Genomic DNA, 72,089 nt, shown 5'->3' with positions numbered 1-72,089 from the left:
GGGATATAACTTCCCACAAAAACTACACAGAAGCATTCTGTGAAATTTCTTTCTGATTTGTGTATTCATCTCACGGAGTTAAAGCTTTCTTTAAGCTCAGCAGGTTTGAAAGAGTCTTTTTCTAGAAACTGCAAGTGGATATTTGAGATTATTTCATCCAATGCGGGTTATGAAATATCTTCACATAAAAGCTAGACAGAAGCATTCTTCACAGCTTCTTTCTGATGTATGCATTCAATACACAGAGCTGCATCTTTCTATTGATTGAGCTATTTGCAAACACTCTGTTTGAAGAATCTGCAAGTGGACATTTGGAGTGCTTTGAGGCCTTTCTTGAAAAAGGATATATCTTCCCACAAAAACTACACAGAAATATTCTTCGAAATTTCTTTGTGATGTGTGTATTCATCTCACAGTGTTAAAGCTTTCTCTAGGTTCATCAGGTTTGAAACAGTCTATTTCTGCAATCTGCAAGTGGGTATTTGAGATTATTTCATCCAATGTGGGTTACAAAATATCTTCACATAAAAACAAGACAGAAGCATTCTGAACAACTTCTTTCTGATGTATGCATTCAATACACAGAAATGAACCTGTCCTTTGATTGAGCAATTTGGAAACACTCTGAAAAATCTGCAAGTGGACATTTGAGTGCTTTGATGCCTAGGGTGAAGAAGGATACATCTTACCACAAATACTACACAGAAGCATTCTACGAAATTTCTCTTGATGTGTGTGTTCACCTCACAGAGTTCAAGGTTTCTCTAGGCTCAGTAGGTTTGAAGCAGTCTTTTTCTAGAATCTGCAAGTGGATATTTGAGATTACTTCATCCAATGCGAGTTATGAAATATCCTCACATAAAAACTACACAGAAGCATTCTGAACAACTACTTTGGGATCGGTGCATTCAACACACAGAGTTGAACCCTTCTTTTGATTGAGCAGTTTTGTAACACTGTCTTTGAAGATTCTGCAAGTGGACATTTGGAGTGCTTTGAGGCCCATGGTGAAAAAGTATATATCTTCCCGCAAAAACTACACAGAAGCATTCTGCGAAATTTCTTTGTTGTGTGTGTATTCATCTCACAGACTTATTGCTTTCTCTAGGTTCAGCAGGTTTCAAAGTGTCTTTTTCTAGAATCTGCAAGTGGATATTTGAGATTATTTCGTCCAATGCATATTATGAATTATCTTCACATAAAAACTAGACAGAAGCATTCTGAACAACTTCTTTTTATATATGCATTCAGTACACAGAGCTGAACTTTTCTTTTCATTGAGCAGTTTGGAAACACACTGTTTGCAGAATCCGCAAGTGGACATTGGGAGTAATTTGAGGCCTATGGTGAAAAAAGACATATCTACTCACAAAAACTACACAGAAGCATTCAGCGAAATTTCTTTGTGATGTGTGTATTTATCTGACAGAGTTAAAGCTTTCTCTACATTCAGCAGGTTTGAAACAGTCTTTTTCTAAAATCTGCAAGTGTATATTTGAGATTGTTTCCTCCCATGCGGGTTATTAAATATATTCACATAAAAACTAGACAGAAGCATTCTGAACAACTTCTTTCTGATGTATGCATTCAATACACAGAGCTCAACCTTCCTTTGGATTGAGCAGTTTGTAAACACTCTGTTTGTAGAATCTGCAAGTGGACATTTGGAGGGCTTTGGAGCCTACGGTGAAAAAGGATATATCTTCCCACAAAAACTTCACAGAATTATTCTGCAAAATTTCTTTGTGATGTGTGTATTCATCTCGCAGAGTTAAAGCTTTCTCTTGGTTCCGCAGGCATGAAACCATCTTGTTCTAGAATCTGCAAGTGGATATGTCAGATTATTTCGTCCAATGCGGGTTATGAAATATCTTCGCCTAAAAACTACACAGAAGCATTCTGAAACACTTCTTTCTGATGTATGCATTCAGTACACAGAGCTGAACCTTTGTTTTGATTGAGCAGATTGGAAACACTCTGTTCGAGGAATCTGCAAGTGGACATTTGGAGGGCTTTGAGGCCTATGGTGAAAAAGGATATATCTTCCAACCAAAACTACACGGAAGGATTCTGCAAAAATTCCTTTGTGATGTCTGTTTTCATCTGACAGAGTTAAATCTTTCTCTAGCTTCTGCAGGTTTGAAACAGTCTGTTTCTAGAATCTGCAAGTGGATTTTGAGATTATTTCGTGCATGCGAGTTATGAAATATCTTCACATAAAAACGAAACAAAAGCATTGGGAACAACTTCCTTCTAATCGGTGCATTCAATACACTGATCTGAACCTTTCTTTTGATTGAGCAGTTTGGAAACACACTGTTTGAAGTATTTGCAAGTGGACATTAGGAGTGCTTTGAGGCCTATGGTTAAACAGAATATATCTACGCAAAAAAACTACACAGAAGCATTCTGTGAAATTTCTTTGTGATGTGTGTATTCATCTCACAGAGTTAAAGCTTTCTCTAGGCTCAGCCGGTTTGAAACAGTCTTTTTCTAAAATCTGCAAGTGGATATTTGAGATAATTTCGTCCAATGTGGGTTATGAAATATCTTCACATAAAAACTAGACAGAAGGATTCTGAACAACTTCTTTCTGATGTATGCATTCAATACCCAGAGCTGAACCTTTCTTTTGATTGAGCAGTTTGGAAACACTCTGTTTGAAGGATCTGCAAGTGGACATATGCAGTGCTTTCTGGCTTATGGTGAAAAAGGATATATTTTCCGACAAAAAGTACACAAAATCATTCTGCAAAATTTCTTTGTGATGTGTGTATTCATCTCACAGAGCTAAAGCTTTCTCTAGGTTCAGCAGGTTTGAAAAAGTCTTTTTCTAGAATCTGCAGGTGGATATTTGAGATTATTTCGTCCAATGCTGGTTATGAAATATCTTCACATAAAAACTAGACAGAAGCATTCTGAACAACTTCTTTCTGATGTATGCATTCAATACACAGAGCTGAACCTTTCTATTAAATGAACAGATTGGAAACATTCTCTTTGAACAATCTGCAACTGGACATTTTGATTGCTTTGAGGCCTGTGGTGAAAAACGTTATATCTTCCCACAAATACCACTCAGAAGCATTCTGCGAAATTTCTTTCTGATGTGTGCATTCATCTCACAGAGTTAAAGCTTTCTCTAGGCTCAATAGGTTGGAAACAGTCTTTTTCCAGAATCTGCAAGCGGATATTTGAGATTATTTCGTACAATGCGGGTTATGAAATATCTTCACATAAACACTAGACAGAAGCATACTGAGCAACTTCTTTCTGATGTATGCATTCAATACACAGAGCTGAACCTATTTATTGAGTAGTTTGGAAACACTCTGTTTGAAGAATGTCCAACTGGACATTTGGAGAGCTTTGAGGCCTATGGTGAAAAAGGATATATCTTCCCACAAAAACTACACAGAAACATTCTGCGAAATTTCTTTCTGATGCGTGTATTCATCTCACAGTGTTAAAGCTTCTTCTAGGTAAAGCAGGTTTGAAACTGTATTTTTCTAGAATCTTCAAGTGCATATTTGAGATTATTTCATCCAATGCGGGTGATGAAATATCTTCACATTAAAACTAGACAGAAGCATACTGAACAACTTCTTTCTGATGTATGCGTTCAATACACAGAGCTGCAACTTTCTTTTGATTGAGCAGTTTGGAAGCACTCTGCTCGAAGAATCTGCAAGTGGACATTTGGAGTGCATTCAGGCCTATGGTGAAAAGGGATATAACTTCCCACAAAAACTACACAGAAGCATTCTGTGAAATTTCTTTCTGATGTGCGTATTCATCTCACGGAGTTAAAGCTTTCTCTAAGTTCAGCAGGCTTGAAAGAGTCTTTTTCTAGAAACTGCAAGTGGATATTTGAGATTATTTCATCCAATGCGGGTTATGAAATATCTTCACATAAAAGCTAGACAGAAGCATTCTTCACAGCTTCTTTCTGATGTATGCATTCAATACACAGAGCTGCATCTTTCTATTGATTGAGCTATTTGCAAACACTCTGTTTGAAGAATCTGGAAGTGGACATTTGGAGTGCTTTGAGGCCTTTCTTGAAAAAGGATATATCTTTCCACAAAAACTACACAGAAATATTCTTCGAAATTTCTTTGTGATGTGTGTATTCATCTCACAGTGTTAAAGCTTTCTCTAGGTTCATCAGGTTTGAAACAGTCTATTTCTGCAATCTGCAAGTGGGTATTTGAGATTATTTCATCCAATGTGGGTTACAAAATATCTTCACATAAAAACTAGAAAGAAGCATTCTGAACAACTTCTTTCTGATGTATGCATTCAATACACAGAAATGAACCTGTCCTTTGATTGAGCAATTTGGAAACACTCTGAATAATCTGCAATGGACATTTGAGTGCTTTGATGCCTAGGGTGAAGAAGGATACATCTTACCACAAATACTACACAGAAGCATTCTACGAAATTTCTCTTGATGTGTGTGTTCACCTCACAGAGTTAAAGGTTTCTCTAGGCTCAGTAGGTTTGAAGCAGTCTTTTTCTAGAATCTGCAAGTGGATATTTGAGATTACTTCATCCAATGCGAGTTATGAAATATCCTCACATTGAAACTACACAGAAGCATTCTGAACAACTACTTTGGGATCGGTGCATTCAACACACAGAGTTGAACCCTTCTTTTGATTGAGCAGTTTTGTAACACTGTCTTTGAAGTTTCTGCAAGTGGACATTTGGAGTGTTTTGAGGCCCATGGTGAAAAAGTATATATCTTCCCGCAAAAACTACACAGAAGCATTCTGCGAAATTTCTTTGTTGTGTGTGTATTCATCTCACAGACTTATTGCTTTCTCTAGGTTCAGCAGGTTTCAAAGTGTCTTTTTCTAGAATCTGCAAGTGGATATTTGAGATTATTTCGTCCAATGCATATTATGAATTATCTTCACATAAAAACTAGACAGAAGCATTCTGAACAACTTCCTTTTATGTATGCATTCAGTACACAGAGCTGAACTTTTCTTTTCATTGAGCAGTTTGGAAACACACTGTTTGCAGAATCCGCCAGTGGACATTGGGAGTAATTTGAGGCCTATGGTGAAAAAAGACATATCTACTCACAAAAACTACACAGAAGCATTCAGCGAAGTTTCTTTGTGATGTGTGTATTTATCTGAGAGAGTTAAAGCTTTCTCTACATTCAGCAGGTTTGAAACAGTCTTTTTCGGAATTCTGCAAGTGGATATTTGAGATTGTTTCGTCCCATGCGGGTTATGAAATATATTCACATAAAAACTAGACAGAAGCATTCTGAACAACTTCTTTCTGATGTATGCATTCAATACACAGAGCTCAACCTTCCTTTGGATTGAGCAGTTTGTAAACACTCTGTTTGTAGAATCTGCAAGTGGACATTTGGAGGGCTTTGGAGCCTATGGTGAAAAAGGATATATCTTCCCACAAAAACTTCACAGAATTATTCTGCAAAATTTCTTTGTGATGTGTGTATTCATCTCGCAGAGTTAAAGCTTTCTCTTGGTTCCGCAGGCATGAAACCATCTTTTTCTAGAATCTGCAAGTGGATATGTCAGATTATTTCGTCCAATGCGGGTAATGAAATATCTTCGCCTAAAAACTACACAGAAGCATTCTGAAACACTTCTTTCTGATGTATGCATTCAGTACACAGAGCTGAACCTTTGTTTTGATTGAGCAGATTGGAAACACTCTGTTCGAGGAATCTGCAAGTGGACATTTGGAGGGCTTTGAGGCCTATGGTGAAAAAGGATATATCTTCCAACCAAAACTACACGGAAGGATTCTGCAAAAATTCCTTTGTGATGTCTGTTTTCATCTGACAGAGTTAAATCTTTCTCTAGCTTCTGCAGGTTTGAAACAGCCTGTTTCTAGAATCTGCAAGTGGATTTTGAGATTATTTCGTGCATGCGAGTTATGAAATATCTTCACATAAAAACGAAACAAAAGCATTGGGAACAACTTCCTTCTAATCGGTGCATTCAATACACTGATCTGAACCTTTCTTTTGATTGAGCAGTTTGGAAACACACTGTTTGAAGTATTTGCAAGTGGACATTAGGAGTGCTTTGAGGCCTATGGTTAAACAGAATATATCTACGCAAAAAAACTACACAGAAGCATTCTGTGAAATTTCTTTGTGATGTGTGTATTCATCTCACAGAGTTAAAGCTTTCTCTAGGCTGAGCCGGTTTGAAACAGTCTTTTTCTAAAATCTGCAAGTGGATATTTGAGATAATTTCGTCCAATGCGGGTTATGAAATATCTTCACATAAAAACTAGACAGAAGGATTCTGAACAACTTCTTTCTGATGTATGCATTCAATACCCAGAGCTGAACCTTTCTTTTGATTGAGCAGTTTGGAAACACTCTGTTTGAAGGATCTGCAAGTGGACATATGCAGTGCTTTCTGGCTTATGGTGAAAAAGGATATATTTTCTGACAAAAACTACACAAAATCATTCTGCAAAATTTCTTTGTGATGTGTGTATTCATCTCACAGAGCTAAAGCTTTCTCTAGGTTCAGCAGGTTTGAAAAAGTCTTTTTCTAGAATCTGCAGGTGGATATTTGAGATTATTTCGTCCAATGCTGGTTATGAAATATCTTCACATAAAAACTAGACAGAAGCATTCTGAACAACTTCTTTCTGATGTATGCATTCAATACACAGAGCTGAACCTTTCTATTAAATGAACAGATTGGAAACATTCTCTTTGAACAATCTGCAACTGGACATTTTGATTGCTTTGAGGCCTGTGGTGAAAAACGTTATATCTTCCCACAAATACCACTCAGAAGCATTCTGCGAAATTTCTTTCTGATGTGTGCATTCATCTCACAGAGTTAAAGCTTTCTCTAGGCTCAATAGGTTTGAAACAGTCTTTTTCCAGAATCTGCAAGTGGATATTTGAGATTATTTCCTATAATGCGGGTTATGAAATATCTTCACATAAACACTAGACAGAAGCATACTGAGCAACTTCTTTCTGATGTATGCATTCAATACACAGAGCTGAACCTATTTATTGAGTAGTTTGGAAACACTCTGTTTGAAGAATGTCCAACTGGACATTTGGAGAGCTTTGAGGCCTATGGTGAAAAAGGATATATCTTCCCACAAAAACTACACAGAAACATTCTGCGAAATTTCTTTCTGATGCGTGTATTCATCTCACAGTGTTAAAGCTTCTTCTAGGTAAAGCAGGTTTGAAACTGTATTTTTCTAGAATCTTCAAGTGCATATTTGAGATTATTTCATCCAATGCGGGTGATGAAATATCTTCACATTAAAACTAGACAGAAGCATACTGAACAACTTCTTTCTGATGTATGCGTTCAATACACAGAGCTGCAACTTTCTTTTGACTGAGCAGTTTGGAAGCACTCTGCTCGAAGAATCTGCAAGCGGACATTTGGAGTTCATTCAGGTCTATGGTGAAAAGGGATATAACTTCCCACAAAAACTACACAGAAGCATTCTGTGAAATTTCTTTCTGATTTGTGTATTCATCTCACGGAGTTAAAGCTTTCTTTAAGCTCAGCAGGTTTGAAAGAGTCTTTTTCTAGAAACTGCAAGTGGATATTTGAGATTATTTCATCCAATGCGGGTTATGAAATATCTTCACATAAAAGCTAGACAGAAGCATTCTTCACAGCTTCTTTCTGATGTATGCATTCAATACACAGAGCTGCATCTTTCTATTGATTGAGCTATTTGCAAACACTCTGTTTGAAGAATCTGCAAGTGGACATTTGGAGTGCTTTGAGGCCTTTCTTGAAAAAGGATATATCTTCCCACAAAAACTACACAGAAATATTCTTCGAAATTTCTTTGTGATGTGTGTATTCATCTCACAGTGTTAAAGCTTTCTCTAGGTTCATCAGGTTTGAAACAGTCTATTTCTGCAATCTGCAAGTGGGTATTTGAGATTATTTCATCCAATGTGGGTTACAAAATATCTTCACATAAAAACTAGACAGAAGCATTCTGAACAACTTCTTTCTGATGTATGCATTCAATACACAGAAATGAACCTGTCCTTTGATTGAGCAATTTGGAAACACTCTGAAAAATCTGCAAGTGGACATTTGAGTGCTTTGATGCCTAGGGTGAAGAAGGATACATCTTACCACAAATACTACACAGAAGCATTCTACGAAATTTCTCTTGATGTGTGTGTTCACCTCACAGAGTTCAAGGTTTCTCTAGGCTCAGTAGGTTTGAAGCAGTCTTTTTCTAGAATCTGCAAGTGGATATTTGAGATTACTTCATCCAATGCGAGTTATGAAATATCCTCACATAAAAACTACACAGAAGCATTCTGAACAACTACTTTGGGATCGGTGCATTCAACACACAGAGTTGAACCCTTCTTTTGATTGAGCAGTTTTGTAACACTGTCTTTGAAGATTCTGCAAGTGGACATTTGGAGTGCTTTGAGGCCCATGGTGAAAAAGTATATATCTTCCCGCAAAAACTACACAGAAGCATTCTGCGAAATTTCTTTGTTGTGTGTGTATTCATCTCACAGACTTATTGCTTTCTCTAGGTTCAGCAGGTTTCAAAGTGTCTTTTTCTAGAATCTGCAAGTGGATATTTGAGATTATTTCGTCCAATGCATATTATGAATTATCTTCACATAAAAACTAGACAGAAGCATTCTGAACAACTTCTTTTTATATATGCATTCAGTACACAGAGCTGAACTTTTCTTTTCATTGAGCAGTTTGGAAACACACTGTTTGCAGAATCCGCAAGTGGACATTGGGAGTAATTTGAGGCCTATGGTGAAAAAAGACATATCTACTCACAAAAACTACACAGAAGCATTCAGCGAAATTTCTTTGTGATGTGTGTATTTATCTGACAGAGTTAAAGCTTTCTCTACATTCAGCAGGTTTGAAACAGTCTTTTTCTAAAATCTGCAAGTGTATATTTGAGATTGTTTCATCCCATGCGGGTTATTAAATATATTCACATAAAAACTAGACAGAAGCATTCTGAACAACTTCTTTCTGATGTATGCATTCAATACACAGAGCTCAACCTTCCTTTGGATTGAGCAGTTTGTAAACACTCTGTTTGTAGAATCTGCAAGTGGACATTTGGAGGGCTTTGGAGCCTACGGTGAAAAAGGATATATCTTCCCACAAAAACTTCACAGAATTATTCTGCAAAATTTCTTTGTGATGTGTGTATTCATCTCGCAGAGTTAAAGCTTTCTCTTGGTTCCGCAGGCATGAAACCATCTTGTTCTAGAATCTGCAAGTGGATATGTCAGATTATTTCGTCCAATGCGGGTTATGAAATATCTTCGCCTAAAAACTACACAGAAGCATTCTGAAACACTTCTTTCTGATGTATGCATTCAGTACACAGAGCTGAACCTTTGTTTTGATTGAGCAGATTGGAAACACTCTGTTCGAGGAATCTGCAAGTGGACATTTGGAGGGCTTTGAGGCCTATGGTGAAAAAGGATATATCTTCCAACCAAAACTACACGGAAGGATTCTGCAAAAATTCCTTTGTGATGTCTGTTTTCATCTGACAGAGTTAAATCTTTCTCTAGCTTCTGCAGGTTTGAAACAGTCTGTTTCTAGAATCTGCAAGTGGATTTTGAGATTATTTCGTGCATGCGAGTTATGAAATATCTTCACATAAAAACGAAACAAAAGCATTGGGAACAACTTCCTTCTAATCGGTGCATTCAATACACTGATCTGAACCTTTCTTTTGATTGAGCAGTTTGGAAACACACTGTTGGAAGTATTTGCAAGTGGACATTAGGAGTGCTTTGAGGCCTATGGTTAAACAGAATATATCTACGCAAAAAAACTACACAGAAGCATTCTGTGAAATTTCTTTGTGATGTGTGTATTCATCTCACAGAGTTAAAGCTTTCTCTAGGCTCAGCCGGTTTGAAACAGTCTTTTTCTAAAATCTGCAAGTGGATATTTGAGATAATTTCGTCCAATGTGGGTTATGAAATATCTTCACATAAAAACTAGACAGAAGGATTCTGAACAACTTCTTTCTGATGTATGCATTCAATACCCAGAGCTGAACCTTTCTTTTGATTGAGCAGTTTGGAAACACTCTGTTTGAAGGATCTGCAAGTGGACATATGCAGTGCTTTCTGGCTTATGGTGAAAAAGGATATATTTTCCGACAAAAAGTACACAAAATCATTCTGCAAAATTTCTTTGTGATGTGTGTATTCATCTCACAGAGCTAAAGCTTTCTCTAGGTTCAGCAGGTTTGAAAAAGTCTTTTTCTAGAATCTGCAGGTGGATATTTGAGATTATTTCGTCCAATGCTGGTTATGAAATATCTTCACATAAAAACTAGACAGAAGCATTCTGAACAACTTCTTTCTGATGTATGCATTCAATACACAGAGCTGAACCTTTCTATTAAATGAACAGATTGGAAACATTCTCTTTGAACAATCTGCAACTGGACATTTTGATTGCTTTGAGGCCTGTGGTGAAAAACGTTATATCTTCCCACAAATACCACTCAGAAGCATTCTGCGAAATTTCTTTCTGATGTGTGCATTCATCTCACAGAGTTAAAGCTTTCTCTAGGCTCAATAGGTTTGAAACAGTCTTTTTCCAGAATCTGCAAGTGGATATTTGAGATTATTTCGTACAATGCGGGTTATGAAATATCTTCACATAAACACTAGACAGAAGCATACTGAGCAAATTCTTTCTGATGTATGCATTCAATACACAGAGCTGAACCTATTTATTGAGTAGTTTGGAAACACTCTGTTTGAAGAATGTCCAACTGGACATTTGGAGAGCTTTGAGGCCTATGGTGAAAAAGGATATATCTTCCCACAAAAACTACACAGAAACATTCTGCGAAATTTCTTTCTGATGCGTGTATTCATCTCACAGTGTTAAAGCTTCTTCTAGGTAAAGCAGGTTTGAAACTGTATTTTTCTAGAATCTTCAAGTGCATATTTGAGATTATTTAATCCAATGCCGGTGATGAAATATCTTCACATTAAAACTAGACAGAAGCATACTGAACTACTTCTTTCTGATGTATGCGTTCAATACACGGAGCTGCAACTTTCTTTTGATTGAGCAGTTTGGAAGCACTCTGCTCGAAGAATCTGCAAGTGGACATTTGGAGTGCATTCAGGCCTATGGTGAAAAGGGATATAACTTCCCACAAAAACTACACAGAAGCATTCTGTGAAATTTCTTTCTGATGTGCGTATTCATCTCACGGAGTTAAAGCTTTCTCTAAGTTCAGCAGGCTTGAAAGAGTCTTTTTCTAGAAACTGCAAGTGGATATTTGAGATTATTTCATCCAATGCGGGTTATGAAATATCTTCACATAAAAGCTAGACAGAAGCATTCTTCACAGCTTCTTTCTGATGTATGCATTCAATACACAGAGCTGCATCTTTCTATTGATTGATCTATTTGCAAACACTCTGTTTGAAGAATCTGCAAGTGGACATTTGGAGTGCTTTGAGGCCTTTCTTGAAAAAGGATATATCTTCCCACAAAAACTACACAGAAATATTCTTCGAAATTTCCTTGTGATGTGTGTATTCATCTCACAGTGTTAAAGCTTTCTCTAGGTTCATCAGGTTTGAAACAGTCTATTTCTGCAATCTGCAAGTGGGTATTTGAGATTATTTCATCCAATGTGGGTTACAAAATATCTTCACATAAAAACTAGACAGAAGCATTCTGAACAACTTCTTTCTGATGTATGCATTCAATACACAGAAATGAACCTGTCCTTTGATTGAGCAATTTGGAAACACTCTGAAAAATCTGCAAGTGGACATTTGAGTGCTTTGATGCCTAGGGTGAAGAAGGATACATCTTACCACAAATACTACACAGAAGCATTCTACGAAATTTCTCTTGATGTGTGTGTTCACCTCACAGAGTTAAAGGTTTCTCTAGGCTCAGTAGGTTTGAAGCAGTCTTTTTCTAGAATCTGCAAGTGGATATTTGAGATTACTTCATCCAATGCGAGTTATGAAATATCCTCACATAAAAACTACACAGAAGCATTCTGAACAACTACTTTGGGATCGGTGCATTCAACACAGAGGGTTGAACCCTTCTTTTGATTGAGCAGTTTTGTAACACTGTCTTTGAAGATTCTGCAAGTGGACATTTGGAGTGCTTTGAGGCCCATGGTGAAAAAGTATATATCTTCCCGCAAAAACTACACAGAAGCATTCTGCGAAATTTCTTTGTTGTGTGTGTATTCATCTCACAGACTTATTGCTTTCTCTAGGTTCAGCAGGTTTCAAAGTGTCTTTTTCTAGAATCTGCAAGTGGATATTTGAGATTATTTCGTCCAATGAATATTATGAATTATCTTCACATAAAAACTAGACAGAAGCATTCTGAACAACTTCTTTTTATGTATGCATTCAGTACACAGAGCTGAACTTTTCTTTTCATTGAGCAGTTTGGAAACACACTGTTTGCAGAATCCGCAAGTGGACATTGGGAGTAATTTGAGGCCTATGGTGAAAAAAGACATATCTACTCACAAAAACTACACAGAAGCATTCAGCGAAATTTCTTTGTGATGTGTGTATTTATCTGACAGAGTTAAAGCTTTCTCTACATTCAGCAGGTTTGAAACAGTCTTTTTCGGAATTCTGCAAGTGGATATTTGAGATTGTTTCGTCCCATGCGGGTTATGAAATATATTCACATAAAAACTAGACAGAAGCATTCTGAACAACTTCTTTCTGATGTATGCATTCATTACACAGAGCTCAACCTTCCTTTGGATTGAGCAGTTTGTAAACACTCTGTTTGTAGAATCTGCAAGTGGACATTTGGAGGGCTTTGGAGCCTATGGTGAAAAAGGATATATCTTCCCACAAAAACTTCACAGAATTATTCTGCAAAATTTCTTTGTGATGTGTGTATTCATCTCGCAGAGTTAAAGCTTTCTCTTGGTTCCGCAGGCATGAAACCATCTTTTTCTAGAATCTGCAAGTCGATATGTCAGATTATTTCGTCCAATGCGGGTTATGAAATATCTTCGCCTAAAAACTACACAGAAGTATTCTGAAACACTTCTTTCTGACGTATGCATTCAGTACACAGAGCTGAACCTTTGTTTTGATTGAGCAGATTGGAAACACTCTGTTCGAGGAATCTGCAAGTGGACATTTGGAGGGCTTTGAGGCCTATGGTGAAAAAGGATATATCTTCCAACCAAAACTACACGGAAGGATTCTGCAAAAATTCCTTTGTGATGTCTGTTTTCATCTGACAGAGTTAAATCTTTCTCTAGCTTCTGCAGGTTTGAAACAGTCTGTTTCTAGAATCTGCAAGTGGATTTTGAGATTATTTCGTGCATGCGAGTTATGAAATATCTTCACATAAAAACGAAACAAAAGCATTGGGAACAACTTCCTTCTAATCGGTGCATTCAATACACTGATCTGAACCTTTCTTTTGATTGAGCAGTTTGGAAACACACTGTTTGAAGTATTTGCAAGTGGACATTAGGAGTGCTTTGAGGCCTATGGTTAAACAGAATATATCTACGCAAAAAAACTACACAGAAGCATTCTGTGAAATTTCTTTGTGATGTGTGTATTCATCTCACAGAGTTAAAGCTTTCTCTAGGCTGAGCCGGTTTGAAACAGTCTTTTTCTAAAATCTGCAAGTGGATATTTGAGATAATTTCGTCCAATGCGGGTTATGAAATATCTTCACATTAAAACTAGACAGAAGGATTCTGAACAACTTCTTTCTGATGTATGCATTCAATACCCAGAGCTGAACCTTTCTTTTGATTGAGCAGTTTGGAAACACTCTGTTTGAAGGATCTGCAAGTGGACATATGCAGTGCTTTCTGGCTTATGGTGAAAAAGGATATAATTTCCGACAAAAACTACACAAAATCATTCTGCAAAATTTCTTTGTGATGTGTGTATTCATCTCACAGAGCTAAAGCTTTCTCTAGGTTCAGCAGGTTTGAAAAAGTCTTTTTCTAGAATCTGCAGGTGGATATTTGAGATTATTTCGTCCAATGCTGGTTATGAAATATCTTCACATAAAAACTAGACAGAAGCATTCTGAACAACTTCTTTCTGATGTATGCATTCAATACACAGAGCTGAACCTTTCTATTAAATGAACAGATTGGAAACATTCTCTTTGAACAATCTGCAACTGGACATTTTGATTGCTTTGAGGCCTGTGGTGAAAAACGTTATATCTTCCCACAAATACCACTCAGAAGCATTCTGCGAAATTTCTTTCTGATGTGTGCATTCATCTCACAGAGTTAAAGCTTTCTCTAGGCTCAATAGGTTTGAAACAGTCTTTTTCCAGAATCTGCAAGTGGATATTTGAGATTATTTCGTACAATGCGGGTTATGAAATATCTTCACATAAACACTAGACAGAAGCATACTGAGCAACTTCTTTCTGACGTATGCATTCAATACACAGAGCTGAACCTATTTATTGAGTAGTTTGGAAACACTCTGTTTGAAGAATGTCCAACTGGACATTTGGAGAGCTTTGAGGCCTATGGTGAAAAAGGATATATCTTCCCACAAAAACTACACAGAAACATTCTGCGAAATTTCTTTCTGATGCGTGTATTCATCTCACAGTGTTAAAGCTTCTTCTAGGTAAAGCAGGTTTGAAACTGTATTTTTCTAGAATCTTCAAGTGCATATTTGAGATTATTTCATCCAATGCGGGTGATGAAATATCTTCACATTAAAACTAGACAGAAGCATACTGAACAACTTCTTTCTGATGTATGCGTTCAATACACAGAGCTGCAACTTTCTTTTGATTGAGCAGTCTGGAAGCACTCTGCTCGAAGAATCTGCAAGTGGACATTTGGAGTGCATTCAGGCCTATGGTGAAAAGGGATATAACTTCCCACAAAAACTACACAGAAGCATTCTGTGAAATTTCTTTCTGATGTGTGTATTCATCTCACGGAGTTAAAGCTTTCTCTAAGTTCAGCAGGCTTGAAAGGGTCTTTTTCTAGAAACTGCAAGTGGATATTTGAGATTATTTCATCCAATGGGGGTTATGAAATATCTTCACATAAAAGCTAGACAGAAGCATTCTTCACAGCTTCTTTCTGATGTATGCATTCAATACACAGAGCTGCATCTTTCTATTGATTGATCTATTTGCAAACACTCTGTTTGAAGAATCTGCAAGTGGACATTTGGAGTGCTTTGAGGCCTTTCTTGAAAAAGGATATATCTTCCCACAAAAACTACACAGAAATATTCTTCGAAATTTCTTTGTGATGTGTGTATTCATCTCACAGTGTTAAAGCTTTCTCTAGGTTCATCAGGTTTGAAACAGTCTATTTCTGCAATCTGCAAGTGGGTATTTGAGATTATTTCATCCAATGTGGGTTACAAAATATCTTCACATAAAAACTAGACAGAAGCATTCTGAACAACTTCTTTCTGATGTATGCATTCAATACACAGAAATGAACCTGTCCTTTGATTGAGCAATTTGGAAACACTCTGAAAAATCTGCAAGTGGACATTTGAGTGCTTTGATGCCTAGGGTGAAGAAGGATACATCTTACCACAAATACTACACAGAAGCATTCTACGAAATTTCTCTTGATGTGTGTGTTCACCTCACAGAGTTAAAGGTTTCTCTAGGCTCAGTAGGTTTGAAGCAGTCTTTTTCTAGAATCTGCAAGTGGATATTTGAGATTACTTCATCCAATGCGAGTTATGAAATATCCTCACATAAAAACTACACAGAAGCATTCTGAACAACTACTTTGGGATCGGTGCATTCAACACACAGAGTTGAACCCTTCTTTTGATTGAGCAGTTTTGTAACACTGTCTTTGAAGATTCTGCAAGTGGACATTTGGAGTGCTTTGAGGCCCATGGTGAAAAAGTATATATCTTCCCGCAAAAACTACACAGAAGCATTCTGCGAAATTTCTTTGTTGTGTGTGTATTCATCTCACAGACTTATTGCTTTCTCTAGGTTCAGCAGGTTTCAAAGTGTCTTTTTCTAGAATCTGCAAGTGGATATTTGAGATTATTTCGTCCAATGCATATTATGAATTATCTTCACATAAAAACTAGACAGAAGCATTCTGAACAACTTCTTTTTATGTATGCATTCAGTACACAGAGCTGAACTTTTCTTTTCATTGAGCAGTTTGGAAACACACTGTTTGCAGAATCCGCAAGTGGACATTGGGAGTAATTTGAGGCCTATGGTGAAAAAAGACATATCTACTCACAAAAACTACACAGAAGCATTCAGCGAAATTTCTTTGTGATGTGTGTATTTATCTGACAGAGTTAAAGCTTTCTCTACATTCAGCAGGTTTGAAACAGTCTTTTTCGGAATTCTGCAAGTGGATATTTGAGATTGTTTCGTCCCATGCGGGTTATGAAATATATTCACATTAAAACTAGACAGAAGCATTCTGAACAACTTCTTTCTGATGTATGCATTCAATACACAGAGCTCAACCTTCCTTTGGATTGAGCAGTTTGTAAACACTCTGTTTGTAGAATCTGCAAGTGGACATTTGGAGGGCTTTGGAGCCTATGGTGAAAAAGGATATATCTTCCCACAAAAACTTCACAGAATTATTCTGCAAAATTTCTTTGTGATGTGTGTATTCATCTCGCAGAGTTAAAGCTTTCTCTTGGTTCCGCAGGCATGAAACCATCTTTTTCTAGAATCTGCAAGTCGATATGTCAGATTATTTCGTCCAATGCGGGTTATGAAATATCTTCGCCTAAAAACTACACAGAAGTATTCTGAAACACTTCTTTCTGACGTATGCATTCAGTACACAGAGCTGAACCTTTGTTTTGATTGAGCAGATTGGAAACACTCTGTTCGAGGAATCTGCAAGTGGACATTTGGAGGGCTTTGAGGCCTATGGTGAAAAAGGATATATCTTCCAACCAAAACTACACGGAAGGATTCTGCAAAAATTCCTTTGTGATGTCTGTTTTCATCTGACAGAGTTAAATCTTTCTCTAGCTTCTGCAGGTTTGAAACAGTCTGTTTCTAGAATCTGCAAGTGGATTTTGAGATTATTTCGTGCATGCGAGTTATGAAATATCTTCACATAAAAACGAAACAAAAGCATTGGGAACAACTTCCTTCTAATCGGTGCATTCAATACACTGATCTGAACCTTTCTTTTGATTGAGCAGTTTGGAAACACACTGTTTGAAGTATTTGCAAGTGGACATTAGGAGTGCTTTGAGGCCTATGGTTAAACAGAATATATCTACGCAAAAAAACTACACAGAAGCATTCTGTGAAATTTCTTTGTGATGTGTGTATTCATCTCACAGAGTTAAAGCTTTCTCTAGGCTCAGCCGGTTTGAAACAGTCTTTTTCTAAAATCTGCAAGTGGATATTTGAGATAATTTCGTCCAATGCGGGTTATGAAATATCTTCACATTAAAACTAGACAGAAGGATTCTGAACAACTTCTTTCTGATGTATGCATTCAATACCCAGAGCTGAACCTTTCTTTTGATTGAGCAGTTTGGAAACACTCTGTTTGAAGGATCTGCAAGTGGACATATGCAGTGCTTTCTGGCTTATGGTGAAAAAGGATATAATTTCCGACAAAAACTACACAAAATCATTCTGCAAAATTTCTTTGTGATGTGTGTATTCATCTCACAGAGCTAAAGCTTTCTCTAGGTTCAGCAGGTTTGAAAAAGTCTTTTTCTAGAATCTGCAGGTGGATATTTGAGATTATTTCGTCCAATGCTGGTTATGAAATATCTTCACATAAAAACTAGACAGAAGCATTCTGAACAACTTCTTTCTGATGTATGCATTCAATACACAGAGCTGAACCTTTCTATTAAATGAACAGATTGGAAACATTCTCTTTGAACAATCTGCAACTGGACATTTTGATTGCTTTGAGGCCTGTGGTGAAAAACGTTATATCTTCCCACAAATACCACTCAGAAGCATTCTGCGAAATTTCTTTCTGATGTGTGCATTCATCTCACAGAGTTAAAGCTTTCTCTAGGCTCAATAGGTTTGAAACAGTCTTTTTCCAGAATCTGCAAGTGGATATTTGAGATTATTTCGTACAATGCGGGTTATGAAATATCTTCACATAAACACTAGACAGAAGCATACTGAGCAACTTCTTTCTGACGTATGCATTCAATACACAGAGCTGAACCTATTTATTGAGTAGTTTGGAAACACTCTGTTTGAAGAATGTCCAACTGGACATTTGGAGAGCTTTGAGGCCTATGGTGAAAAAGGATATATCTTCCCACAAAAACTACACAGAAACATTCTGCGAAATTTATTTCTGATGCGTGTATTCATCTCACAGTGTTAAAGCTTCTTCTAGGTAAAGCAGGTTTGAAACTGTATTTTTCTAGAATCTTCAAGTGCATATTTGAGATTATTTCATCCAATGCGGGTGATGAAATATCTTCACATTAAAACTAGACAGAAGCATACTGAACAACTTCTTTCTGATGTATGCGTTCAATACACAGAGCTGCAACTTTCTTTTGATTGAGCAGTCTGGAAGCACTCTGCTCGAAGAATCTGCAAGTGGACATTTGGAGTGCATTCAGGCCTATGGTGAAAAGGGATATAACTTCCCACAAAAACTACACAGAAGCATTCTGTGAAATTTCTTTCTGATGTGCGTATTCATCTCACGGAGTTAAAGCTTTCTCTAAGTTCAGCAGTCTTGAAAGGGTCTTTTTCTAGAAACTGCAAGTGGATATTTGAGATTATTTCATCCAATGGGGGTTATGAAATATCTTCACATAAAAGCTAGACAGAAGCATTCTTCACAGCTTCTTTCTGATGTATGCATTCAATACACAGAGCTGCATCTTTCTATTGATTGATCTATTTGTAAACACTCTGTTTGAAGAATCTGCAAGTGGACATTTGGAGTGCTTTGAGGCCTTTCTTGAAAAAGGATATATCTTCCCACAAAAACTACACAGAAATATTCTTCGAAATTTCTTTGTGATGTGTGTATTCATCTCACAGTGTTAAAGCTTTCTCTAGGTTCATCAGGTTTGAAACAGTCTATTTCTGCAATCTGCAAGTGGGTATTTGAGATTATTTCATCCAATGTGGGTTACAAAATATCTTCACATAAAAACTAGACAGAAGCATTCTGAACAACTTCTTTCTGATGTATGCATTCAATACACAGAAATGAACCTGTCCTTTGATTGAGCAATTTGGAAACACTCTGAAAAATCTGCAAGTGGACATTTGAGTGCTTTGATGCCTAGGTTGAAGAAGGATACATCTTACCACAAATACTACACAGAAGCATTCTACGAAATTTCTCTTGATGTGTGTGTTCACCTCACAGAGTTAAAGGTTTCTCTAGGCTCAGTAGGTTTGAAGCAGTCTTTTTCTAGAGTCTGCAAGTGGATATTTGAAATTACTTCATCCAATGCGAGTTATGAAATATCCTCACATAAAAACTACACAGAAGCATTCTGAACAACTACTTTGGGATCGGTGCATTCAACACACAGAGTTGAACCATTCTTTTGATTGAGCAGTTTTGTAACACTGTCTTTGAAGATTCTGCAAGTGGACATTTGGAGTGCTTTGAGGCCCATGGTGAAAAAGTGTATATCTTCCTGCAAAAACTACACAGAAGCATTCTGCGAAATTTCTTTGTTGTGTGTGTATTCATCTCACAGACTTATTGCTTTCTCTAGGTTCAGCAGGTTTCAAAGTGTCTTTTTCTAGAATCTGCAAGTGGATATTTGAGATTATTTCGTCCAATGCATATTATGAATTATCTTCACATAAAAACTAGACAGAAGCATTCTGAACAACTTCTTTTTATGTATGCATTCAGTACACAGAGCTGAACTTTTCTTTTATTGAGCAGTTTGGAAACACACTGTTTGCAGAATCCGCAAGTGGACATTGGGAGTAATTTGAGGCCTATGGTGAAAAAAGACATATCTACTCACAAAAACTACACAGAAGCATTCAGCGAAATTTCTTTGTGATGTGTGTATTTATCTGACAGAGTTAAAGCTTTCTCTACATTCAGCAGGTTTGAAACAGTCTTTTTCGAAATTCTGCAAGTGGATATTTGAGATTGTTATGTCCCATGCGGGTTATGAAATATATTCACATAAAAACTAGACAGAAGCATTCTGAACAACTTCTTTCTGATGTATGCATTCAATACACAGAGCTCAACCTTCCTTTGGATTGAGCAGTTTGTAAACACTCTGTTTGTAGAATCTGCAAGTGGACATTTGGAGGGATTTGGAGCCTATGGTGAAAAAGGATATATCTTCCCACAAAAACTTCACAGAATTATTCTGCAAAATTTCTTTGTGATGTGTGTATTCATCTCGCAGAGTTAAAGCTTTCTCTTGGTTCCGCAGGCATGAAACCATCTTTTTCTAGAATCTGCAAGTGGATATGTCAGATTATTTCGTCCAATGCGGGTTATGAAATATCTTCGCCTAAAAACTACACAGAAGCATTCTGAAACGCTTCTTTCTGATGTATGCATTCAGTACACAGAGCTGAACCTTTGTTTTGATTGAGCAGATTGGAAACACTCTGTTCGAGGAATCTGCAAGTGGACATTTGGAGGGCTTTGAGGCCTATAGTGAAAAAGGATATATCTTCCAACCAAAACTACACGGAAGGATTCTGCAAAAATTCCTTTGTGATGTCTGTTTTCATCTGACAGAGTTAAATCTTTCTCTAGCTTCTGCAGGTTTGAAACAGTCTGTTTCTAGAATCTGCAAGTGGATTTTGAGATTATTTCGTGCATGCGAGTTATGAAATATCTTCACATAAAAACGAAACAAAAGCATTGGGAACAACTTCCTTCTAATCGGTGCATTCAATATACTGGTCTGAACCTTTCTTTTGATTGAGCAGTTTGGAAACACACTGTTTGAAGTATTTGCAAGTGGACATTAGGAGTGCTTTGAGGCCTATGGTTAAACAGAATATATCTACGCAAAAAAACTACACAGAAGCATTCTGTGAAATTTCTTTGTGATGTGTGTATTCATCTCACAGAGTTAAAGCTTTCTCTAGGCTCAGCCGGTTTGAAACAGTCTTTTTCTAAAATCTGCAAGTGGATATTTGAGATAATTTCGTCCAATGCGGGTTATGAAATATCTTCACATTAAAACTAGACAGAAGGATTCTGAACAACTACTTTCTGATGTATGCATTCAATACCCAGATCTGAACCTTTCTTTTGATTGAGCAGTTTGGAAACACTCTGTTTGAAGGATCTGCAAGTGGACCTATGCAGTGCTTTCTGGCTTATGGTGAAAAAGGATATATTTTCCGACAAGAACTACACAAAATCATTCTGCAAAATTTCTTTGTGATGTGTGTATTCATCTCACAGAGCTAAAGCTTTCTCTAGGTTCAGCAGGTTTGAAAAAGTCTTTTTCTAGAATCTGCATGTGGATATTGGAGATTATTTCGTCCAATGCTGGTTATGAAATATCTTCACATAAAAACTAGACAGAAGCATTCTGAACAACTTCTTTCTGATGTATGCATTCAATACACAGAGCTGAACCTTTCTATTAAATGAACAGATTGGAAACATTCTCTTTGAACAATCTGCAACTGGACATTTTGATTGTTTTGAGGCCTGTGGTGAAAAACGTTATATCCTCCCACAAATACCACTCAGAAGCATTCTGCGAAATTTCCTTCTGATGTGTGCATTCATCTCACAGAGTTAAAGCTTTCTCTAGGCTCAATAGGTTTGAAACAGTCTTTTTCCAGAATCTGCAAGTGGATATTTGAGATTATTTCGTATAATGTGGGTTATGAAATATCTTCACATAAACACTAGACAGAAGCATACTGAGCAACTTCTTTCTGATGTATGCATTCAATACACAGAGCTGAACCTATTTATTGAGTAGTTTGGAAACACTCTGTTTGAAGAATATCCAACTGGACATTTGGAGAGCTTTGAGGCCTATGGTGAAAAAGGATATATCTTCCCACAAAAACTACACAGAAACATTCTGCGAAATTTATTTCTGATGCGTGTATTCATCTCACAGTGTTAAAGCTTCTTCTAGGTAAAGCAGGTTTGAAACTGTATTTTTCTAGAATCTTCAAGTGCATATTTGAGATTATTTCATCCAATGCAGGTGATGAAATATCTTCACATTTAAACTAGACAGAAGCATACTGAACAACTACTTTCTGATGTATGCGTTCAATACACAGAGCTGCAACTTTCTTTTGACTGAGCAGTTTGGAAGCACTCTGCTTGAAGAATCTGCAAGTGGACATTTGGAGTGCATTCAGGTCTATGGTGAAAAGGGATATAACTTCCCACAAAAACTACACAGAAGCATTCTGTGAAATTTCTTTCTGATGTGCGTATTCATCTCACGGAGTTAAAGCTTTCTTTAAGCTCAGCAGGTTTGAAAGTGTCTTTTTCTAGAAACTGCAAGTGGATATTTGAGATTATTTCATCCAATGCGTGTTATGAAATATCTTCACATAAAAGCTAGATAGAAGCATTCTTCACAGCTTCTTTCTGATGTATGCATTCAATACACAGAGCTGCATCTTTCTATTGATTGAGCTAGTTGCAAACACTCTGTTTGAAGAATCTGCAAGTGGACATTTGGAGTGCTTTGAGGCCTTTCTTGAAAAAGGATATATCTTCTCACAAAAACTACACAGAAATATTCTTCGAAATTTCTTTTTGGTGTGTGTATTCATCTCACAGTGTAAAGCTTTCTCTAGGTTCATCAGGTTTGAAACAGTCTATTTCTGCAATCTGCAAGTGGGTATTTGAGATTATTTCATCCAATGTGGGTTACAAAATATCTTCACATAAAAACTAGACAGAAGCATTCTGAACAACTTCTTTCTGATGTATGCATTCAATACACAGAAATGAACCTGTCCTTTGATTGAGCAATTTGGAAACACTCTGAAAAATCTGCAAGTGGACATTTGAGTGCTTTGATGCCTAGGGTGAAAAAGGATATATCTTACCATAAATACTACACAGAAGCATTCTACGAAATTTCTCTTGATGTGTGTGTTCACCTCACAGAGTTAAAGGTTTCTCTAGGCTCAGTAGGTTTGAAGCAGTCTTTTTCTAGAATCTGCAAGTGGATATTTGAGATTACTTCATCCAATGCGAGTTATGAAATATCCTCACATAAAAACTACACAGAAGCATTCTGAACAACTACTTTGGGATCGGTGCATTCAACACACAGAGTTGAACCCTTCTTTTGATTGAGCAGTTTTGTAACACTGTCTTTGAAGATTCTGCAAGTGGACATTTGGAGTGCTTTGAGGCCCATGGTGAAAAAGTATATATCTTCCCGCAAAAACTACACAGAAGCATTCTGCGAAATTTCTTTGTTGTGTGTGTATTCATCTCACAGACTTATTGCTTTCTCTAGGTTCAGCAGGTTTCAAAGTGTCTTTTTCTAGAATCTGCAAGTGGATATTTGAGATTATTTCGTCCAATGCATATTATGAATTATCTTCACATAAAAACTAGACAGAAGCATTCTGAACAACTTCTTTTTATGTATGCATTCAGTACACGGAGCTGAACTTTTCTTTTCATAGAGCAGTTTGGAAACACACTGTTTGCAGAATCCGCAAGTGGACATTGGGAGTAATTTGAGGCCTATGGTGAAAAAAGACATATCTACTCACAAAAACTACACAGAAGCATTCAGCGAAATTTCTTTGTGATGTGTGTATTTATCTGACCGAGTTAAAGCTTTCTCTACATTCAGCAGGTTTGAAACAGTCTTTTTCGAAATTCTGCAAGTGGATATTTGAGATTGTTATGTCCCATGCGGGTTATGAAATATATTCACATAAAAACTAGACAGAAGCATTCTGAACAACTTCTTTCTGATGTATGCATTCAATACACAGAGCTCAACCTTCCTTTGGATTGAGCAGTTTGTAAACACTCTGTTTGTAGAATCTGCAAGTGGACATTTGGAGGGATTTGGAGCCTATGGTGAAAAAGGATATATCTTCCCACAAAAACTTCACAGAATTATTCTGCAAAATTTCTTTGTGATGTGTGTATTCATCTCGCAGAGTTAAAGCTTTCTCTTGGTTCCGCAGGCATGAAACCATCTTTTTCTAGAATCTGCAAGTGGATATGTCAGATTATTTCGTCCAATGCGGGTTATGAAATATCTTCGCCTAAAAACTACACAGAAGCATTCTGAAACACTTCTTTCTGACGTATGCATTCAGTACACAGAGCTGAACCTTTGTTTTGATTGAGCAGATTGGAAACACTCTGTTCGAGGAATCTGCAAGTGGACATTTGGAGGGCTTTGAGGCCTATGGTGAAAAAGGATATATCTTCCAACCAAAACTACACGGAAGGATTCTGCAAAAATTCCTTTGTGATGTCTGTTTTCATCTGACAGAGTTAAATCTTTCTCTAGCTTCTGCAGGTTTGAAACAGTCTGTTTCTAGAATCTGCAAGTGGATTTTGAGATTATTTCGTGCATGCGAGTTACGAAATATCTTCACATAAAAACGAAACAAAAGCATTGGGAACAACTTCCTTCTAATCGGTGCATTCAATACACTGATCTGAACCTTTCTTTTGATTGAGCAGTTTGGAAACACACTGTTTGAAGTATTTGCAAGTGGACATTAGGAGTGCTTTGAGGCCTATGGTTAAACAGAATATATCTACGCAAAAAAACTACACAGAAGCATTCTGTGAAATTTCTTTGTGATGTGTGTATTCATCTCACAGAGTTAAAGCTTTCTCTAGGCTCAGCCGGTTTGAAACAGTCTTTTTCTAAAATCTGCAAGTGGATATTTGAGATAATTTCGTCCAATGCGGGTTATGAAATATCTTCACATTAAAACTAGACAGAAGGATTCTGAACAACTTCTTTCTGATGTATGCATTCAATACCCAGAGCTGAACCTTTCTTTTGATTGAGCAGTTTGGAAACACTCTGTTTGAAGGATCTGCAAGTGGACCTATGCAGTGCTTTCTGGCTTATGGTGAAAAAGGATATATTTTCCGACAAAAACTACACAAAATCATTCTGCAAAATTTCTTTGTGATGTGTGTATTCATCTCACAGAGCTAAAGCTTTCTCTAGGTTCAGCAGGTTTGAAAAAGTCTTTTTCTAGAATCTGCAGGTGGATATTTGAGATTATTTCGTCCAATGCTGGTTATGAAATATCTTCACATAAAAACTAGACAGAAGCATTCTGAACAACTTCTTTCTGATGTATGCATTCAATACACAGAGCTGAACCTTTCTATTAAATGAACAGATTGGAAACATTCTCTTTGAACAATCTGCAACTGGACATTTTGATTGCTTTGAGGCCTGTGGTGAAAAACGTTATATCTTCCCACAAATACCACTCAGAAGCATTCTGCGAAATTTCTTTCTGATGTGTGCATTCATCTCACAGAGTTAAAGCTTTCTCTAGGCTCAATAGGTTTGAAACACTCTTTTTCCAGAATCTGCAAGTGGATATTTGAGATTATTTCGTACAATGCGGGTTATGAAATATCTTCACATAAACACTAGACAGAAGCATACTGAGCAACTTCTTTCTGACGTATGCATTCAATACACAGAGCTGAACCTATTTATTGAGTAGTTTGGAAACACTCTGTTTGAAGAATGTCCAACTGGACATTTGGAGAGCTTTGAGGCCTATGGTGAAAAAGGATATATCTTCCCACAAAAACTACACAGAAACATTCTGCGAAATTTCTTTCTGATGCGTGTATTCATCTCACAGTGTTAAAGCTTCTTCTAGGTAAAGCAGGTTTGAAACTGTATTTTTCTAGAATCTTCAAGTGCATATTTGAGATTATTTCATCCAATGCGGGTGATGAAATATCTTCACATTAAAACTAGACAGAAGCATACTGAACAACTTCTTTCTGATGTATGCGTTCAATACACAGAGCTGCAACTTTCTTTTGATTGAGCAGTCTGGAAGCACTCCGCTCGAAGAATCTGCAAGTGGACATTTGGAGTGCATTCAGGCCTATGGTGAAAAGGGATATAACTTCCCACAAAAACTACACAGAAGCATTCTGTGAAATTTCTTTCTGATGTGCGTATTCATCTCACGGAGTTAAAGCTTTCTCTAAGTTCAGCAGGCTTGAAAGAGTCTTTTTCTAGAAACTGCAAGTGGATATTTGAGATTATTTCATCCAATGCGGGTTATGAAATATCTTCACATAAAAGCTAGACAGAAGCATTCTTCACAGCTTCTTTCTGATGTATGCATTCAATACACAGAGCTGCATCTTTCTATTGATTGATCTATTTGCAAACACTCTGTTTGAAGAATCTGCAAGTGGACATTTGGAGTGCTTTGAGGCCTTTCTTGAAAAAGGATATATCTTCCCACAAAAACTACACAGAAATATTCTTCGAAATTTCTTTGTGATGTGTGTATTCATCTCACAGTGTTAAAGCTTTCTCTAGGTTCATCAGGTTTGAAACAGTCTATTTCTGCAATCTGCAAGTGGGTATTTGAGATTATTTCATCCAATGTGGGTTACAAAATATCTTCACATAAAAACTAGACAGAAGCATTCTGAACAACTTCTTTCTGATGTATGCATTCAATACACAGAAATGAACCTGTCCTTTGATTGAGCAATTTGGAAACACTCTGAAAAATCTGCAAGTGGACATTTGAGTGCTTTGATGCCTAGGGTGAAGAAGGATACATCTTACCACAAATACTACACAGAAGCATTCTACGAAATTTCTCTTGATGTGTGTGTTCACCTCACAGAGTTAAAGGTTTCTCTAGGCTCAGTAGGTTTGAAGCAGTCTTTTTCTAGAATCTGCAAGTGGATATTTGAGATTACTTCATCCAATGCGAGTTATGAAATATCCTCACATAAAAACTACACAGAAGCATTCTGAACAACTACTTTGGGATCGGTGCATTCAACACACAGAGTTGAACCCTTCTTTTGATTGAGCAGTTTTGTAACACTGTCTTTGAAGATTCTGCAAGTGGACATTTGGAGTGCTTTGAGGCCCATGGTGAAAAAGTATATATCTTCCCGCAAAAACTACACAGAAGCATTCTGCGAAATTTCTTTGTTGTGTGTGTATTCATCTCACAGACTTATTGCTTTCTCTAGGTTCAGCAGGTTTCAAAGTGTCTTTTTCTAGAATCTGCAAGTGGATATTTGAGATTATTTCGTCCAATGCATATTATGAATTATCTTCACATAAAAACTAGACAGAAGCATTCTGAACAACTTCTTTTTATGTATGCATTCAGTACACAGAGCTGAACTTTTCTTTTCATTGAGCAGTTTGGAAACACACTGTTTGCAGAATCCGCAAGTGGACATTGGGAGTAATTTGAGGCCTATGGTGAAAAAAGACATATCTACTCACAAAAACTACACAGAAGCATTCAGCGAAATTTCTTTGTGATGTGTGTATTTATCTGACAGAGTTAAAGCTTTCTCTACATTCAGCAGGTTTGAAACAGTCTTTTTCGGAATTCTCCAAGTGGATATTTGAGATTGTTTCGTCCCATGCGGGTTATGAAATATATTCACATAAAAACTAGACAGAAGCATTCTGAACAACTTCTTTCTGATGTATGCATTCAATACACAGAGCTCAACCTTCCTTTGGATTGAGCAGTTTGTAAACACTCGGTTTGTAGAATCTGCAAGTGGACATTTGGAGGGCTTTGGAGCCTATGGTGAAAAAGGATATATCTTCCCACAAAAACTTCACAGAATTATTCTGCAAAATTTCTTTGTGATGTGTGTATTCATCTCGCAGAGTTAAAGCTTTCTCTTGGTTCCGCAGGCATGAAACCATCTTTTTCTAGAATCTGCAAGTCGATATGTCAGATTATTTCGTCCAATGCGGGTTATGAAATATCTTCGCCTAAAAACTACACAGAAGCATTCTGAAACACTTCTTTCTGACGTATGCATTCAGTACACAGAGCTGAACCTTTGTTTTGATTGAGCAGATTGGAAACACTCTGTTCGAGGAATCTGCAAGTGGACATTTGGAGGGCTTTGAGGCCTATGGTGAAAAAGGATATATCTTCCAACCAAAACTACACGGAAGGATTCTGCAAAAATTCCTTTGTGATGTCTGTTTTCATCTGACAGAGTTAAATCTTTCTCTAGCTTCTGCAGGTTTGAAACAGTCTGTTTCTAGAATCTGCAAGTGGATTTTGAGATTATTTCGTGCATGCGAGTTACGAAATATCTTCACATAAAAACGAAACAAAAGCATTGGGAACAACTTCCTTCTAATCGGTGCATTCAATACACTGATCTGAACCTTTCTTTTGATTGAGCAGTTTGGAAACACACTGTTTGAAGTATTTGCAAGTGGACATTAGGAGTGCTTTGAGGCCTATGGTTAAACAGAATATATCTACGCAAAAAAACTACACAGAAGCATTCTGTGAAATTTCTTTGTGATGTGTGTATTCATCTCACAGAGTTAAAGCTTTCTCTAGGCTCAGCCGGTTTGAAACAGTCTTTTTCTAAAATCTGCAAGTGGATATTTGAGATAATTTCGTCCAATGCGGGTTATGAAATATCTTCACATTAAAACTAGACAGAAGGATTCTGAACAACTTCTTTCTGATGTATGCATTCAATACCCAGAGCTGAACCTTTCTTTTGATTGAGCAGTTTGGAAACACTCTGTTTGAAGGATCTGCAAGTGGACCTATGCAGTGCTTTCTGGCTTATGGTGAAAAAGGATATATTTTCCGACAAAAACTACACAAAATCATTCTGCAAAATTTCTTTGTGATGTGTGTATTCATCTCACAGAGCTAAAGCTTTCTCTAGGTTCAGCAGGTTTGAAAAAGTCTTTTTCTAGAATCTGCAGGTGGATATTTGAGATTATTTCGTCCAATGCTGGTTATGAAATATCTTCACATAAAAACTAGACAGAAGCATTCTGAACAACTTCTTTCTGATGTATGCATTCAATACACAGAGCTGAACCTTTCTATTAAATGAACAGATTGGAAACATTCTCTTTGAACAATCTGCAACTGGACATTTTGATTGCTTTGAGGCCTGTGGTGAAAAACGTTATATCTTCCCACAAATACCACTCAGAAGCATTCTGCGAAATTTCTTTCTGATGTGTGCATTCATCTCACAGAGTTAAAGCTTTCTCTAGGCTCAATAGGTTTGAAACACTCTTTTTCCAGAATCTGCAAGTGGATATTTGAGATTATTTCGTACAATGCGGGTTATGAAATATCTTCACATAAACACTAGACAGAAGCATACTGAGCAACTTCTTTCTGATGTATGCATTCAATACACAGAGCTGAACCTATTTATTGAGTAGTTTGGAAACACTCTGTTTGAAGAATGTCCAACTGGACATTTGGAGAGCTTTGAGGCCTATGGTGAAAAAGGATATATCTTCCCACAAAAACTACACAGAAACATTCTGCGAAATTTCTTTCTGATGCGTGTATTCATCTCACAGTGTTAAAGCTTCTTCTAGGTAAAGCAGGTTTGAAACTGTATTTTTCTAGAATCTTCAAGTGCATATTTGAGATTATTTCATCCAATGCGGGTGATGAAATATCTTCACATTAAAACTAGACAGAAGCATACTGAACAACTTCTTTCTGATGTATGCGTTCAATACACAGAGCTGCAACTTTCTTTTGATTGAGCAGTCTGGAAGCACTCCGCTCGAAGAATCTGCAAGTGGACATTTGGAGTGCATTCAGGCCTATGGTGAAAAGGGATATAACTTCCCACAAAAACTACACAGAAGCATTCTGTGAAATTTCTTTCTGATGTGCGTATTCATCTCACGGAGTTAAAGCTTTCTCTAAGTTCAGCAGGCTTGAAAGAGTCTTTTTCTAGAAACTGCAAGTGGATATTTGAGATTATTTCATCCAATGCGGGTTATGAAATATCTTCACATAAAAGCTAGACAGAAGCATTCTTCACAGCTTCTTTCTGATGTATGCATTCAATACACAGAGCTGCATCTTTCTATTGATTGATCTATTTGCAAACACTCTGTTTGAAGAATCTGCAAGTGGACATTTGGAGTGCTTTGAGGCCTTTCTTGAAAAAGGATATATCTTCCCACAAAAACTACACAGAAATATTCTTCGAAATTTCTTTGTGATGTGTGTATTCATCTCACAGTGTTAAAGCTTTCTCTAGGTTCATCAGGTTTGAAACAGTCTATTTCTGCAATCTGCAAGTGGGTATTTGAGATTATTTCATCCAATGTGGGTTACATAATATCGTCACATAAAAACTAGACAGAAGCATTCTGAACAACTTCTTTCTGATGTATGCATTCAATACACAGAAATGAACCTGTCCTTTGATTGAGCAATTTGGAAACACTCTGAAAAATCTGCAAGTGGACATTTGAGTGCTTTGATGCCTAGGGTGAAGAAGGATACATCTTACCACAAATACTACACAGAAGCATTCTACGAAATTTCTCTTGATGTGTGTGTTCACCTCACAGAGTTAAAGGTTTCTCTAGGCTCAGTAGGTTTGAAGCAGTCTTTTTCTAGAATCCGCAAGTGGATATTTGAGATTACTTCATCCAATGCGAGTTATGAAATATCCTCACATAAAAACTACACAGAAGCATTCTGAACAACTACTTTGGGATCGGTGCATTCAACACACAGAGTTGAACCCTTCTTTTGATTGAGCAGTTTTGTAACACTGTCTTTGAAGATTCTGCAAGTGGACATTTGGAGTGCTTTGAGGCCCATGGTGAAAAAGTATATATCTTCCCGCAAAAACTACACAGAAGCATTCTGCGAAATTTCTTTGTTGTGTGTGTATTCATCTCACAGACTTATTGCTTTCTCTAGGTTCAGCAGGTTTCAAAGTGTCTTTTTCTAGAATCTGCAAGTGGATATTTGAGATTATTTCGTCCAATGCATATTATGAATTATCTTCACATAAAAACTAGACAGAAGCATTCTGAACAACTTCTTTTTATGTATGCATTCAGTACACAGAGCTGAACTTTTCTTTTCATTGAGCAGTTTGGAAACACACTGTTTGCAGAATCCGCAAGTGGACATTGGGAGTAATTTGAGGCCTATGGTGAAAAAAGACATATCTACTCACAAAAACTACACAGAAGCATTCAGCGAAATTTCTTTGTGATGTGTGTATTTATCTGACAGAGTTAAAGCTTTCTCTACATTCAGCAGGTTTGAAACAGTCTTTTTCGGAATTCTCCAAGTGGATATTTGAGATTGTTTCGTCCCATGCGGGTTATGAAATATATTCACATAAAAACTAGACAGAAGCATTCTGAACAACTTCTTTCTGATGTATGCATTCAATACACAGAGCTCAACCTTCCTTTGGATTGAGCAGTTTGTAAACACTCGGTTTGTAGAATCTGCAAGTGGACATTTGGAGGGCTTTGGAGCCTATGGTGAAAAAGGATATATCTTCCCACAAAAACTTCACAGAATTATTCTGCAAAATTTCTTTGTGATGTGTGTATTCATCTCGCAGAGTTAAAGCTTTCTCTTGGTTCCGCAGGCATGAAACCATCTTTTTCTAGAATCTGCAAGTGGATATGTCAGATTATTTCGTCCAATGCGGGTTATGAAATATCTTCGCCTAAAAACTACACAGAAGCATTCTGAAACACTTCTTTCTGACGTATGCATTCAGTACACAGAGCTGAACCTTTGTTTTGATTGAGCAGATTGGAAACACTCTGTTCGAGGAATCTGCAAGTGGACATTTGGAGGGCTTTGAGGCCTATGGTGAAAAAGGATATATCTTCCAACCAAAACTACACGGAAGGATTCTGCAAAAATTCCTTTGTGATGTCTGTTTTCATCTGACAGAGTTAAATCTTTCTCTAGCTTCTGCAGGTTTGAAACAGTCTGTTTCTAGAATCTGCAAGTGGATTTTGAGATTATTTCGTGCATGCGAGTTACGAAATATCTTCACATAAAAACGAAACAAAAGCATTGGGAACAACTTCCTTCTAATCGGTGCATTCAATACACTGATCTGAACCTTTCTTTTGATTGAGCAGTTTGGAAACACACTGTTTGAAGTATTTGCAAGTGGACATTAGGAGTGCTTTGAGGCCTATGGTTAAACAGAATATATCTACGCAAAAAAACTACACAGAAGCATTCTGTGAAATTTCTTTGTGATGTGTGTATTCATCTCACAGAGTTAAAGCTTTCTCTAGGCTCAGCCGGTTTGAAACAGTCTTTTTCTAAAATCTGCAAGTGGATATTTGAGATAATTTCGTCCAATGCGGGTTATGAAATATCTTCACATTAAAACTAGACAGAAGGATTCTGAACAACTTCTTTCTGATGTATGCATTCAATACCCAGAGCTGAACCTTTCTTTTGATTGAGCAGTTTGGAAACACTCTGTTTGAAGGATCTGCAAGTGGACCTATGCAGTGCTTTCTGGCTTATGGTGAAAAAGGATATATTTTCCGACAAAAACTACACAAAATCATTCTGCAAAATTTCTTTGTGATGTGTGTATTCATCTCACAGAGCTAAAGCTTTCTCTAGGTTCAGCAGGTTTGAAAAAGTCTTTTTCTAGAATCTGCAGGTGGATATTTGAGATTATTTCGTCCAATGCTGGTTATGAAATATCTTCACATAAAAACTAGACAGAAGCATTCTGAACAACTTCTTTCTGATGTATGCATTCAATACACAGAGCTGAACCTTTCTATTAAATGAACAGATTGGAAACATTCTCTTTGAACAATCTGCAACTGGACATTTTGATTGCTTTGAGGCCTGTGGTGAAAAACGTTATATCTTCCCACAAATACCACTCAGAAGCATTCTGCGAAATTTCTTTCTGATGTGTGCATTCATCTCACAGAGTTAAAGCTTTCTCTAGGCTCAATAGGTTTGAAACACTCTTTTTCCAGAATCTGCAAGTGGATATTTGAGATTATTTCGTACAATGCGGGTTATGAAATATCTTCACATAAACACTAGACAGAAGCATACTGAGCAACTTCTTTCTGATGTATGCATTCAATACACAGAGCTGAACCTATTTATTGAGTAGTTTGGAAACACTCTGTTTGAAGAATGTCCAACTGGACATTTGGAGAGCTTTGAGGCCTATGGTGAAAAAGGATATATCTTCCCACAAAAACTACACAGAAACATTCTGCGAAATTTCTTTCTGATGCGTGTATTCATCTCACAGTGTTAAAGCTTCTTCTAGGTAAAGCAGGTTTGAAACTGTATTTTTCTAGAATCTTCAAGTGCATATTTGAGATTATTTCATCCAATGCGGGTGATGAAATATCTTCACATTAAAACTAGACAGAAGCATACTGAACAACTTCTTTCTGATGTATGCGTTCAATACACAGAGCTGCAACTTTCTTTTGATTGAGCAGTCTGGAAGCACTCCGCTCGAAGAATCTGCAAGTGGACATTTGGAGTGCATTCAGGCCTATGGTGAAAAGGGATATAACTTCCCACAAAAACTACACAGAAGCATTCTGTGAAATTTCTTTCTGATGTGCGTATTCATCTCACGGAGTTAAAGCTTTCTCTAAGTTCAGCAGGCTTGAAAGAGTCTTTTTCTAGAAACTGCAAGTGGATATTTGAGATTATTTCATCCAATGCGGGTTATGAAATATCTTCACATAAAAGCTAGACAGAAGCATTCTTCACAGCTTCTTTCTGATGTATGCATTCAATACACAGAGCTGCATCTTTCTATTGATTGATCTATTTGCAAACACTCTGTTTGAAGAATCTGCAAGTGGACATTTGGAGTGCTTTGAGGCCTTTCTTGAAAAAGGATATATCTTCCCACAAAAACTACACAGAAATATTCTTCGAAATTTCTTTGTGATGTGTGTATTCATCTCACAGTGTTAAAGCTTTCTCTAGGTTCATCAGGTTTGAAACAGTCTATTTCTGCAATCTGCAAGTGGGTATTTGAGATTATTTCATCCAATGTGGGTTACAAAATATCTTCACATAAAAACTAGACAGAAGCATTCTGAACAACTTCTTTCTGATGTATGCATTCAATACACAGAAATGAACCTGTCCTTTGATTGAGCAATTTGGAAACACTCTGAAAAATCTGCAAGTGGACATTTGAGTGCTTTGATGCCTAGGGTGAAGAAGGATACATCTTACCACAAATACTACACAGAAGCATTCTACGAAATTTCTCTTGATGTGTGTGTTCACCTCACAGAGTTAAAGGTTTCTCTAGGCTCAGTAGGTTTGAAGCAGTCTTTTTCTAGAATCCGCAAGTGGATATTTGAGATTACTTCATCCAATGCGAGTTATGAAATATCCTCACATAAAAACTACACAGAAGCATTCTGAACAACTACTTTGGGATCGGTGCATTCAACACACAGAGTTGAACCCTTCTTTTGATTGAGCAGTTTTGTAACACTGTCTTTGAAGATTCTGCAAGTGGACATTTGGAGTGCTTTGAGGCCCATGGTGAAAAAGTATATATCTTCCCGCAAAAACTACACAGAAGCATTCTGCGAAATTTCTTTGTTGTGTGTGTATTCATCTCACAGACTTATTGCTTTCTCTAGGTTCAGCAGGTTTCAAAGTGTCTTTTTCTAGAATCTGCAAGTGGATATTTGAGATTATTTCGTCCAATGCATATTATGAATTATCTTCACATAAAAACTAGACAGAAGCATTCTGAACAACTTCTTTTTATGTATGCATTCAGTACACAGAGCTGAACTTTTCTTTTCATTGAGCAGTTTGGAAACACACTGTTTGCAGAATCCGCAAGTGGACATTGGGAGTAATTTGAGGCCTATGGTGAAAAAAGACATATCTACTCACAAAAACTACACAGAAGCATTCAGCGAAATTTCTTTGTGATGTGTGTATTTATCTGACAGAGTTAAAGCTTTCTCTACATTCAGCAGGTTTGAAACAGTCTTTTTCGGAATTCTCCAAGTGGATATTTGAGATTGTTTCGTCCCATGCGGGTTATGAAATATATTCACATAAAAACTAGACAGAAGCATTCTGAACAACTTCTTTCTGATGTATGCATTCAATACACAGAGCTCAACCTTCCTTTGGATTGAGCAGTTTGTAAACACTCGGTTTGTAGAATCTGCAAGTGGACATTTGGAGGGCTTTGGAGCCTATGGTGAAAAAGGATATATCTTCCCACAAAAACTTCACAGAATTATTCTGCAAAATTTCTTTGTGATGTGTGTATTCATCTCGCAGAGTTAAAGCTTTCTCTTGGTTCCGCAGGCATGAAACCATCTTTTTCTAGAATCTGCAAGTCGATATGTCAGATTATTTCGTCCAATGCGGGTTATGAAATATCTTCGCCTAAAAACTACACAGAAGCATTCTGAAACACTTCTTTCTGACGTATGCATTCAGTACACAGAGCTGAACCTTTGTTTTGATTGAGCAGATTGGAAACACTCTGTTCGAGGAATCTGCAAGTGGACATTTGGAGGGCTTTGAGGCCTATGGTGAAAAAGGATATATCTTCCAACCAAAACTACACGGAAGGATTCTGCAAAAATTCCTTTGTGATGTCTGTTTTCATCTGACAGAGTTAAATCTTTCTCTAGCTTCTGCAGGTTTGAAACAGTCTGTTTCTAGAATCTGCAAGTGGATTTTGAGATTATTTCGTGCATGCGAGTTACGAAATATCTTCACATAAAAACGAAACAAAAGCATTGGGAACAACTTCCTTCTAATCGGTGCATTCAATACACTGATCTGAACCTTTCTTTTGATTGAGCAGTTTGGAAACACACTGTTTGAAGTATTTGCAAGTGGACATTAGGAGTGCTTTGAGGCCTATGGTTAAACAGAATATATCTACGCAAAAAAACTACACAGAAGCATTCTGTGAAATTTCTTTGTGATGTGTGTATTCATCTCACAGAGTTAAAGCTTTCTCTAGGCTGAGCCGGTTTGAAACAGTCTTTTTCTAAAATCTGCAAGTGGATATTTGAGATAATTTCGTCCAATGCGGGTTATGAAATATCTTCACATTAAAACTAGACAGAAGGATTCTGAACAACTTCTTTCTGATGTATGCATTCAATACCCAGAGCTGAACCTTTCTTTTGATTGAGCAGTTTGGAAACACTCTGTTTGAAGGATCTGCAAGTGGACCTATGCAGTGCTTTCTGGCTTATGGTGAAAAAGGATATATTTTCCGACAAAAACTACACAAAATCATTCTGCAAAATTTCTTTGTGATGTGTGTATTCATCTCACAGAGCTAAAGCTTTCTCTAGGTTCAGCAGGTTTGAAAAAGTCTTTTTCTAGAATCTGCAGGTGGATATTTGAGATTATTTCGTCCAATGCTGGTTATGAAATATCTTCACATAAAAACTAGACAGAAGCATTCTGAACAACTTCTTTCTGATGTATGCATTCAATACACAGAGCTGAACCTTTCTATTAAATGAACAGATTGGAAACATTCTCTTTGAACAATCTGCAACTGGACATTTTGATTGCTTTGAGGCCTGTGGTGAAAAACGTTATATCTTCCCACAAATACCACTCAGAAGCATTCTGCGAAATTTCTTTCTGATGTGTGCATTCATCTCACAGAGTTAAAGCTTTCTCTAGGCTCAATAGGTTTGAAACACTCTTTTTCCAGAATCTGCAAGTGGATATTTGAGATTATTTCGTACAATGCGGGTTATGAAATATCTTCACATAAACACTAGACAGAAGCATACTGAGCAACTTCTTTCTGATGTATGCATTCAATACACAGAGCTGAACCTATTTATTGAGTAGTTTGGAAACACTCTGTTTGAAGAATGTCCAACTGGACATTTGGAGAGCTTTGAGGCCTATGGTGAAAAAGGATATATCTTCCCACAAAAACTACACAGAAACATTCTGCGAAATTTCTTTCTGATGCGTGTATTCATCTCACAGTGTTAAAGCTTCTTCTAGGTAAAGCAGGTTTGAAACTGTATTTTTCTAGAATCTTCAAGTGCATATTTGAGATTATTTCATCCAATGCGGGTGATGAAATATCTTCACATTAAAACTAGACAGAAGCATACTGAACAACTTCTTTCTGATGTATGCGTTCAATACACAGAGCTGCAACTTTCTTTTGATTGAGCAGTCTGGAAGCACTCCGCTCGAAGAATCTGCAAGTGGACATTTGGAGTGCATTCAGGCCTATGGTGAAAAGGGATATAACTTCCCACAAAAACTACACAGAAGCATTCTGTGAAATTTCTTTCTGATGTGCGTATTCATCTCACGGAGTTAAAGCTTTCTCTAAGTTCAGCAGGCTTGAAAGAGTCTTTTTCTAGAAACTGCAAGTGGATATTTGAGATTATTTCATCCAATGCGGGTTATGAAATATCTTCACATAAAAGCTAGACAGAAGCATTCTTCACAGCTTCTTTCTGATGTATGCATTCAATACACAGAGCTGCATCTTTCTATTGATTGATCTATTTGCAAACACTCTGTTTGAAGAATCTGCAAGTGGACATTTGGAGTGCTTTGAGGCCTTTCTTGAAAAAGGATATATCTTCCCACAAAAACTACACAGAAATATTCTTCGAAATTTCTTTGTGATGTGTGTATTCATCTCACAGTGTTAAAGCTTTCTCTAGGTTCATCAGGTTTGAAACAGTCTATTTCTGCAATCTGCAAGTGGGTATTTGAGATTATTTCATCCAATGTGGGTTACATAATATCTTCACATAAAAACTAGACAGAAGCATTCTGAACAACTTCTTTCTGATGTATGCATTCAATACACAGAAATGAACCTGTCCTTTGATTGAGCAATTTGGAAACACTCTGAAAAATCTGCAAGTGGACATTTGAGTGCTTTGATGCCTAGGGTGAAGAAGGATACATCTTACCACAAATACTACACAGAAGCATTCTACGAAATTTCTCTTGATGTGTGTGTTCACCTCACAGAGTTAAAGGTTTCTCTAGGCTCAGTAGGTTTGAAGCAGTCTTTTTCTAGAATCCGCAAGTGGATATTTGAGATTACTTCATCCAATGCGAGTTATGAAATATCCTCACATAAAAACTACACAGAAGCATTCTGAACAACTACTTTGGGATCGGTGCATTCAACACACAGAGTTGAACCCTTCTTTTGATTGAGCAGTTTTGTAACACTGTCTTTGAAGATTCTGCAAGTGGACATTTGGAGTGCTTTGAGGCCCATGGTGAAAAAGTATATATCTTCCCGCAAAAACTACACAGAAGCATTCTGCGAAATTTCTTTGTTGTGTGTGTATTCATCTCACAGACTTATTGCTTTCTCTAGGTTCAGCAGGTTTCAAAGTGTCTTTTTCTAGAATCTGCAAGTGGATATTTGAGATTATTTCGTCCAATGCATATTATGAATTATCTTCACATAAAAACTAGACAGAAGCATTCTGAACAACTTCTTTTTATGTATGCATTCAGTACACAGAGCTGAACTTTTCTTTTCATTGAGCAGTTTGGAAACACACTGTTTGCAGAATCCGCAAGTGGACATTGGGAGTAATTTGAGGCCTATGGTGAAAAAAGACATATCTACTCACAAAAACTACACAGAAGCATTCAGCGAAATTTCTTTGTGATGTGTGTATTTATCTGACAGAGTTAAAGCTTTCTCTACATTCAGCAGGTTTGAAACAGTCTTTTTCGGAATTCTCCAAGTGGATATTTGAGATTGTTTCGTCCCATGCGGGTTATGAAATATATTCACATAAAAACTAGACAGAAGCATTCTGAACAACTTCTTTCTGATGTATGCATTCAATACACAGAGCTCAACCTTCCTTTGGATTGAGCAGTTTGTAAACACTCGGTTTGTAGAATCTGCAAGTGGACATTTGGAGGGCTTTGGAGCCTATGGTGAAAAAGGATATATCTTCCCACAAAAACTTCACAGAATTATTCTGCAAAATTTCTTTGTGATGTGTGTATTCATCTCGCAGAGTTAAAGCTTTCTCTTGGTTCCGCAGGCATGAAACCATCTTTTTCTAGAATCTGCAAGTGGATATGTCAGATTATTTCGTCCAATGCGGGTTATGAAATATCTTCGCCTAAAAACTACACAGAAGCATTCTGAAACACTTCTTTCTGACGTATGCATTCAGTACACAGAGCTGAACCTTTGTTTTGATTGAGCAGATTGGAAACACTCTGTTCGAGGAATCTGCAAGTGGACATTTGGAGGGCTTTGAGGCCTATGGTGAAAAAGGATATATCTTCCAACCAAAACTACACGGAAGGATTCTGCAAAAATTCCTTTGTGATGTCTGTTTTCATCTGACAGAGTTAAATCTTTCTCTAGCTTCTGCAGGTTTGAAACAGTCTGTTTCTAGAATCTGCAAGTGGATTTTGAGATTATTTCGTGCATGCGAGTTACGAAATATCTTCACATAAAAACGAAACAAAAGCATTGGGAACAACTTCCTTCTAATCGGTGCATTCAATACACTGATCTGAACCTTTCTTTTGATTGAGCAGTTTGGAAACACACTGTTTGAAGTATTTGCAAGTGGACATTAGGAGTGCTTTGAGGCCTATGGTTAAACAGAATATATCTACGCAAAAAAACTACACAGAAGCATTCTGTGAAATTTCTTTGTGATGTGTGTATTCATCTCACAGAGTTAAAGCTTTCTCTAGGCTCAGCCGGTTTGAAACAGTCTTTTTCTAAAATCTGCAAGTGGATATTTGAGATAATTTCGTCCAATGCGGGTTATGAAATATCTTCACATTAAAACTAGACAGAAGGATTCTGAACAACTTCTTTCTGATGTATGCATTCAATACCCAGAGCTGAACCTTTCTTTTGATTGAGCAGTTTGGAAACACTCTGTTTGAAGGATCTGCAAGTGGACCTATGCAGTGCTTTCTGGCTTATGGTGAAAAAGGATATATTTTCCGACAAAAACTACACAAAATCATTCTGCAAAATTTCTTTGTGATGTGTGTATTCATCTCACAGAGCTAAAGCTTTCTCTAGGTTCAGCAGGTTTGAAAAAGTCTTTTTCTAGAATCTGCAGGTGGATATTTGAGATTATTTCGTCCAATGCTGGTTATGAAATATCTTCACATAAAAACTAGACAGAAGCATTCTGAACAACTTCTTTCTGATGTATGCATTCAATACACAGAGCTGAACCTTTCTATTAAATGAACAGATTGGAAACATTCTCTTTGAACAATCTGCAACTGGACATTTTGATTGCTTTGAGGCCTGTGGTGAAAAACGTTATATCTTCCCACAAATACCACTCAGAAGCATTCTGCGAAATTTCTTTCTGATGTGTGCATTCATCTCACAGAGTTAAAGCTTTCTCTAGGCTCAATAGGTTTGAAACACTCTTTTTCCAGAATCTGCAAGTGGATATTTGAGATTATTTCGTACAATGCGGGTTATGAAATATCTTCACATAAACACTAGACAGAAGCATACTGAGCAACTTCTTTCTGATGTATGCATTCAATACACAGAGCTGAACCTATTTATTGAGTAGTTTGGAAACACTCTGTTTGAAGAATGTCCAACTGGACATTTGGAGAGCTTTGAGGCCTATGGTGAAAAAGGATATATCTTCCCACAAAAACTACACAGAAACATTCTGCGAAATTTCTTTCTGATGCGTGTATTCATCTCACAGTGTTAAAGCTTCTTCTAGGTAAAGCAGGTTTGAAACTGTATTTTTCTAGAATCTTCAAGTGCATATTTGAGATTATTTCATCCAATGCGGGTGATGAAATATCTTCACATTAAAACTAGACAGAAGCATACTGAACAACTTCTTTCTGATGTATGCGTTCAATACACAGAGCTGCAACTTTCTTTTGATTGAGCAGTCTGGAAGCACTCCGCTCGAAGAATCTGCAAGTGGACATTTGGAGTGCATTCAGGCCTATGGTGAAAAGGGATATAACTTCCCACAAAAACTACACAGAAGCATTCTGTGAAATTTCTTTCTGATGTGCGTATTCATCTCACGGAGTTAAAGCTTTCTCTAAGTTCAGCAGGCTTGAAAGAGTCTTTTTCTAGAAACTGCAAGTGGATATTTGAGATTATTTCATCCAATGCGGGTTATGAAATATCTTCACATAAAAGCTAGACAGAAGCATTCTTCACAGCTTCTTTCTGATGTATGCATTCAATACACAGAGCTGCATCTTTCTATTGATTGATCTATTTGCAAACACTCTGTTTGAAGAATCTGCAAGTGGACATTTGGAGTGCTTTGAGGCCTTTCTTGAAAAAGGATATATCTTCCCACAAAAACTACACAGAAATATTCTTCGAAATTTCTTTGTGATGTGTGTATTCATCTCACAGTGTTAAAGCTTTCTCTAGGTTCATCAGGTTTGAAACAGTCTATTTCTGCAATCTGCAAGTGGGTATTTGAGATTATTTCATCCAATGTGGGTTACAAAATATCTTCACATAAAAACTAGACAGAAGCATTCTGAACAACTTCTTTCTGATGTATGCATTCAATACACAGAAATGAACCTGTCCTTTGATTGAGCAATTTGGAAACACTCTGAAAAATCTGCAAGTGGACATTTGAGTGCTTTGATGCCTAGGGTGAAGAAGGATACATCTTACCACAAATACTACACAGAAGCATTCTACGAAATTTCTCTTGATGTGTGTGTTCACCTCACAGAGTTAAAGGTTTCTCTAGGCTCAGTAGGTTTGAAGCAGTCTTTTTCTAGAATCCGCAAGTGGATATTTGAGATTACTTCATCCAATGCGAGTTATGAAATATCCTCACATAAAAACTACACAGAAGCATTCTGAACAACTACTTTGGGATCGGTGCATTCAACACACAGAGTTGAACCCTTCTTTTGATTGAGCAGTTTTGTAACACTGTCTTTGAAGATTCTGCAAGTGGACATTTGGAGTGCTTTGAGGCCCATGGTGAAAAAGTATATATCTTCCCGCAAAAACTACACAGAAGCATTCTGCGAAATTTCTTTGTTGTGTGTGTATTCATCTCACAGACTTATTGCTTTCTCTAGGTTCAGCAGGTTTCAAAGTGTCTTTTTCTAGAATCTGCAAGTGGATATTTGAGATTATTTCGTCCAATGCATATTATGAATTATCTTCACATAAAAACTAGACAGAAGCATTCTGAACAACTTCTTTTTATGTATGCATTCAGTACACAGAGCTGAACTTTTCTTTTCATTGAGCAGTTTGGAAACACACTGTTTGCAGAATCCGCAAGTGGACATTGGGAGTAATTTGAGGCCTATGGTGAAAAAAGACATATCTACTCACAAAAACTACACAGAAGCATTCAGCGAAATTTCTTTGTGATGTGTGTATTTATCTGACAGAGTTAAAGCTTTCTCTACATTCAGCAGGTTTGAAACAGTCTTTTTCGGAATTCTCCAAGTGGATATTTGAGATTGTTTCGTCCCATGCGGGTTATGAAATATATTCACATAAAAACTAGACAGAAGCATTCTGAACAACTTCTTTCTGATGTATGCATTCAATACACAGAGCTCAACCTTCCTTTGGATTGAGCAGTTTGTAAACACTCGGTTTGTAGAATCTGCAAGTGGACATTTGGAGGGCTTTGGAGCCTATGGTGAAAAAGGATATATCTTCCCACAAAAACTTCACAGAATTATTCTGCAAAATTTCTTTGTGATGTGTGTATTCATCTCGCAGAGTTAAAGCTTTCTCTTGGTTCCGCAGGCATGAAACCATCTTTTTCTAGAATCTGCAAGTGGATATGTCAGATTATTTCGTCCAATGCGGGTTATGAAATATCTTCGCCTAAAAACTACACAGAAGCATTCTGAAACACTTCTTTCTGACGTATGCATTCAGTACACAGAGCTGAACCTTTGTTTTGATTGAGCAGATTGGAAACACTCTGTTCGAGGAATCTGCAAGTGGACATTTGGAGGGCTTTGAGGCCTATGGTGAAAAAGGATATATCTTCCAACCAAAACTACACGGAAGGATTCTGCAAAAATTCCTTTGTGATGTCTGTTTTCATCTGACAGAGTTAAATCTTTCTCTAGCTTCTGCAGGTTTGAAACAGTCTGTTTCTAGAATCTGCAAGTGGATTTTGAGATTATTTCGTGCATGCGAGTTACGAAATATCTTCACATAAAAACGAAACAAAAGCATTGGGAACAACTTCCTTCTAATCGGTGCATTCAATACACTGATCTGAACCTTTCTTTTGATTGAGCAGTTTGGAAACACACTGTTTGAAGTATTTGCAAGTGGACATTAGGAGTGCTTTGAGGCCTGTGGTTAAACAGAATATATCTACGCAAAAAAACTACACAGAAGCATTCTGTGAAATTTCTTTGTGATGTGTGTATTCATCTCACAGAGTTAAAGCTTTCTCTAGGCTCAGCCGGTTTGAAACAGTCTTTTTCTAAAATCTGCAAGTGGATATTTGAGATAATTTCGTCCAATGCGGGTTATGAAATATCTTCACATTAAAACTAGACAGAAGGATTCTGAACAACTTCTTTCTGATGTATGCATTCAATACCCAGAGCTGAACCTTTCTTTTGATTGAGCAGTTTGGAAACACTCTGTTTGAAGGATCTGCAAGTGGACCTATGCAGTGCTTTCTGGCTTATGGTGAAAAAGGATATATTTTCCGACAAAAACTACACAAAATCATTCTGCAAAATTTCTTTGTGATGTGTGTATTCATCTCACAGAGCTAAAGCTTTCTCTAGGTTCAGCAGGTTTGAAAAAGTCTTTTTCTAGAATCTGCAGGTGGATATTTGAGATTATTTCGTCCAATGCTGGTTATGAAATATCTTCACATAAAAACTAGACAGAAGCATTCTGAACAACTTCTTTCTGATGTATGCATTCAATACACAGAGCTGAACCTTTCTATTAAATGAACAGATTGGAAACATTCTCTTTGAACAATCTGCAACTGGACATTTTGATTGCTTTGAGGCCTGTGGTGAAAAACGTTATATCTTCCCACAAATACCACTCAGAAGCATTCTGCGAAATTTCTTTCTGATGTGTGCATTCATCTCACAGAGTTAAAGCTTTCTCTAGGCTCAATAGGTTTGAAACACTCTTTTTCCAGAATCTGCAAGTGGATATTTGAGATTATTTCGTACAATGCGGGTTATGAAATATCTTCACATAAACACTAGACAGAAGCATACTGAGCAACTTCTTTCTGATGTATGCATTCAATACACAGAGCTGAACCTATTTATTGAGTAGTTTGGAAACACTCTGTTTGAAGAATGTCCAACTGGACATTTGGAGAGCTTTGAGGCCTATGGTGAAAAAGGATATATCTTCCCACAAAAACTACACAGAAACATTCTGCGAAATTTCTTTCTGATGCGTGTATTCATCTCACAGTGTTAAAGCTTCTTCTAGGTAAAGCAGGTTTGAAACTGTATTTTTCTAGAATCTTCAAGTGCATATTTGAGATTATTTCATCCAATGCGGGTGATGAAATATCTTCACATTAAAACTAGACAGAAGCATACTGAACAACTTCTTTCTGATGTATGCGTTCAATACACAGAGCTGCAACTTTCTTTTGATTGAGCAGTCTGGAAGCACTCCGCTCGAAGAATCTGCAAGTGGACATTTGGAGTGCATTCAGGCCTATGGTGAAAAGGGATATAACTTCCCACAAAAACTACACAGAAGCATTCTGTGAAATTTCTTTCTGATGTGCGTATTCATCTCACGGAGTTAAAGCTTTCTCTAAGTTCAGCAGGCTTGAAAGAGTCTTTTTCTAGAAACTGCAAGTGGATATTTGAGATTATTTCATCCAATGCGGGTTATGAAATATCTTCACATAAAAGCTAGACAGAAGCATTCTTCACAGCTTCTTTCTGATGTATGCATTCAATACACAGAGCTGCATCTTTCTATTGATTGATCTATTTGCAAACACTCTGTTTGAAGAATCTGCAAGTGGACATTTGGAGTGCTTTGAGGCCTTTCTTGAAAAAGGATATATCTTCCCACAAAAACTACACAGAAATATTCTTCGAAATTTCTTTGTGATGTGTGTATTCATCTCACAGTGTTAAAGCTTTCTCTAGGTTCATCAGGTTTGAAACAGTCTATTTCTGCAATCTGCAAGTGGGTATTTGAGATTATTTCATCCAATGTGGGTTACAAAATATCTTCACATAAAAACTAGACAGAAGCATTCTGAACAACTTCTTTCTGATGTATGCATTCAATACACAGAAATGAACCTGTCCTTTGATTGAGCAATTTGGAAACACTCTGAAAAATCTGCAAGTGGACATTTGAGTGCTTTGATGCCTAGGGTGAAGAAGGATACATCTTACCACAAATACTACACAGAAGCATTCTACGAAATTTCTCTTGATGTGTGTGTTCACCTCACAGAGTTAAAGGTTTCTCTAGGCTCAGTAGGTTTGAAGCAGTCTTTTTCTAGAATCCGCAAGTGGATATTTGAGATTACTTCATCCAATGCGAGTTATGAAATATCCTCACATAAAAACTACACAGAAGCATTCTGAACAACTACTTTGGGATCGGTGCATTCAACACACAGAGTTGAACCCTTCTTTTGATTGAGCAGTTTTGTAACACTGTCTTTGAAGATTCTGCAAGTGGACATTTGGAGTGCTTTGAGGCCCATGGTGAAAAAGTATATATCTTCCCGCAAAAACTACACAGAAGCATTCTGCGAAATTTCTTTGTTGTGTGTGTATTCATCTCACAGACTTATTGCTTTCTCTAGGTTCAGCAGGTTTCAAAGTGTCTTTTTCTAGAATCTGCAAGTGGATATTTGAGATTATTTCGTCCAATGCATATTATGAATTATCTTCACATAAAAACTAGACAGAAGCATTCTGAACAACTTCTTTTTATGTATGCATTCAGTACACAGAGCTGAACTTTTCTTTTCATTGAGCAGTTTGGAAACACACTGTTTGCAGAATCCGCAAGTGGACATTGGGAGTAATTTGAGGCCTATGGTGAAAAAAGACATATCTACTCACAAAAACTACACAGAAGCATTCAGCGAAATTTCTTTGTGATGTGTGTATTTATCTGACAGAGTTAAAGCTTTCTCTACATTCAGCAGGTTTGAAACAGTCTTTTTCGGAATTCTCCAAGTGGATATTTGAGATTGTTTCGTCCCATGCGGGTTATGAAATATATTCACATAAAAACTAGACAGAAGCATTCTGAACAACTTCTTTCTGATGTATGCATTCAATACACAGAGCTCAACCTTCCTTTGGATTGAGCAGTTTGTAAACACTCGGTTTGTAGAATCTGCAAGTGGACATTTGGAGGGCTTTGGAGCCTATGGTGAAAAAGGATATATCTTCCCACAAAAACTTCACAGAATTATTCTGCAAAATTTCTTTGTGATGTGTGTATTCATCTCGCAGAGTTAAAGCTTTCTCTTGGTTCCGCAGGCATGAAACCATCTTTTTCTAGAATCTGCAAGTCGATATGTCAGATTATTTCGTCCAATGCGGGTTATGAAATATCTTCGCCTAAAAACTACACAGAAGCATTCTGAAACACTTCTTTCTGACGTATGCATTCAGTACACAGAGCTGAACCTTTGTTTTGATTGAGCAGATTGGAAACACTCTGTTCGAGGAATCTGCAAGTGGACATTTGGAGGGCTTTGAGGCCTATGGTGAAAAAGGATATATCTTCCAACCAAAACTACACGGAAGGATTCTGCAAAAATTCCTTTGTGATGTCTGTTTTCATCTGACAGAGTTAAATCTTTCTCTAGCTTCTGCAGGTTTGAAACAGTCTGTTTCTAGAATCTGCAAGTGGATTTTGAGATTATTTCGTGCATGCGAGTTACGAAATATCTTCACATAAAAACGAAACAAAAGCATTGGGAACAACTTCCTTCTAATCGGTGCATTCAATACACTGATCTGAACCTTTCTTTTGATTGAGCAGTTTGGAAACACACTGTTTGAAGTATTTGCAAGTGGACATTAGGAGTGCTTTGAGGCCTATGGTTAAACAGAATATATCTACGCAAAAAAACTACACAGAAGCATTCTGTGAAATTTCTTTGTGATGTGTGTATTCATCTCACAGAGTTAAAGCTTTCTCTAGGCTCAGCCGGTTTGAAACAGTCTTTTTCTAAAATCTGCACGTGGATATTTGAGATAATTTCGTCCAATGCGGGTTATGAAATATCTTCACATTAAAACTAGACAGAAGGATTCTGAACAACTTCTTTCTGATGTATGCATTCAATACCCAGAGCTGAACCTTTCTTTTGATTGAGCAGTTTGGAAACACTCTGTTTGAAGGATCTGCAAGTGGACCTATGCAGTGCTTTCTGGCTTATGGTGAAAAAGGATATATTTTCCGACAAAAACTACACAAAATCATTCTGCAAAATTTCTTTGTGATGTGTGTATTCATCTCACAGAGCTAAAGCTTTCTCTAGGTTCAGCAGGTTTGAAAAAGTCTTTTTCTAGAATCTGCAGGTGGATATTTGAGATTATTTCGTCCAATGCTGGTTATGAAATATCTTCACATAAAAACTAGACAGAAGCATTCTGAACAACTTCTTTCTGATGTATGCATTCAATACACAGAGCTGAACCTTTCTATTAAATGAACAGATTGGAAACATTCTCTTTGAACAATCTGCAACTGGACATTTTGATTGCTTTGAGGCCTGTGGTGAAAAACGTTATATCTTCCCACAAATACCACTCAGAAGCATTCTGCGAAATTTCTTTCTGATGTGTGCATTCATCTCACAGAGTTAAAGCTTTCTCTAGGCTCAATAGGTTTGAAACACTCTTTTTCCAGAATCTGCAAGTGGATATTTGAGATTATTTCGTACAATGCGGGTTATGAAATATCTTCACATAAACACTAGACAGAAGCATACTGAGCAACTTCTTTCTGATGTATGCATTCAATACACAGAGCTGAACCTATTTATTGAGTAGTTTGGAAACACTCTGTTTGAAGAATGTCCAACTGGACATTTGGAGAGCTTTGAGGCCTATGGTGAAAAAGGATATATCTTCCCACAAAAACTACACAGAAACATTCTGCGAAATTTCTTTCTGATGCGTGTATTCATCTCACAGTGTTAAAGCTTCTTCTAGGTAAAGCAGGTTTGAAACTGTATTTTTCTAGAATCTTCAAGTGCATATTTGAGATTATTTCATCCAATGCGGGTGATGAAATATCTTCACATTAAAACTAGACAGAAGCATACTGAACAACTTCTTTCTGATGTATGCGTTCAATACACAGAGCTGCAACTTTCTTTTGATTGAGCAGTCTGGAAGCACTCCGCTCGAAGAATCTGCAAGTGGACATTTGGAGTGCATTCAGGCCTATGGTGAAAAGGGATATAACTTCCCACAAAAACTACACAGAAGCATTCTGTGAAATTTCTTTCTGATGTGCGTATTCATCTCACAGAGTTAAAGCTTTCTCTAAGTTCAGCAGGCTTGAAAGAGTCTTTTTCTAGAAACTGCAAGTGGATATTTGAGATTATTTCATCCAATGCGGGTTATGAAATATCTTCACATAAAAGCTAGACAGAAGCATTCTTCACAGCTTCTTTCTGATGTATGCATTCAATACACAGAGCTGCATCTTTCTATTGATTGATCTATTTGCAAACACTCTGTTTGAAGAATCTGCAAGTGGACATTTGGAGTGCTTTGAGGCCTTTCTTGAAAAAGGATATATCTTCCCACAAAAACTACACAGAAATATTCTTCGAAATTTCTTTGTGATGTGTGTATTCATCTCACAGTGTTAAAGCTTTCTCTAGGTTCATCAGGTTTGAAACAGTCTATTTCTGCAATCTGCAAGTGGGTATTTGAGATTACTTCATCCAATGTGGGTTACAAAATATCTTCACATAAAAACTAGACAGAAGCATTCTGAACAACTTCTTTCTGATGTATGCATTCAATACACAGAAATGAACCTGTCCTTTGATTGAGCAATTTGGAAACACTCTGAAAAATCTGCAAGTGGACATTTGAGTGCTTTGATGCCTAGGGTGAAGAAGGATACATCTTACCACAAATACTACACAGAAGCATTCTACAAAATTTCTCTTGATGTGTGTGTTCACCTCACAGAGTTAAAGGTTTCTCTAGGCTCAGTAGGTTTGAAGCAGTCTTTTTCTAGAATCCGCAAGTGGATATTTGAGATTACTTCATCCAATGCGAGTTATGAAATATCCTCACATAAAAACTACACAGAAGCATTCTGAACAACTACTTTGGGATCGGTGCATTCAACACACAGAGTTGAACCCTTCTTTTGATTGAGCAGTTTTGTAACACTGTCTTTGAAGATTCTGCAAGTGGACATTTGGAGTGCTTTGAGGCCCATGGTGAAAAAGTATATATCTTCCCGCAAAAACTACACAGAAGCATTCTGCGAAATTTCTTTGTTGTGTGTGTATTCATCTCACAGACTTATTGCTTTCTCTAGGTTCAGCAGGTTTCAAAGTGTCTTTTTCTAGAATCTGCAAGTGGATATTTGAGATTATTTCGTCCAATGCATATTATGAATTATCTTCACATAAAAACTAGACAGAAGCATTCTGAACAACTTCTTTTTATGTATGCATTCAGTACACAGAGCTGAACTTTTCTTTTCATTGAGCAGTTTGGAAACACACTGTTTGCAGAATCCGCAAGTGGACATTGGGAGTAATTTGAGGCCTATGGTGAAAAAAGACATATCTACTCACAAAAACTACACAGAAGCATTCAGCGAAATTTCTTTGTGATGTGTGTATTTATCTGACAGAGTTAAAGCTTTCTCTACATTCAGCAGGTTTGAAACAGTCTTTTTCGGAATTCTCCAAGTGGATATTTGAGATTGTTTCGTCCCATGCGGGTTATGAAATATATTCACATAAAAACTAGACAGAAGCATTCTGAACAACTTCTTTCTGATGTATGCATTCAATACACAGAGCTCAACCTTCCTTTGGATTGAGCAGTTTGTAAACACTCGGTTTGTAGAATCTGCAAGTGGACATTTGGAGGGCTTTGGAGCCTATGGTGAAAAAGGATATATCTTCCCACAAAAACTTCACAGAATTATTCTGCAAAATTTCTTTGTGATGTGTGTATTCATCTCGCAGAGTTAAAGCTTTCTCTTGGTTCCGCAGGCATGAAACCATCTTTTTCTAGAATCTGCAAGTCGATATGTCAGATTATTTCGTCCAATGCGGGTTATGAAATATCTTCGCCTAAAAACTACACAGAAGCATTCTGAAACACTTCTTTCTGACGTATGCATTCAGTACACAGAGCTGAACCTTTGTTTTGATTGAGCAGATTGGAAACACTCTGTTCGAGGAATCTGCAAGTGGACATTTGGAGGGCTTTGAGGCCTATGGTGAAAAAGGATATATCTTCCAACCAAAACTACACGGAAGGATTCTGCAAAAATTCCTTTGTGATGTCTGTTTTCATCTGACAGAGTTAAATCTTTCTCTAGCTTCTGCAGGTTTGAAACAGTCTGTTTCTAGAATCTGCAAGTGGATTTTGAGATTATTTCGTGCATGCGAGTTACGAAATATCTTCACATAAAAACGAAACAAAAGCATTGGGAACAACTTCCTTCTAATCGGTGCATTCAATACACTGATCTGAACCTTTCTTTTGATTGAGCAGTTTGGAAACACACTGTTTGAAGTATTTGCAAGTGGACATTAGGAGTGCTTTGAGGCCTATGGTTAAACAGAATATATCTACGCAAAAAAACTACACAGAAGCATTCTGTGAAATTTCTTTGTGATGTGTGTATTCATCTCAGAGAGTTAAAGCTTTCTCTAGGCTCAGCCGGTTTGAAACAGTCTTTTTCTAAAATCTGCAAGTGGATATTTGAGATAATTTCGTCCAATGCGGGTTATGAAATATCTTCACATTAAAACTAGACAGAAGGATTCTGAACAACTTCTTTCTGATGTATGCATTCAATACCCAGAGCTGAACCTTTCTTTTGATTGAGCAGTTTGGAAACACTCTGTTTGAAGGATCTGCAAGTGGACCTATGCAGTGCTTTCTGGCTTATGGTGAAAAAGGATATATTTTCCGACAAAAACTACACAAAATCATTCTGCAAAATTTCTTTGTGATGTGTGTATTCATCTCACAGAGCTAAAGCTTTCTCTAGGTTCAGCAGGTTTGAAAAAGTCTTTTTCTAGAATCTGCAGGTGGATATTTGAGATTATTTCGTCCAATGCTGGTTATGAAATATCTTCACATAAAAACTAGACAGAAGCATTCTGAACAACTTCTTTCTGATGTATGCATTCAATACACAGAGCTGAACCTTTCTATTAAATGAACAGATTGGAAACATTCTCTTTGAACAATCTGCAACTGGACATTTTGATTGCTTTGAGGCCTGTGGTGAAAAACGTTATATCTTCCCACAAATACCACTCAGAAGCATTCTGCGAAATTTCTTTCTGATGTGTGCATTCATCTCACAGAGTTAAAGCTTTCTCTAGGCTCAATAGGTTTGAAACACTCTTTTTCCAGAATCTGCAAGTGGATATTTGAGATTATTTCGTACAATGCGGGTTATGAAATATCTTCACATAAACACTAGACAGAAGCATACTGAGCAACTTCTTTCTGATGTATGCATTCAATACACAGAGCTGAACCTATTTATTGAGTAGTTTGGAAACACTCTGTTTGAAGAATGTCCAACTGGACATTTGGAGAGCTTTGAGGCCTATGGTGAAAAAGGATATATCTTCCCACAAAAACTACACAGAAACATTCTGCGAAATTTCTTTCTGATGCGTGTATTCATCTCACAGTGTTAAAGCTTCTTCTAGGTAAAGCAGGTTTGAAACTGTATTTTTCTAGAATCTTCAAGTGCATATTTGAGATTATTTCATCCAATGCGGGTGATGAAATATCTTCACATTAAAACTAGACAGAAGCATACTGAACAACTTCTTTCTGATGTATGCGTTCAATACACAGAGCTGCAACTTTCTTTTGATTGAGCAGTCTGGAAGCACTCCGCTCGAAGAATCTGCAAGTGGACATTTGGAGTGCATTCAGGCCTATGGTGAAAAGGGATATAACTTCCCACAAAAACTACACAGAAGCATTCTGTGAAATTTCTTTCTGATGTGCGTATTCATCTCACGGAGTTAAAGCTTTCTCTAAGTTCAGCAGGCTTGAAAGAGTCTTTTTCTAGAAACTGCAAGTGGATATTTGAGATTATTTCATCCAATGCGGGTTATGAAATATCTTCACATAAAAGCTAGACAGAAGCATTCTTCACAGCTTCTTTCTGATGTATGCATTCAATACACAGAGCTGCATCTTTCTATTGATTGATCTATTTGCAAACACTCTGTTTGAAGAATCTGCAAGTGGACATTTGGAGTGCTTTGAGGCCTTTCTTGAAAAAGGATATATCTTCCCACAAAAACTACACAGAAATATTCTTCGAAATTTCTTTGTGATGTGTGTATTCATCTCACAGTGTTAAAGCTTTCTCTAGGTTCATCAGGTTTGAAACAGTCTATTTCTGCAATCTGCAAGTGGGTATTTGAGATTATTTCATCCAATGTGGGTTACAAAATATCTTCACATAAAAACTAGACAGAAGCATTCTGAACAACTTCTTTCTGATGTATGCATTCAATACACAGAAATGAACCTGTCCTTTGATTGAGCAATTTGGAAACACTCTGAAAAATCTGCAAGTGGACATTTGAGTGCTTTGATGCCTAGGGTGAAGAAGGATACATCTTACCACAAATACTACACAGAAGCATTCTACGAAATTTCTCTTGATGTGTGTGTTCACCTCACAGAGTTAAAGGTTTCTCTAGGCTCAGTAGGTTTGAAGCAGTCTTTTTCTAGAATCCGCAAGTGGATATTTGAGATTACTTCATCCAATGCGAGTTATGAAATATCCTCACATAAAAACTACACAGAAGCATTCTGAACAACTACTTTGGGATCGGTGCATTCAACACACAGAGTTGAACCCTTCTTTTGATTGAGCAGTTTTGTAACACTGTCTTTGAAGATTCTGCAAGTGGACATTTGGAGTGCTTTGAGGCCCATGGTGAAAAAGTATATATCTTCCCGCAAAAACTACACAGAAGCATTCTGCGAAATTTCTTTGTTGTGTGTGTATTCATCTCACAGACTTATTGCTTTCTCTAGGTTCAGCAGGTTTCAAAGTGTCTTTTTCTAGAATCTGCAAGTGGATATTTGAGATTATTTCGTCCAATGCATATTATGAATTATCTTCACATAAAAACTAGACAGAAGCATTCTGAACAACTTCTTTTTATGTATGCATTCAGTACACAGAGCTGAACTTTTCTTTTCATTGAGCAGTTTGGAAACACACTGTTTGCAGAATCCGCAAGTGGACATTGGGAGTAATTTGAGGCCTATGGTGAAAAAAGACATATCTACTCACAAAAACTACACAGAAGCATTCAGCGAAATTTCTTTGTGATGTGTGTATTTATCTGACAGAGTTAAAGCTTTCTCTACATTCAGCAGGTTTGAAACAGTCTTTTTCGGAATTCTGCAAGTGGATATTTGAGATTGTTTCGTCCCATGCGGGTTATGAAATATATTCACATAAAAACTAGACAGAAGCATTCTGAACAACTTCTTTCTGATGTATGCATTCAATACACAGAGCTCAACCTTCCTTTGGATTGAGCAGTTTGTAAACACTCGGTTTGTAGAATCTGCAAGTGGACATTTGGAGGGCTTTGGAGCCTATGGTGAAAAAGGATATATCTTCCCACAAAAACTTCACAGAATTATTCTGCAAAATTTCTTTGTGATGTGTGTATTCATCTCGCAGAGTTAAAGCTTTCTCTTGGTTCCGCAGGCATGAAACCATCTTTTTCTAGAATCTGCAAGTCGATATGTCAGATTATTTCGTCCAATGCGGGTTATGAAATATCTTCGCCTAAAAACTACACAGAAGCATTCTGAAACACTTCTTTCTGACGTATGCATTCAGTACACAGAGCTGAACCTTTGTTTTGATTGAGCAGATTGGAAACACTCTGTTCGAGGAATCTGCAAGTGGACATTTGGAGGGCTTTGAGGCCTATGGTGAAAAAGGATATATCTTCCAACCAAAACTACACGGAAGGATTCTGCAAAAATTCCTTTCTGATGTCTGTTTTCATCTGACAGAGTTAAATCTTTCTCTAGCTTCTGCAGGTTTGAAACAGTCTGTTTCTAGAATCTGCAAGTGGATTTTGAGATTATTTCGTGCATGCGAGTTACGAAATATCTTCACATAAAAACGAAACAAAAGCATTGGGAACAACTTCCTTCTAATCGGTGCATTCAATACACTGATCTGAACCTTTCTTTTGATTGAGCAGTTTGGAAACACACTGTTTGAAGTATTTGCAAGTGGACATTAGGAGTGCTTTGAGGCCTATGGTTAAACAGAATATATCTACGCAAAAAAACTACACAGAAGCATTCTGTGAAATTTCTTTGTGATGTGTGTATTCATCTCACAGAGTTAAAGCTTTCTCTAGGCTCAGCCGGTTTGAAACAGTCTTTTTCTAAAATCTGCAAGTGGATATTTGAGATAATTTCGTCCAATGCGGGTTATGAAATATCTTCACATTAAAACTAGACAGAAGGATTCTGAACAACTTCTTTCTGATGTATGCATTCAATACCCAGAGCTGAACCTTTCTTTTGATTGAGCAGTTTGGAAACACTCTGTTTGAAGGATCTGCAAGTGGACCTATGCAGTGCTTTCTGGCTTATGGTGAAAAAGGATATATTTTCCGACAAAAACTACACAAAATCATTCTGCAAAATTTCTTTGTGATGTGTGTATTCATCTCACAGAGCTAAAGCTTTCTCTAGGTTCAGCAGGTTTGAAAAAGTCTTTTTCTAGAATCTGCAGGTGGATATTTGAGATTATTTCGTCCAATGCTGGTTATGAAATATCTTCACATAAAAACTAGACAGAAGCATTCTGAACAACTTCTTTCTGATGTATGCATTCAATACACAGAGCTGAACCTTTCTATTAAATGAACAGATTGGAAACATTCTCTTTGAACAATCTGCAACTGGACATTTTGATTGCTTTGAGGCCTGTGGTGAAAAACGTTATATCTTCCCACAAATACCACTCAGAAGCATTCTGCGAAATTTCTTTCTGATGTGTGCATTCATCTCACAGAGTTAAAGCTTTCTCTAGGCTCAATAGGTTTGAAACACTCTTTTTCCAGAATCTGCAAGTGGATATTTGAGATTATTTCGTACAATGCGGGTTATGAAATATCTTCACATAAACACTAGACAGAAGCATACTGAGCAACTTCTTTCTGATGTATGCATTCAATACACAGAGCTGAACCTATTTATTGAGTAGTTTGGAAACACTCTGTTTGAAGAATGTCCAACTGGACATTTGGAGAGCTTTGAGGCCTATGGTGAAAAAGGATATATCTTCCCACAAAAACTACACAGAAACATTCTGCGAAATTTCTTTCTGATGCGTGTATTCATCTCACAGTGTTAAAGCTTCTTCTAGGTAAAGCAGGTTTGAAACTGTATTTTTCTAGAATCTTCAAGTGCATATTTGAGATTATTTCATCCAATGCGGGTGATGAAATATCTTCACATTAAAACTAGACAGAAGCATACTGAACAACTTCTTTCTGATGTATGCGTTCAATACACAGAGCTGCAACTTTCTTTTGATTGAGCAGTCTGGAAGCACTCCGCTCGAAGAATCTGCAAGTGGACATTTGGAGTGCATTCAGGCCTATGGTGAAAAGGGATATAACTTCCCACAAAAACTACACAGAAGCATTCTGTGAAATTTCTTTCTGATGTGCGTATTCATCTCACGGAGTTAAAGCTTTCTCTAAGTTCAGCAGGCTTGAAAGAGTCTTTTTCTAGAAACTGCAAGTGGATATTTGAGATTATTTCATCCAATGCGGGTTATGAAATATCTTCACATAAAAGCTAGACAGAAGCATTCTTCACAGCTTCTTTCTGATGTATGCATTCAATACACAGAGCTGCATCTTTCTATTGATTGATCTATTTGCAAACACTCTGTTTGAAGAATCTGCAAGTGGACATTTGGAGTGCTTTGAGGCCTTTCTTGAAAAAGGATATATCTTTCCACAAAAACTACACAGAAATATTCTTCGAAATTTCTTTGTGATGTGTGTATTCATCTCACAGTGTTAAAGCTTTCTCTAGGTTCATCAGGTTTGAAACAGTCTATTTCTGCAATCTGCAAGTGGGTATTTGAGATTATTTCATCCAATGTGGGTTACAAAATATCTTCACATAAAAACTAGACAGAAGCATTCTGAACAACTTCTTTCTGATGTATGCATTCAATACACAGAAATGAACCTGTCCTTTGATTGAGCAATTTGGAAACACTCTGAAAAATCTGCAAGTGGACATTTGAGTGCTTTGATGCCTAGGGTGAAGAAGGATACATCTTACCACAAATACTACACAGAAGCATTCTACGAAATTTCTCTTGATGTGTGTGTTCACCTCACAGAGTTAAAGGTTTCTCTAGGCTCAGTAGGTTTGAAGCAGTCTTTTTCTAGAATCCGCAAGTGGATATTTGAGATTACTTCATCCAATGCGAGTTATGAAATATCCTCACATAAAAACTACACAGAAGCATTCTGAACAACTACTTTGGGATCGGTGCATTCAACACACAGAGTTGAACCCTTCTTTTGATTGAGCAGTTTTGTAACACTGTCTTTGAAGATTCTGCAAGTGGACATTTGGAGTGCTTTGAGGCCCATGGTGAAAAAGTATATATCTTCCCGCAAAAACTACACAGAAGCATTCTGCGAAATTTCTTTGTTGTGTGTGTATTCATCTCACAGACTTATTGCTTTCTCTAGGTTCAGCAGGTTTCAAAGTGTCTTTTTCTAGAATCTGCAAGTGGATATTTGAGATTATTTCGTCCAATGCATATTATGAATTATCTTCACATAAAAACTAGACAGAAGCATTCTGAACAACTTCTTTTTATGTATGCATTCAGTACACAGAGCTGAACTTTTCTTTTCATTGAGCAGTTTGGAAACACACTGTTTGCAGAATCCGCAAGTGGACATTGGGAGTAATTTGAGGCCTATGGTGAAAAAAGACATATCTACTCACAAAAACTACACAGAAGCATTCAGCGAAATTTCTTTGTGATGTGTGTATTTATCTGACAGAGTTAAAGCTTTCTCTACATTCAGCAGGTTTGAAACAGTCTTTTTCGGAATTCTGCAAGTGGATATTTGAGATTGTTTCGTCCCATGCGGGTTATGAAATATATTCACATAAAAACTAGACAGAAGCATTCTGAACAACTTCTTTCTGATGTATGCATTCAATACACAGAGCTCAACCTTCCTTTGGATTGAGCAGTTTGTAAACACTCGGTTTGTAGAATCTGCAAGTGGACATTTGGAGGGCTTTGGAGCCTATGGTGAAAAAGGATATATCTTCCCACAAAAACTTCACAGAATTATTCTGCAAAATTTCTTTGTGATGTGTGTATTCATCTCGCAGAGTTAAAGCTTTCTCTTGGTTCCGCAGGCATGAAACCATCTTTTTCTAGAATCTGCAAGTCGATATGTCAGATTATTTCGTCCAATGCGGGTTATGAAATATCTTCGCCTAAAAACTACACAGAAGCATTCTGAAACACTTCTTTCTGACGTATGCATTCAGTACACAGAGCTGAACCTTTGTTTTGATTGAGCAGATTGGAAACACTCTGTTCGAGGAATCTGCAAGTGGACATTTGGAGGGCTTTGAGGCCTATGGTGAAAAAGGATATATCTTCCAACCAAAACTACACGGAAGGATTCTGCAAAAATTCCTTTGTGATGTCTGTTTTCATCTGACAGAGTTAAATCTTTCTCTAGCTTCTGCAGGTTTGAAACAGTCTGTTTCTAGAATCTGCAAGTGGATTTTGAGATTATTTCGTGCATGCGAGTTACGAAATATCTTCACATAAAAACGAAACAAAAGCATTGGGAACAACTTCCTTCTAATCGGTGCATTCAATACACTGATCTGAACCTTTCTTTTGATTGAGCAGTTTGGAAACACACTGTTTGAAGTATTTGCAAGTGGACATTAGGAGTGCTTTGAGGCCTATGGTTAAACAGAATATATCTACGCAAAAAAACTACACAGAAGCATTCTGTGAAATTTCTTTGTGATGTGTGTATTCATCTCACAGAGTTAAAGCTTTCTCTAGGCTCAGCCGGTTTGAAACAGTCTTTTTCTAAAATCTGCAAGTGGATATTTGAGATAATTTCGTCCAATGCGGGTTATGAAATATCTTCACATTAAAACTAGACAGAAGGATTCTGAACAACTTCTTTCTGATGTATGCATTCAATACCCAGAGCTGAACCTTTCTTTTGATTGAGCAGTTTGGAAACACTCTGTTTGAAGGATCTGCAAGTGGACCTATGCAGTGCTTTCTGGCTTATGGTGAAAAAGGATATATTTTCCGACAAAAACTACACAAAATCATTCTGCAAAATTTCTTTGTGATGTGTGTATTCATCTCACAGAGCTAAAGCTTTCTCTAGGTTCAGCAGGTTTGAAAAAGTCTTTTTCTAGAATCTGCAGGTGGATATTTGAGATTATTTCGTCCAATGCTGGTTATGAAATATCTTCACATAAAAACTAGACAGAAGCATTCTGAACAACTTCTTTCTGATGTATGCATTCAATACACAGAGCTGAACCTTTCTATTAAATGAACAGATTGGAAACATTCTCTTTGAACAATCTGCAACTGGACATTTTGATTGCTTTGAGGCCTGTGGTGAAAAACGTTATATCTTCCCACAAATACCACTCAGAAGCATTCTGCGAAATTTCTTTCTGATGTGTGCATTCATCTCACAGAGTTAAAGCTTTCTCTAGGCTCAATAGGTTTGAAACACTCTTTTTCCAGAATCTGCAAGTGGATATTTGAGATTATTTCGTACAATGCGGGTTATGAAATATCTTCACATAAACACTAGACAGAAGCATACTGAGCAACTTCTTTCTGATGTATGCATTCAATACACAGAGCTGAACCTATTTATTGAGTAGTTTGGAAACACTCTGTTTGAAGAATGTCCAACTGGACATTTGGAGAGCTTTGAGGCCTATGGAGAAAAAGGATATATCTTCCCACAAAAACTACACAGAAACATTCTGCGAAATTTCTTTCTGATGCGTGTATTCATCTCACAGTGTTAAAGCTTCTTCTAGGTAAAGCAGGTTTGAAACTGTATTTTTCTAGAATCTTCAAGTGCATATTTGAGATTATTTCATCCAATGCGGGTGATGAAATATCTTCACATTAAAACTAGACAGAAGCATACTGAACAACTTCTTTCTGATGTATGCGTTCAATACACAGAGCTGCAACTTTCTTTTGATTGAGCAGTCTGGAAGCACTCCGCTCGAAGAATCTGCAAGTGGACATTTGGAGTGCATTCAGGCCTATGGTGAAAAGGGATATAACTTCCCACAAAAACTACACAGAAGCATTCTGTGAAATTTCTTTCTGATGTGCGTATTCATCTCACGGAGTTAAAGCTTTCTCTAAGTTCAGCAGGCTTGAAAGAGTCTTTTTCTAGAAACTGCAAGTGGATATTTGAGATTATTTCATCCAATGCGGGTTATGAAATATCTTCACATAAAAGCTAGACAGAAGCATTCTTCACAGCTTCTTTCTGATGTATGCATTCAATACACAGAGCTGCATCTTTCTATTGATTGATCTATTTGCAAACACTCTGTTTGAAGAATCTGCAAGTGGACATTTGGAGTGCTTTGAGGCCTTTCTTGAAAAAGGATATATCTTCCCACAAAAACTACACAGAAATATTCTTCGAAATTTCTTTGTGATGTGTGTATTCATCTCACAGTGTTAAAGCTTTCTCTAGGTTCATCAGGTTTGAAACAGTCTATTTCTGCAATCTGCAAGTGGGTATTTGAGATTATTTCATCCAATGTGGGTTACAAAATATCTTCACATAAAAACTAGACAGAAGCATTCTGAACAACTTCTTTCTGATGTATGCATTCAATACACAGAAATGAACCTGTCCTTTGATTGAGCAATTTGGAAACACTCTGAAAAATCTGCAAGTGGACATTTGAGTGCTTTGATGCCTAGGGTGAAGAAGGATACATCTTACACAAATACTACACAGAAGCATTCTACGAAATTTCTCTTGATGTGTGTGTTCACCTCACAGAGTTAAAGGTTTCTCTAGGCTCAGTAGGTTTGAAGCAGTCTTTTTCTAGAATCTGCAAGTGGATATTTGAGATTACTTCATCCAATGCGAGTTATGAAATATCCTCACATAAAAACTACACAGAAGCATTCTGAACAACTACTTTGGGATCGGTGCATTCAACACACAGAGTTGAACCCTTCTTTTGATTGAGCAGTTTTGTAACACTGTCTTTGAAGATTCTGCAAGTGGACATTTGGAGTGCTTTGAGGCCCATGGTGAAAAAGTATATATCTTCCCGCAAAAACTACACAGAAGCATTCTGCGAAATTTCTTTGTTGTGTGTGTATTCATCTCACAGACTTATTGCTTTCTCTAGGTTCAGCAGGTTTCAAAGTGTCTTTTTCTAGAATCTGCAAGTGGATATTTGAGATTATTTCGTCCAATGCATATTATGAATTATCTTCACATAAAAACTAGACAGAAGCATTCTGAACAACTTCTTTTTATGTATGCATTCAGTACACAGAGCTGAAGTTTTCTTTTCATTGAGCAGTTTGGAAACACACTGTTTGCAGAATCCGCAAGAGGACATTGGGAGTAATTTGAGGCCTATGGTGAAAAAAGACATATCTACTCACAAAAACTACACAGAAGCATTCAGCGAAATTTCTTTGTGATGTGTGTATTTATCTGACAGAGTTAAAGCTTTCTCTACATTCAGCAGGTTTGAAACAGTCTTTTTCTAAAATCTGCAAGTGGATATTTGAGATTGTTTCGTCCCATGCGGGTTATGAAATATATTCACATAAAAACTAGACAGAAGCATTCTGAACAACTTCTTTCTGATGTATGCATTCAATACACAGAGCTCAACCTTCCTTTGGATTGAGCAGTTTGTAAACACTCTGTTTGTAGACTCTGCAAGTGGACATTTGGAGGGCTTTGGAGCCTATGGTGAAAAAGGATATATCTTCCCACAAAAACTTCACAGAATTATTCTGCAAAATTTCTTTGTGATGTGTGTATTCATCTCGCAGAGTTAAAGCTTTCTCTTGGTTCCGCAGGCATGAAACCATCTTTTTCTAGAATCTGCAATTGGATATGTCAGATTATTTCGTCCAATTCGGGTTATGAAATATCTTCGCCTAAAAACTACACAGAAGCATTCTGAAACACTTCTTTCTGATGTATGCATTCAGTACACAGAGCTGAACCTTTGTTTTGATTGAGCAGATTGGAAACACTCTGTTTGAGGAATCTGCAAGTGGACATTTGGAGGGCTTTGAGGCCTATGGTGAAAAAGGATATATCTTCCAACCAAAACTACACGGAAGGATTCTGCAAAAATTCCTTTGTGATGTCTGTTTTCATCTGACAGAGTTAAATCTTTCTCTAGCTTCTGCAGGTTTGAAACAGTCTGTTTCTAGAATATGCAAGTGGATTTTGAGATTATTTCGTGCATGCGAGTTATGAAATATCTTCACATAAAAACGAAACAAAAGCATTGGGAACAATTTCCTTCTAATCGGTGCATTCAATACACTGATCTGAACCTTTCTTTTGATTGAGCAGTTTGGAAACACACTGTTTGAAATATTTGCAAGTGGACATTAGGAGTGCTTTGAGGCCTATGGTTAAACAGAATATATCTACGCAAAAAAACTACACAGAAGCATTCTGTGAAATTTCTTTGTGATGTGTGTATTCATCTCACAGAGTTAAAGCTTTCTCTAGGCTCAGCCGGTTTGAAACAGTCTTTTTCTGAAATCTGCAAGTGGATATTTGAGATAATTTCGTCCAATGCGGGTTATGAAATATCTTCACATTAAAACTAGACAGAAGGATTCTGAACAACTTCTTTCTGATGTATGCATTCAATACCCAGAGCTGAACCTTTCTTTTGATTGAGCAGTTTGGAAACACTCTGTTTGAAGGATCTGCAAGTGGACATATGCAGTGCTTTCTGGCTTATGGTGAAAAAGGATATATTTTCCGACAAAAACTACACAAAATCATTCTGCAAAATTTCTTTGTGATGTGTGTATTCATCTCACAGAGCTAAAGCTTTCTCTAGGTTCAGCAGGTTTGAAAAAGTCTTTTTCTAGAATCTGCAGGTGGATATTTGAGATTATTTCGTCCAATGCTGGTTATGAAATATCTTCACATAAAAACTAGACAGAAGCATTCTGAACAACTTCTTTCTGATGTATGCATTCAATACACAGAGCTGAACCTTTCTATTAAATGAACAGATTGGAAACATTCTCTTTGAACAATCTGCAACTGGACATTTTGATTGCTTTGAGGCCTGTGGTGAAAAACGTTATATCTTCCCACAAATACCACTCAGAAGCATTCTGCGAAATTTCTTTCTGATGTGTGCATTCATCTCACAGAGTTAAAGCTTTCTCTAGGCTCAATAGGTTTGAAACAGTCTTTTTCCAGAATCTGCAAGTGGATATTTGAGATTATTTCGTATAATGCGGGTTATGAAATATCTTCACATAAACACTAGACAGAAGCATACTGAGCAACTTCTTTCTGATGTATGCATTCAATACACAGAGCTGAACCTATTTATTGAGTAGTTTGGAAACACTCTGTTTGAAGAATGTCCAACTGGACATTTGGAGAGCTTTGAGGCCTATGGAGAAAAAGGATATATCTTCCCACAAAAACTACACAGAAACATTCTGCGAAATTTCTTTCTGATGCGTGTATTCATCTCACAGTGTTAAAGCTTCTTCTAGGTAAAGCAGGTTTGAAACTGTATTTTTCTAGAATCTTCAAGTGCATATTTGAGATTATTTCATCCAATGCGGGTGATGAAATATCTTCACATTAAAACTAGACAGAAGCATACTGAACAACTTCTTTCTGATGTATGCGTTCAATACACAGAGCTGCAACTTTCTTTTGATTGAGCAGTCTGGAAGCACTCCGCTCGAAGAATCTGCAAGTGGACATTTGGAGTGCATTCAGGCCTATGGTGAAAAGGGATATAACTTCCCACAAAAACTACACAGAAGCATTCTGTGAAATTTCTTTCTGATGTGCGTATTCATCTCACGGAGTTAAAGCTTTCTCTAAGTTCAGCAGGCTTGAAAGAGTCTTTTTCTAGAAACTGCAAGTGGATATTTGAGATTATTTCATCCAATGCGGGTTATGAAATATCTTCACATAAAAGCTAGACAGAAGCATTCTTCACAGCTTCTTTCTGATGTATGCATTCAATACACAGAGCTGCATCTTTCTATTGATTGATCTATTTGCAAACACTCTGTTTGAAGAATCTGCAAGTGGACATTTGGAGTGCTTTGAGGCCTTTCTTGAAAAAGGATATATCTTCCCACAAAAACTACACAGAAATATTCTTCGAAATTTCTTTGTGATGTGTGTATTCATCTCACAGTGTTAAAGCTTTCTCTAGGTTCATCAGGTTTGAAACAGTCTATTTCTGCAATCTGCAAGTGGGTATTTGAGATTATTTCATCCAATGTGGGTTACAAAATATCTTCACATAAAAACTAGACAGAAGCATTCTGAACAACTTCTTTCTGATGTATGCATTCAATACACAGAAATGAACCTGTCCTTTGATTGAGCAATTTGGAAACACTCTGAAAAATCTGCAAGTGGACATTTGAGTGCTTTGATGCCTAGGGTGAAGAAGGATACATCTTACACAAATACTACACAGAAGCATTCTACGAAATTTCTCTTGATGTGTGTGTTCACCTCACAGAGTTAAAGGTTTCTCTAGGCTCAGTAGGTTTGAAGCAGTCTTTTTCTAGAATCTGCAAGTGGATATTTGAGATTACTTCATCCAATGCGAGTTATGAAATATCCTCACATAAAAACTACACAGAAGCATTCTGAACAACTACTTTGGGATCGGTGCATTCAACACACAGAGTTGAACCCTTCTTTTGATTGAGCAGTTTTGTAACACTGTCTTTGAAGATTCTGCAAGTGGACATTTGGAGTGCTTTGAGGCCCATGGTGAAAAAGTATATATCTTCCCGCAAAAACTACACAGAAGCATTCTGCGAAATTTCTTTGTTGTGTGTGTATTCATCTCACAGACTTATTGCTTTCTCTAGGTTCAGCAGGTTTCAAAGTGTCTTTTTCTAGAATCTGCAAGTGGATATTTGAGATTATTTCGTCCAATGCATATTATGAATTATCTTCACATAAAAACTAGACAGAAGCATTCTGAACAACTTCTTTTTATGTATGCATTCAGTACACAGAGCTGAAGTTTTCTTTTCATTGAGCAGTTTGGAAACACACTGTTTGCAGAATCCGCAAGAGGACATTGGGAGTAATTTGAGGCCTATGGTGAAAAAAGACATATCTACTCACAAAAACTACACAGAAGCATTCAGCGAAATTTCTTTGTGATGTGTGTATTTATCTGACAGAGTTAAAGCTTTCTCTACATTCAGCAGGTTTGAAACAGTCTTTTTCTAAAATCTGCAAGTGGATATTTGAGATTGTTTCGTCCCATGCGGGTTATGAAATATATTCACATAAAAACTAGACAGAAGCATTCTGAACAACTTCTTTCTGATGTATGCATTCAATACACAGAGCTCAACCTTCCTTTGGATTGAGCAGTTTGTAAACACTCTGTTTGTAGACTCTGCAAGTGGACATTTGGAGGGCTTTGGAGCCTATGGTGAAAAAGGATATATCTTCCCACAAAAACTTCACAGAATTATTCTGCAAAATTTCTTTGTGATGTGTGTATTCATCTCGCAGAGTTAAAGCTTTCTCTTGGTTCCGCAGGCATGAAACCATCTTTTTCTAGAATCTGCAAGTGGATATGTCAGATTATTTCGTCCAATTCGGGTTATGAAATATCTTCGCCTAAAAACTACACAGAAGCATTCTGAAACACTTCTTTCTGATGTATGCATTCAGTACACAGAGCTGAACCTTTGTTTTGATTGAGCAGATTGGAAACACTCTGTTTGAGGAATCTGCAAGTGGACATTTGGAGGGCTTTGAGGCCTATGGTGAAAAAGGATATATCTTCCAACCAAAACTACACGGAAGGATTCTGCAAAAATTCCTTTGTGATGTCTGTTTTCATCTGACAGAGTTAAATCTTTCTCTAGCTTCTGCAGGTTTGAAACAGTCTGTTTCTAGAATATGCAAGTGGATTTTGAGATTATTTCGTGCATGCGAGTTATGAAATATCTTCACATAAAAACGAAACAAAAGCATTGGGAACAATTTCCTTCTAATCGGTGCATTCAATACACTGATCTGAACCTTTCTTTTGATTGAGCAGTTTGGAAACACACTGTTTGAAATATTTGCAAGTGGACATTAGGAGTGCTTTGAGGCCTATGGTTAAACAGAATATATCTACGCAAAAAAACTACACAGAAGCATTCTGTGAAATTTCTTTGTGATGTGTGTATTCATCTCACAGAGTTAAAGCTTTCTCTAGGCTCAGCCGGTTTGAAACAGTCTTTTTCTGAAATCTGCAAATGGATATTTGAGATAATTTCGTCCAATGCGGGTTATGAAATATCTTCACATTAAAACTAGACAGAAGGATTCTGAACAACTTCTTTCTGATGTATGCATTCAATACCCAGAGCTGAACCTTTCTTTTGATTGAGCAGTTTGGAAACACTCTGTTTGAAGGATCTGCAAGTGGACATATGCAGTGCTTTCTGGCTTATGGTGAAAAAGGATATATTTTCCGACAAAAACTACACAAAATCATTCTGCAAAATTTCTTTGTGATGTGTGTATTCATCTCACAGAGCTAAAGCTTTCTCTAGGTTCAGCAGGTTTGAAAAAGTCTTTTTCTAGAATCTGCAGGTGGATATTTGAGATTATTTCGTCCAATGCTGGTTATGAAATATCTTCACATAAAAACTAGACAGAAGCATTCTGAACAACTTCTTTCTGATGTATGCATTCAATACACAGAGCTGAACCTTTCTATTAAATGAACAGATTGGAAACATTCTCTTTGAACAATCTGCAACTGGACATTTTGATTGCTTTGAGGCCTGTGGTGAAAAACGTTATATCTTCCCACAAATACCACTCAGAAGCATTCTGCGAAATTTCTTTCTGATGTGTGCATTCATCTCACAGAGTTAAAGCTTTCTCTAGGCTCAATAGGTTTGAAACAGTCTTTTTCCAGAATCTGCAAGTGGATATTTGAGATTATTTCGTATAATGCGGGTTATGAAATATCTTCACATAAACACTAGACAGAAGCATACTGAGCAACTTCTTTCTGATGTATGCATTCAATACACAGAGCTGAACCTATTTATTGAGTAGTTCGGAAACACTCTGTTTGAAGAATGTCCAACTGGACATTTGGAGAGCTTTGAGGCCTATGGTGAAAAAGGATATATCTTCCTACAAAAACCACACAGAAACATTCTGCGAAATTTCTTTCTGATGCGTGTATTCATCTCACAGTGTTAAAGCTTCTTCTAGGTAAAGCAGGTTTGAAACTGTATTTTTCTAGAATCTTCAAGTGCATATTTGAGATTATTTCATCCAATGCGGGTGATGAAATATCTTCACATTAAAACTAGACAGAAGCATACTGAACAACTTCTTTCTGATGTATGCGTTCAATACACAGAGCTGCAACTTTCTTTTGATTGAGCAGTCTGGAAGCACTCCGCTCGAAGAATCTGCAAGTGGACATTTGGAGTGCATTCAGGCCTATGGTGAAAAGGGATATAACTTCCCACAAAAACTACACAGAAGCATTCTGTGAAATTTCTTTCTGATGTGCGTATTCATCTCACAGAGTTAAAGCTTTCTCTAAGTTCAGCAGGCTTGAAAGAGTCTTTTTCTAGAAACTGCAAGTGGATATTTGAGATTATTTCATCCAATGCGGGTTATGAAATATCTTCACATAAAAGCTAGACAGAAGCATTCTTCACAGCTTCTTTCTGATGTATGCATTCAATACACAGAGCTGCATCTTTCTATTGATTGATCTATTTGCAAACACTCTGTTTGAAGAATCTGCAAGTGGACATTTGGAGTGCTTTGAGGCCTTTCTTGAAAAAGGATATATCTTCCCACAAAAACTACACAGAAATATTCTTCGAAATTTCTTTGTGATGTGTGTATTCATCTCACAGTGTTAAAGCTTTCTCTAGGTTCATCAGGTTTGAAACAGTCTATTTCTGCAATCTGCAAGTGGGTATTTGAGATTATTTCATCCAATGTGGGTTACAAAATATCTTCACATAAAAACTAGACAGAAGCATTCTGAACAACTTCTTTCTGATGTATGCATTCAATACACAGAAATGAACCTGTCCTTTGATTGAGCAATTTGGAAACACTCTGAAAAATCTGCAAGTGGACATTTGAGTGCTTTGATGCCTAGGGTGAAAAAGGATATATCTTACCATAAATACTACACAGAAGCATTCTACGAAATTTCTCTTGATGTGTGTGTTCACCTCACAGAGTTAAAGGTTTCTCTAGGCTCAGTAGGTTTGAAGCAGTCTTTTTCTAGAATCTGCAAGTGGATATTTGAGATTACTTCATCCAATGCGAGTTATGAAATATCCTCACATAAAAACTACACAGAAGCATTCTGAACAACTACTTTGGGATCGGTGCATTCAACACACAGAGTTGAACCCTTCTTTTGATTGAGCAGTTTTGTAACACTGTCTTTGAAGATTCTGCAAGTGGACATTTGGAGTGCTTTGAGGCCCATGGTGAAAAAGTATATATCTTCCCGCAAAAACTACACAGAAGCATTCTGCGAAATTTCTTTGTTGTGTGTGTATTCATCTCACAGACTTATTGCTTTCTCTAGGTTCAGCAGGTTTCAAAGTGTCTTTTTCTAGAATCTGCAAGTGGATATTTGAGATTATTTCGTCCAATGCATATTATGAATTATCTTCACATAAAAACTAGACAGAAGCATTCTGAACAACTTCTTTTTATGTATGCATTCAGTACACAGAGCTGAACTTTTCTTTTCATTGAGCAGTTTGGAAACACACTGTTTGCAGAATCCGCACGTGGACATTGGGAGTAATTTGAGGCCTATGGTGAAAAAAGACATATCTACTCACAAAAACTACACAGAAGCATTCAGCGAAATTTCTTTGTGATGTGTGTATTTATCTGACAGAGTTAAAGCTTTCTCTACATTCAGCAGGTTTGAAACAGTCTTTTTCTAAAATCTGCAAGTGGATATTTGAGATTGTTTCGTCCCATGCGGGTTATGAAATATATTCACATAAAAACTAGACAGAAGCATTCTGAACAACTTCTTTCTGATGTATACATTCAATACACAGAGCTCAACCTTCCTTTGGATTGAGCAGTTTGTAAACACTCTGTTTGTAGACTCTGCAAGTGGACATTTGGAGGGCTTTGGAGCCTATGGTGAAAAAGGATATATCTTCCCACAAAAACTTCACAGAATTATTCTGCAAAATTTCTTTGTGATGTGTGTATTCATCTCGCAGAGTTAAAGCTTTCTCTTGGTTCCGCAGGCATGAAACCATCTTTTTCTAGAATCTGCAAGTGGATATGTCAGATTATTTCGTCCAATTCGGGTTATGAAATATCTTCGCCTAAAAACTACACAGAAGCATTCTGAAACACTTCTTTCTGATGTATGCATTCAGTACACAGAGCTGAACCTTTGTTTTGATTGAGCAGATTGGAAACACTCTGTTTGAGGAATCTGCAAGTGGACATTTGGAGGGCTTTGAGGCCTATGGTGAAAAAGGATATATCTTCCAACCAAAACTACACGGAAGGATTCTGCAAAAATTCCTTTGTGATGTCTGTTTTCATCTGACAGAGTTAAATCTTTCTCTAGCTTCTGCAGGTTTGAAACAGTCTGTTTCTAGAATCTGCAAGTGGATTTTGAGATTATTTCGTGCATGCGAGTTATGAAATATCTTCACATAAAAACGAAACAAAAGCATTGGGAACAATTTCCTTCTAATCGGTGCATTCAATACACTGATCTGAACCTTTCTTTTGATTGAGCAGTTTGGAAACACACTGTTTGAAATATTTGCAAGTGGACATTAGGAGTGCTTTGAGGCCTATGGTTAAACAGAATATATCTACGCAAAAAAACTACACAGAAGCATTCTCTGAAATTTCTTTGTGATGTGTGTATTCATCTCACAGAGTTAAAGCTTTCTCTAGGCTCAGCCGGTTTGAAACAGTCTTTTTCTGAAATCTGCAAGTGGATATTTGAGATAATTTCGTCCAATGCGGGTTATGAAATATCTTCACATAAAAACTAGTCAGAAGGATTCTGAACAACTTCTTTCTGATGTATGCATTCAATACCCAGAGCTGAACCTTTCTTTTGATTTAGCAGTTTGGAAACACTCTGTTTGAAGGATCTGCAAGTGGACATATGCAGTGCTTTCTGGCTTATGGTGAAAAAGGATATATTTTCCGACCAAAACTACACAAAATCATTCTGCAAAATTTCTTTGTGATGTGTGTATTCATCTCACAGAGCTAAAGCTTTCTCTAGGTTCAGCAGGTTTGAAAAAGTCTTTTTCTAGAATCTGCAGGTGGATATTTGAGATTATTTCGTCCAATGCTGGTTATGAAATATCTTCACATAAAAACTAGACAGAAGCATTCTGAACAACTTCTTTCTGATGTATGCATTCAATACACAGAGCTGAACCTTTCTATTAAATGAACAGATTGGAAACATTCTCTTTGAACAATCTGCAACTGGACATTTTGATTGCTTTGAGGCCTGTGGTGAAAAACGTTATATCTTCCCACAAATACCACTCAGAAGCATTCTGCGAAATTTCTTTCTGATGTGTGCATTCATCTCACAGAGTTAAAGCTTTCTCTAGGCTCAATAGGTTTGAAACAGTCTTTTTCCAGAATCTGCAAGTGGATATTTGAGATTATTTCGTATAATGCGGGTTATGAAATATCTTCACATAAACACTAGACAGAAGCATACTGAGCAACTTCTTTCTGATGTATGCATTCAATACACAGAGCTGAACCTATTTATTGAGTAGTTCGGAAACACTCTGTTTGAAGAATGTCCAACTGGACATTTGGAGAGCTTTGAGGCCTATGGTGAAAAAGGATATATCTTCCCACAAAAACCACACAGAAACATTCTGCGAAATTTCTTTCTGATGCGTGTATTCATCTCACAGTGTTAAAGCTTCTTCTAGGTAAAGCAGGTTTGAAACTGTATTTTTCTAGAATCTTCAAGTGCATATTTGAGATTATTTCATCCAATGCGGGTGATGAAATATCTTCACATTAAAACTAGACAGAAGCATACTGAACAACTTCTTTCTGATGTATGCGTTCAATACACAGAGCTGCAACTTTCTTTTGATTGAGCAGTCTGGAAGCACTCCGCTCGAAGAATCTGCAAGTGGACATTTGGAGTGCATTCAGGCCTATGGTGAGAAGGGATATAACTTCCCACAAAAACTACACAGAAGCATTCTGTGAAATTTCTTTCTGATGTGCGTATTCATCTCACGGAGTTAAAGCTTTCTCTAAGTTCAGCAGGCTTGAAAGAGTCTTTTTCTAGAAACTGCAAGTGGATATTTGAGATTATTTCATCCAATGCGGGTTATGAAATATCTTCACATAAAAGCTAGACAGAAGCATTCTTCACAGCTTCTTTCTGATGTATGCATTCAATACACAGAGCTGCATCTTTCTATTGATTGATCTATTTGCAAACACTCTGTTTGAAGAATCTGCAAGTGGACATTTGGAGTGCTTTGAGGCCTTTCTTGAAAAAGGATATATCTTCCCACAAAAACTACACAGAAATATTCTTCGAAATTTCTTTGTGATGTGTGTATTCATCTCACAGTGTTAAAGCTTTCTCTAGGTTCATCAGGTTTGAAACAGTCTATTTCTGCAATCTGCAAGTGGGTATTTGAGATTATTTCATCCAATGTGGGTTACAAAATATCTTCACATAAAAACTAGACAGAAGCATTCTGAACAACTTCTTTCTGATGTATGCATTCAATACACAGAAATGAACCTGTCCTTTGATTGAGCAATTTGGAAACACTCTGAAAAATCTGCAAGTGGACATTTGAGTGCTTTGATGCCTAGGGTGAAGAAGGATACATCTTACACAAATACTACACAGAAGCATTCTACGAAATTTCTCTTGATGTGTGTGTTCACCTCACAGAGTTAAAGGTTTCTCTAGGCTCAGTAGGTTTGAAGCAGTCTTTTTCTAGAATCTGCAAGTGGATATTTGAGATTACTTCATCCAATGCGAGTTATGAAATATCCTCACAGGAAAACTACACAGAAGCATTCTGAACAACTACTTTGGGATCGGTGCATTCAACACACAGAGTTGAACCCTTCTTTTGATTGAGCAGTTTTGTAACACTGTCTTTGAAGATTCTGCAAGTGGACATTTGGAGTGCTTTGAGGCCCATGGTGAAAAAGTATATATCTTCCCGCAAAAACTACACAGAAGCATTCTGCGAAATTTCTTTGTTGTGTGTGTATTCATCTCACAGACTTATTGCTTTCTCTAGGTTCAGCAGGTTTCAAAGTGTCTTTTTCTAGAATCTGCAAGTGGATATTTGAGATTATTTCGTCCAATGCATATTATGAATTATCTTCACATAAAAACTAGACAGAAGCATTCTGAACAACTTCTTTTTATGTATGCATTCAGTACACAGAGCTG

This window comes from Symphalangus syndactylus, chromosome 24 (assembly GCF_028878055.3).
Source record: "Symphalangus syndactylus isolate Jambi chromosome 24, NHGRI_mSymSyn1-v2.1_pri, whole genome shotgun sequence".
Classification (NCBI taxonomy): Eukaryota; Metazoa; Chordata; class Mammalia; order Primates; family Hylobatidae; genus Symphalangus; species Symphalangus syndactylus.
Note: the sequence above shows the minus strand (reverse complement) of the source record.